General features: G+C 36.5%; 1 protein-coding gene across 1 annotated transcript; it reads left to right on the top strand.

The window, feature by feature from the left end:
- Nucleotides 1-6951: 6951 nt before the first annotated feature.
- LOC149820433 (putative 2-oxoglutarate-dependent dioxygenase AOP1) lies at nt 6952-24120 on the top strand. The gene is made up of 3 exons (XM_089981797.1): nt 6952-7331; nt 22884-22988; nt 24021-24120. Exons 1-3 carry the CDS (start codon nt 6952-6954, stop codon nt 24118-24120), a joined length of 585 nt encoding a protein of 194 aa, XP_089837923.1.
- The last annotated feature ends 31868 nt before the right edge of the window (nt 24121-55988 follow it).

The raw sequence follows: 55988 nt of genomic DNA, 5'->3' as shown, positions 1-55988 counted from the left end.
GATCTCGAAATGGTGAAAATATGAATTTTGATCAGGTCTCATGACTGAGATAAAATACGCTTTTTGGAATGATTCAGGTTAACCTGGATGAGACAAAGATATTTCAAGATGATTTTTTCAGGTTTTATCCCTTACCTGAATGGGGGAGGGATACATGAGGACCTTGAAGAGATATTTTTTGAAAAAATGTCTCGTGAGATAAAGCTTAAGTACAATCCTTTCCTGGATGGGTATGAAGGGCATGGATTCCACAACTGAGAAAGCCATGATGGGATTGAGAGAAATATCTCATCGAAATGAGGAACCTCGTCGGAACGAAGAATCTCGTCGGAACGAGGAATCTCATCGGAACGAGGAATCTCGTCGAAATGAGGCTCAGGTTTAACCCTAACTTGAACAGACGATACCTCAAGAAAAAATGAGGTTCAAGCTTAACCCTTAACTTGAAAGGGATGATACATCGTGAAAAAACGAGGTTCAGGCTTAACCCTTAACCTGAAAGAGACGATATCTCATGGAAAAACAAAGTTCAGGCTTAACCCGTATCCTGAAAGGGACGATACCTCGTAGAGAAACGAGGTTTAGACTTAACTTTTAACCTGAAAGGGACGACCATACGGAATCCTCGAATGAATAAACCATGATAGGACCTTCGGAGTTTGGACAATAAATCCAAGAAGGGTTTGCAAAAGGAAGAAAGGGAGTTTCCTAAAGCTTTGAAAATGAATCATCTTGGGTGTCTCATTGCTGAGACTAAATTAGCTTTTAAAACAGATAACCTTTTGTAGAAAATTCAGGTTTAACCCTTATCCTGAGTGGGTGATACCTCGAGGAGCGAGGTTCAGGCTTAACCCTTAACCTGAAAGGAACGACCATACAGAATCCTCGAACGAAGAAACCATGATGGAACCTTCGAAGTTTGGACAACAAATCCGAGAGGGGTTTACAAACATGCAGGAAAGTGAGATAATAAGAGGAAGATGAATAAAACAATTCTTTTGAAGAAGGATAAGGTGAAATTTTGTCTATGTGAACAGACGAATAAGGCAAGACGAGACAATTCTTTCGACAATGCGAAAGATGAAATAGGGAAATATGATGCAACTCTTTCGACAATGTGAAAGATAAATGAGACAATTCTTTCGATAATGCGAAAGATGAATAAGGCAACATGAGGCAATTCTTTTGACAACGCGAAAGATGAATAAGGTAATCCTTTTGACATGAGCAAAGTAATTCCTTCGATAATGCGAAAGATGAGTAAGGCAGTCTTTTTGACAAGAGCAAAGCAATTCTTTCGACAACGCGAAAGATGAGTAAGGCGATCCTTTTGACAGGAGCAAGGCAATTTCTTCGATAATAAGAAAGATTAGTAAGGTGATCCTTTCGACAAGAGCAAAGCAATTCTTTTGACAACACGAAAGATGAGTAATGCGATCCTTTCGATGAGAGAAAGACAATTATTTGGACAACGCGAAAGATGAGTAAGGCGATCCTTTCGACAGGTTGAATCAAGCAGTTTGCACATTAAGGCCATGAAATGATAATGTTGTTTGAACTGCACCAATTCTATATCATTTTCCACAAATAAACTTTACAAGTTTAAAACAACTTGACCACTTGATATTAAATCCCATGAACCTAACCTATGGATAAATGACTGGCATTTAGTATTGAATGAGATGGCTGGATGGTTAGGTTGTACTAACACAAAGGGTGCATCTCGGTTTTGAACCATTTTCATCAAGGTGAAAACCCCCCAAGGTTGGGGCCCTAGCCCAATCAGGGTACTTGCTGCCGTCGCTTATTTGGGCATGCTCACTACAGGTATCTTGTTGGGTTGTATGCATGCCATATTTCTACCCGAACAGCAAATAAATTCAAGGCTTGTTTCTATTCAAATGGAGTAAAACAACTCATGCTTGAAGGAGACATTTCATTTTCTTCAAACAGGGAAAAACAACAGCAACAACAAAATAAGAGCTGATCAAATGCAACTCTTTACCATACCCAAACACGGAACGCAAAAGGAAAATGGTGCCAGTTGTGAGTTTGGAGAAGAAGCCCTCACCCTTTCTTCTCTATTCTAAGCATGTTCACTAGGGCTGGTAAACAAGCTGAGTGAGCTGACCTTGAAGTGTTCAAGCTTGACTCATTCTTTGTGGTGAATTGAGCTGACTTCGAGCTCTTAGTGAGCCTGAGCTGACTTATTTATAAAAAAAAAAATTACATTCTCAGAACTGAAAGTAAACAAAAAAAAAATACATTTCTTAGATAAGGAAGCAATAGGATTTGGTCTCTAAATCTATTGCTTGCAAACCATATACTTAAATCATGTTTAGCTGAGCACGAACAGAGCTATGAACTTGAATGAATTCTTTACGAACTGAACACGATCGGAGCTATAAGTAGCTGGGCATGTTTTCCAGCCCTAATGGCCACCATTAATCTAAAATCTTACTGCTCTTACATATGATATTTATGAAGGAAATGGAGCATGACCAAGAGCTAATTAAGCCAGGAACAGTAACTACCTAATTGTAGATAAGGTTGATAGGGTGGCGCCCACCAAATTTAATGGAGATTGATGACCATGTACAGCTCACACCAACCATATGGACCATTAAAAAGGTAATGGCCACAGATAACTTACTCTCACCCTGAAAGGGCACCCCAAAACTAGAAGATATCAAAGGTATGGGGATACCAATTTGGGGAGGATCTCCTCCGCATCAATGTGAAAGTGAAGTCATTTTGTTAAATAAAGCGTCACCTTTTCCCATTACCGCTTTGTGATATTATCTTAACAATTGGGCACTGTCTCCATCCAATATAGTTTCTGTAGTATTCTCATGCGGCAATCTGGGGTAGGGGTGGCAAAATCTGACACGACCCGCCAACCCGCTTCTTAGCCGGATTTGAGTTTGGCTTAAACGGGTCGACCCGCCTAACCCGTTTATTAAACGGGTCGGGTTTGTGTTAGGGGTATGCCAACCTGCCAACCCGGCTACCCGTTTAATAAACGGGCATGTCAACCCGTTTACCCGACCCCGACCCGCCAACCCGCACGCCAACCCGTTTACCCGACCCCGACCTGCCCACCAACCCGTTTACCCGACCCACCAACCCGTTTACCTGACCCGACCCGTTTATTAAACGGGTTAACCGTGTCGTGTCAGGTTACCCGTTTAATAAAATGGGTCGGGTTCGTGTTTGCTACAGCCGATCCGTTTAATAAACGGGTCAGGTTCATTTGAGGTATGCCGACCCGACCCGCCAACCGGCCAACCCGACCTGATTGCCACTCCTAATCTGGGCCACTGTCACCATTTAAGGGCTAAACATAGAATTTCTCATTAAATGCCACACTACAACCAACTTCAATGGTGGTTGATTGTCAAATAGATTCATGCTGTTCCAGGTTGATATGTATATGGGTCGGATTTAATCCTAGTTATTAAAATTCTAAGCTTATGTTAGCTAGAAATGGATCTGGATCAGATTAGATCCTAGTCCTTAAAATTCAAGTTAAAGTTAGACCAGCCTGCAGACTCAATGCATCCAATCCTACCTTAGATGTGCCTAACAGCTGCGTCATAATCACGCCAGGATCTAACCTGATTGGCATATTTCTTTCATGAATTAGTGCATTAGAGATCTATGGGATTCTACTTGGGTCATATTAGTCTTTGTTCGGATATGGAGCATAGAAAGGAATTGGAGGGATGGTAAATCCCACTCACTGTTTGGGAGAAGCCAGGAATCCCCACCTAGATCTTAGTTAAGTTTTTCCAATTTGACAGAAGTATGGCGAGAGTTGGAAAATGCAAGGGGGATTGTCTATTACCTCCTCCGTGGAAATTGATGGCAGGGAATTGTGTGCATTGCCAATTCCCTCCAACACGAAAATTATGAATGCCCAATTCTCTCCTACTACTAATTTGACCAATCAAAAGTTCTGCCTGAGTTGACAAGATACCTCTCTCTCTCCCTCAAATGGCAACTAAACCACTAAGCTAAGGCCACGAGTCTCTTCTAGTGTGGGTAACTGTAGGCACAAACAAGGCTCAGTGCTGGAGCCTGTTTGAAGCTTGAATAAAGTTTTGTGACGTTTTTATTTTTCATTATCTTTAATGGTCTTCTGACGTCATCCATGGTCCATCAAATCACAAGTTTTTTTTTTTTAAACAACGAGGAAGCCTGGCCGAGAACCAGGCCACTCAGTGGACTTGCCTCCAGCGAAGCAAACCTTGGGTGGGGCCATGACCACCCTGGCCTACATAGCATACCTTCAAAAGCCACCTGCACTAGTGGGGGTTTGATCAGATGCCTTCCACTCAAAGCCTTCACAACACCCTTTGACTGACACGTTGATTTTTGGAAGAGGGTGTTTCTGTGATGCACACATTTTTATTTACATACATCTAAGCTCTAAAACCAAAATCTAAGCGTTAGAACATGCTTAAAATATTATATTTATTATTCTCATTTATTTAAGCTGACTCATATATGATAAACCACCGATGATTCACTGAATCCCACGTCTGTGTTCGGGGGTCTGAATGAGCACCACGTATACAAGCACATGGGGCTCGTATTCTCGTGTATATTGACATCACTTAGCATTGGAGTCTGGTTTGATTGCAAAGACTTAAGTACCCTTTCTTGCTATTTTTTTCATAAAGCGATGGTTTGAGAAAATGACAAAAATGCCCTTCATTCAAAAAAGAAAAAACAAACAGTTCAAAAAAAGGACAAACATGTCATCCATACAGAAAGTCGAAGATGATGTTGACCCGAACCATAAAAAATGTTTGTTCTAACTTTTCATCGTCATCTTCTTCTTCTTCTTTCTCCGTAAAACACTGTAAAACCTTCTTTCTCTCTAGAGAAGAAATCAAGGGAGGCAAAGAGTTCTCCCTGGAGAAGGCCATGAACATCAACCCGCTCACTCTATCTCCCTTCTCTCTCTACTTCTGTGCACATCCAACAGACGATCCTACATTGCTCCATCAAACACCGACTGACCTGCACACTGACTGTAGCATCGTTCAACTTGATTCGTTGTGGAGCCTGATTCATAGTTTTTGCCCTTACAGGAGGGGGTTTGGGGGCTCCTCCCAGCGTGGATAACATCATTCAACTTGATGAGTTGTGGAGCCTGATTTAGAGTTTTTGCCCTTACATGAGGGGTGTCCAGGGGGGGGAGGCGCGCCCCTGACGGGCTCGGAGGGCAGCACCCTCCGGACCAAATTATTTTGGGGCCTTCCAACAACAATTTGTAGTATTATCGGGCTTTCCTACAACGATTTTGTAGTATTTTCGGGTCTCCAATGAGCCTCACAACGCTTTATAGTGTTATCCAGCTTTTCAACAACGATTTGTAGTGTCTTTCGCAAATCACTATAGCGATTTATAGTATTTTTGAGTCTCCAACGAGCTCCACAGCGATTTATAGTGTTGTTGGATCTCACTATAGCGATTTGTAGTGTCTTTCGCAAATCACTATAGCGATTTGTAGTGTTATTTAGTAAGCAAATTGCTGTAAATCGCTACCCGAATTAGGACCAACTTGTTAGGGTCATATCTCCCTAACCGGAGGTCATATTCCAAATCCATAAAAAGCGGTGTCTTTGTTATTGAGTCTAGTTTATTTCTGTAAATTTTCAGCAATTTCTATTATCATTTCATTCTCTATTTTAACTAAAAACCAAACCTCTATTATTCTGTGTTATTTAAGTTGCACAACACCATTCTCGCTTGACATCCACATCTTGATTATGGCATGCTCCTTGTTGGATTTTCCATTGGTTTCTTCCAACCTTGCTTGGAACAAACATATGCCTTTCTCACCACGACACCCTGTGCATTTTTTGACCACGACACCCGGGACCCGTGCCGGGAGGGAGCCCCCGGACCCCCCTCCTGTAAGGGCAAAAACTCTAAATCAGGCTCCACAATGAATCAAGTTGAACGATGCTACCCACGCTGGGAGGAGCCCCTTAAACCCTCATCTTGTAAGGGCAAAAACTCTGAATCAGGCTCTACAACGAATCAAGTTGAACAGTGCTATCCACGCTGAGAAGATCCCCCAAACCCTCCTCCTATAAGGGCAAAAACTCTAAATCAAGCTCCACAACTCTTCAAGTTGAATGTTGCTACCCACGTTGAGAGGAGCTCTCAGACCCCCCTTCTGTATGGGTAAAAACTCTGAATTAGACTCCACAACTCTTCAAGTTGAATGATGCTACCCACGCTGGGAGGAGCCCCCAGACCCCTCTCCTGTAATGGTAAAAACTCTGAATCAGGATCTACAACTCATTTAGTTGAATGATGCTACCCACGCTGGGAGGAACCCCCAAACTCTCCTTCTGTAAGGGTAAAAACTCTGAATCAGGCTCCACAACAGTCAATGTACAGATCAATCGGTGTTTGATGGAGCAATGTAGGATCTTCTGCTGGATGTGCACAGAAGCAGAAAGAGAAGAGAGAGAGTGAGAGGGTTGATGTTCATGGCCTCCTCCAGGGGAGATTTCTTTCTCGGATAATCCTGCAGTGCAGATACTGAGTCTTAAATAATCATCTTTGGGGCACTTAAGTCTTTACAACCACTCCTTTTCTAGAATCGTCATTTTTTTTACACCAATAAAGAAGAGGATACTTAAGTCTTTGCAATCGCATCAAACTCCAACACTAATTAATGCTAACAAACATGGGGATACGAGACACACATGCTTACATAGGTTGTGCTCTTTGGGACCCCAACATGAGATGTAGCTAACTGCCATGTTGTTTTGCCATCTTCAAATTTAATAAAAACAATTAATGTACAAGGCCACGTGTCACTGACCACAACCCCTAACACATCTATACTTTTTATGTATATAACACATGAGATAGCCATGGTACTCATCTACCAGAGGGAGAAGCTAGAGAGGGAAAGAGAGGAGCATGGGGTCGCTCTCTTTCTCCATCCCCTTCCTGGACTTCACCAAGGACAGAGAGAGTGTGGTAGGTGGGATGAAGTCATGGGAGGCCATGTATGTGAAGGCGAGGGATGCCGCAGAGAGCTGCGGTTGCTTCCTGGTGGCCTACGATGGGATGCCTCCCGGCCTGGTGGAGGCTGCCTTCTCTGCTCTCAGGGACCTCTTCAGCCTCCCCACGGAGACCAAGTGGAGGAACACCACTATCAAGCCTTACTTCGGGTACGGGGGCCGCTCGGATGTCGTCCCTCTCTACGAGAGCCTTGGTATCGAGGACGTTGACCGTCTCGAAGCTGCCAGCAGCAGCTTCACCCACCTCATGTGGCCGCAAGGCAACAAGGGTTTCTGGTATATGTTATATTCTCTCACATCATCATCATCAAGGGTTCGAATACTTTACAAACTACTTCGGCCACACAAAACACAGAAAATCGCTAATGCATGGAGTAATTTGCTGTGTAAAACACAAAACACAGTCGTCTTTTTTTTGTGGCCTGACCTATCACTGGATCTGCTCTGATTTAATATGGGGTTTGGTTTTTATAAGTCTACATTTTAATTTGTTTAAATTTTTAATTTTGAGTTATTTTACGATCCATCGTATCACCTTTCCCTGAGGTTGGAAGACAAAGACAAACAACTCGTGTTTAACTATTAAAGAATTGGTTGAAACTTGTAAAACAGTGCCAAGCTCGGCTGGGCTCATATGTTTTTCTTTTTATAAGCAAATTGAGGTTAGGCAGACCCCACCAGCTATACAACCATACCATTGGGATTTGAACTTGCAACACAAAGTGACATGAGTAGGGATGGCAGTGAACAGGGGAAACCGAACTGGAGATGGAAGACTTGAAATGGTAATGAAGGCGGGAATAAAGGTTAAAATCAAAACCCATTCAGGGATGGAGGCCAGAATGAACTTAAGCTTTTCTTCATCCTGCCCCGCCCCCATCCCTAATTCCCTTTAGTAAAATAACTAAAATACCTTTAGGAACGACGGTGGACCGGCGGGTCCTTGCCCTGCCTCACCCCATTTGGATCGGGGATAAAGGTCATGAAACGGGGATGAAGGCGGAGATGGAGGTTAAAATCAAAACCGGTGCAGAGGTAAAAGGCAGAATTTTGAGATGTGACGGAGGTGGAGAGCTTGTCCCCTGCCTCTACCTCAGTCCACTGCCATCCCTATGTTTGAGATATATTTTATATTATAAATATTTAGTGTAAAATAAATAGTTAAAATGTTGTTGTCTCAACACAAAAACCATTGTTATATTAATGAGCTTTGGTTTTATCATTATTTTGCAAGCACTCGCGATGAGGTGGAGAGCAAATCCTGGCCCAAAGCCTTGCCAAAAATGCTTAGCAACACTGTATGGATGCCAAACATCCCACCTCCATACCCCTTTCTCAATGACTGAATGTGTGGCATGTATTAGTTTAAACATTTTTCATGTTTACGTTATTTAAGCTAAAAAAACAAAAATTCATGTTAAATTGATTTGATTCAAAACATGGTTTTTAGTAAATAAGCAATGATAAAATACATTTTTAGTTTTGGACCAAGCAAAAAAATATATTTTAGTGCATTTTTTAAATGGCTATTGAATGGTCTGGGAGATAAATAGTTTGAACACTACACATTACTCTCTCACACACACACACACACACACACACACACACACACACACACACATATATATATAGGTTAATATTGGCTACTAATAAAGGTACAAAACTAATAAATAAAAATCACTCTTTTCTTCAAAAAATTTAAATTTTTTGTAGATCAAATGTTATGGATGTAAGATGGTTTGTTTAGTAGAAAACTTGTTTTGAATCATGTGATTATGACAAAATAATTCGGTTTTTAAAAGAATCCAAAAATCAATGCCCCATAATGTGTCAAAATTTTATAACTCAAAAGATCACATTTTTACAATAGAAAAGCATGATCCAAGGTTTGATCAAACAAACCATGCTGAACACATCTATGTAGTTAAATCGAGTTGATACAACTTGCACTTATGATTTCTAGCTCATTAGTTTAATACTTTTATTAGTAGCCAATATTTACCCTATGCATAGGGTTAATATTTGGTGCTTTTTTTAAATCACCAAATTGTATGAAACTATTGAGCTAAAAATCATAGGTTTTAATATTTTTTGTAAATTAAATCTTATATATGTGATCTACAATGTTTGTTTAGTAGAAAATGAGCTTTGAATCATGATTATGATGCATACTAAGATTTTTTAAAAGCTTAAAAAATGAATTGTTTAATGTACTAAAATTTCATAATTCAAAAATCATATTTTTGAATTAAAATAACACAATCAAAGGTTTGATCCTTAGAAAACCAACCTTCCTACCACATCTATGTGGTCAACCTTCCTGACCACAGTTTGATTGAGTTGATAAAGATGAAACTAATGCTTTTAAACTCAATAGTTCCATATAATTTGGTGCCTTTAAAGACACCAAATAAATAAATAAATATATTTTTGAAGAGGGTTTCCCAGCCCTATGTCAATGTCCTCGATAGTATGCGTCAATGAGGTCATTTGACGTGCAATCCCAACACACCAGCATTATTATCTTTAATCCAACTGTTATCCAAAACCATCACCACCATTATCTTGAACCCGTGAAACCATATTGACTATATCTATCTACATCATCAGTATCGACTCAATCTAACCATACAAATTTGTTGAGCATAATTTGTTTGCTAAGGATCAAGCTTTGAATCATGTTTTTCTGATGTAAAAATGTGATTTTTTGAGTTATAAATTTTTTGCAAATTGTGGCAGTTGATTTTTGAACCCTTTTAAAAAACTTATTACTCATCATAATCATATGATTCAAAACAAGTTTCCTACTAAACAAATAATGTAGATCACATCAGATCTTAAAAAAAATTAAAAAAATTAAAAAAAAATCATTTGGACCCATTAGTTCGAGTAGCCAATAAATATATATAAAACCACAAGAGAGAACCTCATCTTTGCAAGGAAGTAATTAGAATTAGAAAATGAAAAAGAATTTGGCATCTTTTCATGTGCCCTCAAGTAACAAATCTGAAACATCAAATGGCGCATATTAGGGATGGCAATGGACTAGGGAAAAACAGGCCTCACCCTGCCTTGCCTGGCTTGGACCAAGAATGGAGGATATGAAACAGAGAATGAACTAGGGATGAAAGTTAAAATCAAAACCTGTGCGGGATGGAGATAGGGATAGACTTATTTTTGCCCTGAGCCCGCCTCGCCTCGTCTCGATCTTTGTTAAAAAATTTATTATTATACCCTTCTATATATATTATAAAATTATATATATATATATATATTTCTAACTCTAATATAAAATCCTTTTTGAGAATCACTTTTCTTTCTTTTCCCTCATTCCTCTAATGAGTTGCACGAGATCTCATTTATCTCTTCTCTTTCTTCTGACAAAAGAAAAACAAAGTTTTGATCGAAGATAAAAGACATGAAACGAGGAATGAACGGAAGATCAATGTTAAATTCAAAATTCATGCAAGAATGCAAGACAAAATTTTGAAACGGGGCGGGGGTGAAGACGTCCCCAACCCCACCCCTGTCCACTGCCATCCCTAGCGCAGATTAGTGGAGATTCTATAAATCTTTAAAGTCCCTCCCAAAATAGCCTTAAAATAGATCTCAAAGGTAAGATTAAAAAAAAAAAATGAAGAAATTGCAGTTGTCCCATCACCGTCACCGTCACCGTCAAGGTGCATCAATACAGTTGCCATGGCCATGGTTAGAATCATTGCTTTTCCCTTTGAAAATTATATTGGTAGGATTAAGGGTCCTTTCGTGTACAGGGCTGTTTAATATTTTATAGTTGATGGGTGTCATTCTTCTCATTCTATTATTGTCTTTCATCGTGCTTAAAGTGACAAGCTGTTACCGGCCAATATTGAGCTGTTGTAAGCTCATAAGGGCTCCACCTTCCTCGGTAGAGGTGATTGTGATTTGTGGCTTGATAGACGACCACAGTTTAAAACCCAAAAATGGGTATCCCTTGCCTCAAGGTCATCATTGTTAAATTCAATCTGAATCGGCCAATTCAGATCGAGATCGATTTGTCTATGTCAAAAAAAAGGCCCATTCACCTGTCATTTCAATTCATATATTTTAATATGTTTTAAGCGATTAAATTTTTTTGTTTAATATTTTTATTGTCTAATGACACATGTCATCTGATGATAAAAAGTTGATGATTCACAAACAATTCAATTAAATTCTATCCTTACTTTTTTTTTTAAAACTAGGTATAACAAGGGGTGTCAACGGGCCGGGTTTAACCAGATCCTATAGGGTCTGCGTACGGTGATAAATAATAAGACCCGATTAAGCCCCAGGTTTGAACCCTCCGATTAATACATGAAGCTAGGTACAGTTTATGAAATTTTGTACAGACTCAGGCCCAACCAGAGTTTCGATCAAGACACTCAAATTTTCAATGTAAAAATTATAAAAATATTAGTTTATCAGGTATGAGCTGGGTCTCGTTCATGTAGTTTTTATCGGTCCGGGTATGATTTCTCTTATGGTGGATCCAATTAGACTTGAGTGTTGGTGTTTTCTATAAAACAAACACAAAAAGTGTACCTGAATTCGCCATAAAGCACGTGCAGAGAATTCGGCATTCTCCTCAACCGATCGGCGCCCACAATGAGCCCGGGCCTTAGGTCAACAGTGAGTAGGACCCTATACCACGTAAACTGGGTGTGAGATTTGGGTATGATTACAACTACAAATCTCTCATCATCTTTGTAGCATCCTACCCTCTTATATAATGGGAGAAATAGGCAATTACGTGAATGTGGTCTCTCCACATTCATGTAACTCCCACCCACTAACCCCATTATGTGGCCACTAATGTGACCCACTAATGGCTATCAAATCAGGTCACCCTGTGTGTTGGACTCAGACTCATTATGTTCAATATTCTCCCACTTGACCCATTGACACCAAAAGTGTACTAAATCAAGGTGGATACCATTATCTCGATTTAATTCTTCATATAGGTTCACATGTTACCCTTTATCACAAGGATGAATTATATGAGTCATGAATATGAACACCCTTTTATGAAATATCATATTCTCATGTACTACACTATAATTCACCTTCAGTACTTAGGCATGTAGAAAATTATCTTTATGAATAAGTTGGTCTCTCACCTATTCTATTGGGCCTTTAATATTGTTATTCTACTATTCTCTCTAACCCATGTGAGGGATCCTTTATGCAAAATCAACAATATACAAAGCCATAGAGAACCAAATTTATATACACAAATGTGATCACTTAATGTATTGTCATACATCAGAAGGAATAAAAAAGACTCACCCCCTTTACATGTTGGGAATACAATCCTGCTGCTAGCTCTTTAGTAAGGGGATCCGCAGTCATTTCTTTCGTCCTAATTGTATCAATACATACCAGATGATTCTCAGTCATTTCTTTAACAATAAAATATTTTAACTCTACGTGTCGACACGATGTTGAGCTCTTGTTGTTATTTGAAAAGGACACGGCTGCTTCATTATCATAAAAGATCTTTAGTGGTCTCTCAATAGAGTCCACAATACCAAGACATATAATAAAGTTTCTTATCTAAATGACCTATGACGAAGTCTTATATAGAGCAATAAATTCTGCCTCCATGGTATAAGCAGCAGTGATAGACTGTTTTTCACTTCTCCATGAGACAATACCACCCGCTAGTAGGAAAATGTATCCAGTAGTGAATTTTCTACTGTCAATACACCCTCCTAGGTCCACATCAGAGTATCTAATGACCTCTAGGTGGTCAGCTTTCCTGTAGGTCAACATATAGTATTTTATTCTTTGTAAATAGCGCATGACCTTCTTCGCTGCATTCCAATACACAATGCCTAGATTTGACTGATATCTACCAAGCATTCCTACAACAAATGCTATATCAGGTTGAGTGCAGGTTTGTGCGTACTGTAAACTTTCAGTTGTTGAAGCATATGAGACAACATCCATCTGAGCCTTCGCTATATCATTCTGAGGACAATTTTTTAAGCTCAATTTATCCCCTTTCACTATATGTGCCGAACCAAGAGAACAATTCTCCATCCCATATCTTTTAAGAACCTTAATGATATAGGATTTCTGAGAGAGGCCAATAACACTTTTAGTTCTTTTACGACGAATTTCGATTCCAAGGGCATAAGTGGCCTCATCCATGTTCTTCATATCGAAATAAGAGGAAAGAAAATCTTTTATTTCATGTAATAGACTCAAATCATTAGTTGTAAGAAGAATGTCGTCAACATATAAAACCAAAATTATGAACTTACTCCCACTACTCTTAATGTAAATACACTTATCAACAATTGTTTCAGTGAATTCAAAGTTCATAATTACCTGATTGAACTTCTTATACCACTGGAGGAAGGCCTGTTTAAGTCCATAAATTGACTTATTCAATTTGCAAACTAAGTTATTCAAGTCATCTATACTGAAACGAGGAGGTTGTTGCATGTATACCTCCTCATCGAGATCCCCATCTAGGAAGGCAGTTTTCATATCCATATGATATTGCTCTAAATCAAAATGAGCTACGAGGGCCATGATTATCTTCAATGATTCCTTAGTTCAGACAGGAGAAAAAGTCTCATTATAATCAATGCCCTCTATCTGTGTGAAACGTTTTGCAACAAGCCTAGCCTTGTACCTCTCCACATGACCTTTAGAGTATGTTTTAGTCTTATAGACCCATTTACAATCAACAGGTCTAACTCCATCAGGTCGAGGTATAAGATCTCACACTTAGTTCTTTGTCATAGAGTCAAACTCTTCTTTCATGACATTGATCTAATGTATTGATATTTCACTTTCAATGACTTCTACAAATGTAAAGGGATCTTTATCAATGTCTATAAAATCATTTGACTCTTGTAAATACACCACATAGTCCGAATGGATATCAGATTTCTTGATTCTGGTGGACCTCTATACATGTATTACAAGTGGTTCAAAATGAGCCTCTGTATCTTGTTGTTGTTGTATATCCTCATCAACAATCAGATTTAGTTGAGATTGATGTTCATTGACGAAACTTTCTCTTACATTACCCGAAGGAACAATGATAGAAAAAATCTGGTCTTTAACCTTAGAAGGTGTGAAATCTGAATCCTGCATTTCCTCAAAATCAATATTTTGTGACGTATCTATCCCAATAGAACCATTTTCAAGAAATCTTGCTTTATCTATTTCTATTATCTGTGGTATATGCGATGAACAATAAAACCTAAAGCCTTTTGACCTTTCTGGATAACCAATAAAGAAACCACTAGTTGTCCTAGAATCAAAAAAATTTATATATGGGTTATACAATTTAGCTTCTGCTGAACATCCTCATATGTGCATATATGACAAAGAAGATTTTCTACCTATCCATAACTCGTAAGGAGTCTTTTGAACAATCTTTGTAGGAACCTTATTCAAAATATGCATTGTTGTCCTAAAAGCTTCACCCCACAAGGTCAAAGGAAGGTTTGATTGATTCAACATCGCTCAAACCATTTATTTAAGCATACGGTTTCTCCTTTCAGCTACACCATTCTGGTAAGCACTACCAAGCATTGTATACTGAGGTACAATGCTTTTCTCTTTTAGAAACTGTGCTAATGGACTTTCCTTTTGTCCTATCTCAGTGAAATGACCATAATATTCACCACCTCTATCAGACCTGACAACCTTAATAACTTCATCAGTTTGTTTCTCTACTTCTTTCTTTAAGTCCTTAAAAACCTGAAAGACCTCTGATTTTTTAGATAATAGTAGAGATACATATACTGTGAGTAATCGTCTATAAAGGTGACAAAATATTTTTCACCCGTATAACACGGTGAAAAGGGTCACACACATCCGTACACACTATTTCTAACTTTTTATTGTTGCATTTGGCATCTTTTTTATACGTGTTAGACTGCTTAGCCTTTATGCAATCAACAAATGACTCTATATTCATAAAATTAAGGGATCCGAGGATTCTCTCTTTCACGAGTCTTTGGACTTTCTTTTTCGAGATATATCCTAACCTTCGATGCCAAATCAGATAGGATTGATCATCCTTTAGGCCACATTTATTGCCAATCATTGTGTTCTCAATGGAGTGAAATTCTCGAATTTAGAATTTGGTTCTTAATCGATACAAACCATCACACATATATGCAGAACCTATATTCATTGAATTTTTCATAATAATAAGTTTGAAATTTTTAAATTTAAATACAAAGCCAAACTTATCAAGTTTTGAAATTGAAATCAGGTACCGACTATAGGGTGAAACATAGAATGTATCGACCAAATCCAATATGAATCCTGACTCCAACCCAATTTTGTAGGTCCCAACATTCTTGACATGCAAACGCATCCTATTTCCAGAAAAGATGCTTCTTTCATGCTCTTTTGGTTCCCTCTTGTTCAAAAATGCCTGCAAAGAGTTGGTAATGTGTACAGTGGCACCAAAATCAATCCTCCAATTATGCAATGAAACATGAATTAAATTCCACTCATGAGAAATGAATGACTTATTATTTTTATTTTTGAGTCACTTCTTGTACTTCAAACAATCTACCTTATAATATTAAGAGTATGTGAACATGAGACATTCCTCTCTTTTGAAACTCAACAACTAATGCATATGCAATCACAAATTCAAACAACTTTTTTTTATAACAAGTTCTTTCAACTTTTTGAACTTAGTATAAAAGATTTGTGCATATAAATCAGGTCGATCATACACCATTGAGAAGTAAACAATTCATTTCCAATCTCACTCTAGTCGTTATTACAAGTCATTGTAATAAACAAGTCATGTTTTCCAAATTTGTGAGCAATGACCATAGCATCATGATACTTTGTATGTAGGCAATGTGGCCCACCAATAAAATATTGTGGCAATATTATTTTTCTTCCAACTTTTGAAGCATCCACTTCTCCAAAACCAAGGTTGTCCTCCAAACAGTTATACAACTCAACCCTATACCTATCCTGATGAGACACAACAAAGTCAAGGCGATTTGTCATGTCAACAAAATACTATTGTAATAGTTGGTTGTCCCGCAATAGAACAGACTGCTGATTTGGATGGATTTGCAACTTGTACGAATAGTATTCCTGAGGGCGATAGTTTTGATCATTGTCCATGTTCATCCTTTCCCATCTATGGAACTCCTATATTCCAACCAACATGGCATATAGAAATAGCCGAGGATACTACAAAGAATCATGCCACCCATAATTCGAATGAACTCGCCTCATTTGCTAGTCTGATGGATTGCCCCTTCGACCCATATCATCGCAACTTCAGATACTGAAGGTTGGTTTTTCATGCACTGATATTGCATTGGATTTGTATATTGTACTTTGTTGGCCCAACGATATCTCTAAAAGTATGAAGGGTTTGCCCAAGAGGGTTGTGTATGTCCAAAATATGTTGTAATTGATGGATGATTCTTGACTACAAAATTTTGTAAAAAGCTACTTCATAATCAGGATCATAGATGTATACTTGTAGGAACTTTGGCAGATCTTCTATAGGGACCAAATGGCCAATTCTATGATATTGTTGCCCTTGTATCTGGAAGCAGAAAGAGCCTTTTGTTTTCTATGTTGTCTTTTGACTCTTAACTCTGAATGCAAATGCTATATTATATTTATGTATATATTTACAAAAATGTTTTTTGTCTAAAAGAGGGGCACATATAAATCATATAGTGCAGCTGGGGGTGAAGGAGATGGCAATAAAATATAGCCATTAAAGAAACACATCATGACATTTTCATGCCAAAAGAACTTCATATATATAACAATGAGGGCACAAAGTTGAAGCCGAAAGAATGGCGTCAACATCTTTCCTAGAACAAGGAAAATTCAAGTCCAAAGGTGGTGTGTCTCAAAAATTATCTACCATGTCAACAACGCCTGCAGTAGTCTCTACTTAAGAACAAATTGAACCAAAAGATCAAGTGACCTACAATGTATGGTCAATTAGGTTCCACTATACCACGTGCAGGTGAATCATCTAGATTGTCTAAATATTCATCTATATCAAAAGGACATCACCATCATCACACCGCTCCACAATTGGCACCCTATCATCTTCCATGTTTGAACCCTCAGATGCCTCACCATCTCATATACCATATGTCGTGCCTATAGATACCCATAAAGTCTGATAACGTTCATCTAAATAAAGACAATACGTTTATTACAAACCCTAAACACAAAGGCACATACAAACAACACAAACTTCGCCATTCCTAAGAAAACGTGATTACCATATTGTATCTTTGCTCCACTTGTCTCTGCTTAAAAAACAACATCCTCAACGACAACACCACGCTATAAAACACTTGATCCCACCATCAAAGCCTCATGACCAACAACATTGCTTTCTCTCAACCCTCCTCAAGAAGCAACATCCTCATCGACAACATGACTCCGCAAGACACTTAATCCCATCACCAAAGATTCAGGGCCAATAATGTCACTTTCTTGCAGACTATCGACATTGCCGCCACCTTGCAGCCTCATGTTCGCTACACATCTTCTTGTGATTTACATACTGAGCTGGGTCTTCCTTTATTCATTGACGTTGAGCCCACTATGCCTTAGACTTCTTATTTCTATTGGGTGGAGCCATCTTCTTGCCAATTCCAGCCCACACGAAGAAAAAATAAAGACAACAAAGAACTATAATTGTAAGACCCATAAATTTTTGATAATTATTTAAATAAATAAAAAAAATTATTTTAATTTTTAAATTTTAACTATTTAATTTTATCAGAAACAAATATGAATTTAAAAAAGTATCTAATCAATTAAAATTAAAGGTTTCGAGGAATTTAAAACTTGAAATTTAAGTTCACAATTTATTTGGATTTTTGGCCCTGGATCTCAGATAGATCTAGAATCCATTATTAAAGGTAGGTGAATCCAGCATTTGGATCACAAAAAGATCCAAATTTCGTTAGAGAAAATGATTGGATTTGGATCTCAAGCAGATCGAAAAATCATTTTGGATTTGGATAAGGTATGGGTTTGATCCAAATAGAATTGGATCCAATATGGATCCATGATCCAATAAAAAATATAGATTTTGGTTTTAATTAAATATTTTAAGATTTAATATTAGGTAGTATATTTATTTAATATATATGTCACTTTAGAAATAACAAACCATCTTAATGAAATTTATTCCTAACGTTAATCTAAACTATTTAATATGAAAACCAAAGGAGAAAGTAATAAACAAAGAAATAAAGAGAAATAGTGGGTCGCCACTTACTTGTGGGCCCCACCTTTAATGAATATGAATCCAAGTTTTTTTGGATATTAATGAGAGGAAGGAGAAGGGGTGGGTCGACCCTCCCTCTTCTCTAAACAAGTTAAAATAATAATAAAATAATAAAATAATAAAATAATAAAATAATAAAATAATAAAATAATAAATAAGAAACTTTAAAAAAAGAAGGGGTAATAAATAAAATAAGAAACTTAAAAAAAAGAAGGGGTAATAAATAAAATAATAAAGAGGGGAAGAAGAAAGGGTGAACTTTTCTCCCCCCACTTGCCTTTAAGGAATTAAATAAGACAAAAAAGGTACTAAAGTCAGTTTAATGACGTTATGGAAGAGACATCATAACTTTCCCATTTCACATTATGTGAGGCCCTATAAATAGGGACCCTCACATATGATTTTGCCTCACACACAAACACACACTCTCTATCATCGCTCGCTTCTCTCTCATTTCTTTCCCCTCTCTCCATTTTCTCTCTTCTCTCTCACGCCTCTCTCTTTATCTCCAAATGGCTGAGGACATTCCGTCGGTTGGGGCTCGAAGGTTCAGTATCGTAGACATGCTCGATTGTTTGCCGTTTCGACTAATACTTGAGGTAGGATTCTTGGACCGAGGGATGTATGCATTGAGCCATTATGTAAGTTCATATTGTTTCCATCCTCACATGTATATTGACTCCCATGTTGTAGGAAGCCGATGATATATTAGGCACAAAAACCGAATCACGAGTATGTGATTCGAGTGTATGAAGAGGGAGAACTTGATAGAAGATCTCATAAAATATTTAGGTATATAATCCTTGTTCATGACATCATACTTGATACATTCCATCATTTGGGAGAAGTGGTTTCCTTGTTTTGATTCAATCATTATTTGAGGAAAAAATCATATGTATGGATATCCATGATAAATGAATGAAAATCTTTAAAACCATCATTTATGTGTTGTGATCTATTTTATTGGGCATTTAGGTAATATTTCTTGTATATATACACTCACATATGTACACATTTTATTTTAGAATTGAATATATATTGGTGTAAGTTTTATAAAAGATATTTTAAAAAATATATTTTTAATAAAATGTTTATGCAAACCGAACATCAAATAATAAAAACTGGTTCACACTAATGATGACATTCGGGTCGAACTTAGGGAATGTGACGAAAGTAAGTATTTCAAACATAAGCACACCTTTATTGCCTTAAAAATAAACAAAACTAAAGTGCAGCAAACAAGCGTGTAAACCCTATTACAAAATGTCGAGCAGAAGAAAAATTAATACAACCCATATAAATGTGGCCTAAGGCCATACTTTACTAACAAAAAGAAAAAAAAACAGAAAAAGAAGACTCCTCTGCTCGTGAACCACAATCTTTACATGCGGGTGTCAGAATTTGGGTGCGTCCACCTTAACACCAACCTTCTATCCCACGGCAGCCACCTACAGAAATACAACTATGCAAACAAAACAAAGAACTCTGTGATGGTAAGATGAGAATCTAACCTCATCAGTCACTTCACACATGTAGAGTTAAACTGCAACAAATAAGTGACTTGCCTCACTAGCGACTTCACACCTCACCAGTCACTTCGTGAATGTACAAGAACCTCTAAAGGCAAAAATAGACGTGAAGGTAATTGGTGTATGTGTGGATGGTCGATTGCTTTGAATCATAATTTTATTGTATCTTATGGTTTGCAAGCTTCCATTTTGAAAGATGAGTACAAAACTTGTTTGGTTGAGCATTTTTTATTGAAGCTCTTGCATTTTTTGGTTGAACTGCTTGAGTTCTAATTATTTAGCGAGTTCTTTCTTGTTATTGTAACGATCCAAAACTTATTCAATTTTTCAGGTCAATTTTTTTCAACACAACGAAAATATTCAAAGTGAAGTTGAAATTTTTTAAGCAATTACATAAAAATTCACATTCAACAAAAGCCAAAAACGTAAATTTGTATAGTTAAAATTTATATTTTACTTTATTAACCCTTGCGGGTACGTGCATTTCAAATACGTCAAGTCAAATGAGACCATTCGAAGATTTATTATGCATGGGTGTTTTAATACTTCAAATGACTATTTAAATCAGATTCTTAAAGAGGCAACATAATGATCAAAAGATAACCTCTAAAGGATACAGGATGCATCTGACTTCTGCATAAGTTACATGACCTACTCGTATAGGACAAAGATCGAGTAGTTTGGGTCCCCTAACTCTATGAGTGGAATACCATCGAGCTATTGCCACTCATAACATAATAACAAACATTGTATGTTTCCACAATAGCCCAACAAAGTTTGTACCATCTACCCTCTTTAAGGTAACCCGGTACTGGATGAGTATTTCATTCAAGTTATTTGTATATGTCTCTCTTGGGCAAGCCAGGGTTTGGGTACGCACTAAACCTGCCTGTAAGGCAAGAATGCAGACTATACCAAAGAGCAGTAAAAATACTTATATTTTATTTGGTATTTTCAGATAACTCATCCAGTGAACTCATGGTGCATTTAAACAAGCGAGTGCAGGAAGAATACCCTAGTACATTTAAACTGGCCAGACATTCATTTAGGTTTGTGTGCATGCAGTAATTTAATTTAATAACTTGGGTGTACGCATCATATCCCATTAATCTTTTTCAACCACATGCCCAGTCTGGGGTAACACACACAAGTACACCACAGATCAAGAGTGCAAAGTTTGCATGACACACATAAAATATCACAAGTGCTCATGTGGCACCGTGAAGGTTCTTTAGAACCTCATGCTCATCTTTGGGCCTTAGTATGACCCTGCAAATCTTCATTGCAATACAACATATTTGTAAATCATAGATTCGATAGAACAGGGTCGGTGAACGCGACCTAGTCATGTCATTCAGTTCTTGAAGTATTTGCAGACGAATAAAACATCACAATTATCATAATATGTGTTTCACAAAAACCTTTCGAGGAAATAAACCATTCATTTAAGCATAAAGGAATTATTGAGCCATCTTTGCAAAAATACATCCACATACACATTTTTGCATGAAATGATAGGCAGACTTATTTGATTTATAATTTTCTTTGGATTATCGTCCAGAACAAAATTCATGATCTATACTTAATTGAACTTATGCATATTCTAGTAGTTCCCATTCACATATAACCAAAAAGATCTTTTTCTTTATGTTTCTCTCTTTGAGTCCAATACGAATTTATATTATATTAATATTTTTCTTCCACTTGACTTGTAATATATATGGTTCATATATATATATATTATTGCTTACCATAACATAAACACTTAGCATATGTTATTATATGTTATTATATATATTTTTCTTTGTTTTGTTTGGGGCTGTAGTCAGTCTGCAGCAAGCTTGTGTTAGGTTTGCAGCCTACTGTAGTCATAACCATGGTGCACCAGTAGGGAAGCAAACCTTGCTGGTCACCCTGTTCAGTTTGAGCTTGACTGGGACCGGCTAGCCCTAATCGGCTGCAACTCAATGGCAACCGACTGAGGTTGGCAACCGATTGAGGTTGGCGACCTAGCCAGTTGGATACTATATATATATATATATATTTTGTATAATGGTCTGCTGCTAAGAAACAATAGACATAAGATGAACAATAGATTTGGCGTTGTTGGCCCCAGTCGGTTTAGAGATTTTTTCTTAAAACATATTTTTATTAAGTATTTTAACTCTTTTTTTTCATGCACCTCAATAGCGTCTGGCACAGGTGCAACGCACCTTGCCGCACCACTGGGCCTGGTTGGCTTGGCTGACCAAGCCCAACTGGTCAGACTAACCCAAGTCCAGTCAGTTAGACTAACCAGTAGGTGGGTTTGACTTGTAGGCTAAGTAGTCAGGAAGAAAGGTTCGATCATATAACCACAATATATATATATATATATATATATATATATATATATTGTATATATGAGAATACATTCATTATTATTATTAAATTCATGAATTTATGTATCTTTTACTATTTTGATGCCCGTGTTTATGATGTTTCAGGTGTCAAGGAGTCATGGTTCGAATTTCATCCAATTCGAAGCTAAAATGACAAAGTTATAGTTGTTTTATGGTTTTTGAGCGAATTTCAAAGAGAATCGGATCTAGATCCAATCCAAATGATATATGATGGATCTTGGATCTAATCCACACGTGATCAACAATCCACTTAACCCAAATCCACTGTGGTTAACTCATAAAATTTCAAAAATACCCCTACTACTTGGCGCCACCTCGTTTTTATAATTTAGGCTAGGTGTAGGTAGTCTTTTGAAATAGTTTTTTAAATTATGAATTCTTTTTATAATTTTTGTTTTAACCTAAATATTAGTATAAATATTTGTTTGAGAGGGGAGTGAACCCGTTTTTGGCCCTTCTCAACAGCCGCCCCCTCTTCTTTGTTCCACTCTTCCCCTCCTCACATAAAACCTAATTCTCCTTTACTTCTTCTTTTTTATTCTTCTTCATTCTCTATTCTTTATTATTATTATTCTTTTCTATTTTCTTTTCTTTTCTGCAGGTTCAATGTGAGGACAACTCTGGGAGGCGTTTGCATGTTCCACAAGGTCATAGCTTGCTCTCTTCTCAATCCAATCCGTCGGGAGACGTCGGATCGGCATGTTCGGTACCTCTTTACCTTCTTCTCTCCATCGTTAAATCTAGGTTTTTATTTCTATTATTTTTTTATTTTTCTTGATTAGATTAGGTTTAATTAATCTTAGTTTGTTCGGTAAATATTCTGGATTTTTCTGTGTGATTTTTTTAGATAGAAAAAAAAGAGAAGTCGACCCCTAGAGTTGGCCATCGTCCAACCATAGCCGCCGACTAGATCTAGTTCATTTTCTTCATTAGCTATATTTTGATTTTGATTTTTTTGTTAGTTAGAAGATTAATCCATTTTTTAATCCATTAGTTTTATTAGTTAGAGTTATTTTTTTTAGCAAAATAAATAATTAGAATAGTGTCAAGTTGAAAAGAAAAAAAATCATTAGTTTCAAATTTTGATTTTGTTTTCCAATATTGTTTTGTGCGTATCTAGAGATTTCAAACGTATTTTCAAATCCGTAAATTGGGTTTGGTCTTTGTACGAGTCTAGAATATTTTTGAAATTTTTTGTCAAAATCCAAACTCATTTGATGGACTGTCATACTATTTTTCTGAATTCTATCAAGAGATTTCCTGTGCATCGGTTTTATGTTTTTCTGGTTGTACTAGTCATTTTATGTAACTTTTTGTAGAGTTTTTCAATTTCATAAACTGTGTTGGATTCTTGATTGTGTAAGGAATAATTCTGCAAAAATTTATTGGGATCCAACGCCGTTTACTAGTCTGTTCTACTGATTTATGAGAATCTATCCAAAACGGGCAGTTCCCTCAAATTGTGTAGGATAGATTTGTACTTTTTATGATTTTTTAAGTATCATATCGTGATCTTTTTAGTTTGTGTCGTGTCCTAAAATAGAGGATACTCTGTTTTAGTTTAGAAACACACGTTGGGATCTGTGTTTAGCTTTTTGTTCTTTTATTTTATTTTAATGCTCTTATTCCTGCGTTTTTCACTAACATATATTCGTTTATAGTTCTTTGTTTTGTTTGCATAGTTGCAATCTATAAGCAGCACCTAACTCACATTTTTCTTTAACATTGTTTTTCACAGTACCGACAAGCTGGAGATCACGTTAAAGAAACACAGGTACTCCAAAATGTATATTGTAAACGTTGACCAGAATGTATCAACTACCAACATCTTCTCTTGAAGAAAAGAAGCTATACTTCCTAGACACACTTTACTTTGGTCGATCCATTGCTTTTCCTTACCGAGTTAAGCAAAATCTATCTCAATGTTTGCTTCATATCCACCTAAGCTCATCAACAACTCATCTCTCCTCTATCAATTCATAGATCTCCTGTTCTATGAACAACTCAAGCAATCTGGGATGCTCATGTAGAACCTCATAGTGGCACTCCTAGCACAGAAGCATATATTCATATGCATGATACAAATTTTGAAGTCTAGCATAAATCAGGTAGAGAGCCTCCAAAGCAATAGAGTATAGATTAATCTTACCATAATAAAACTGTAATCATCTATCTCCCCAAAACCAGAAAGCATGCCTCTTTGCTCAAATTAATTGGAGAGGTGCTCCCAATACCATAATGCAAGACCAGCATCCAAGGCACCATGTATTACAAATAACATCTTTCAAGCTTCTATCTTCCTGTTGTCAACACTATCCATAGTCCAATAAAATGCTACTCAAGAAAACCATGAATAAAACATCCAATCACATAACCCACTTTACTAAAAACCCATAAAACTTTACAAATAAAACATTGTAATGAATAAATAGAAGACTTATTCACGCAGGCAAAACTATACAGAAAAACAACTAAATTTCTAAAAAGAAACAAAACAAAACAAAACATTCGATCTAATCAAACATACACAACAAATAAGCGCACACACAAAGACAAACACATACATAGAAACATAGCAAACAATAATTCGAAATGAAAGAAATACTGAAGTTGCACGACTTTCCTATGATTCGTCATTCTCAAAATATGTGTTTCCTTCCCTCATCTTTTATGCTTTTTCCTTAAGCTTTGTATATGCAGAACACACACAACATAAAAAAAAATCAAACTCTTTTCTATGCATATTCACACTTTTGAGGAGTTTTTTTTTATAGGGCGGGAGGGGGGGGGGGGGGGGGGAGGGGGGCAGGGGTTGGGTCTGGATTTAAGCCACACTTGGCTTGCATGTCCTTTTGCGTTGGGTTTCATGTTTGGTGGTAGCTGGGGTTGGAAAATGTAGCATCAAGAGATTTATATAGTCATCTTTGGTTGGTTTGTAGTTGCAATTACTCGTTGCTAGGTTTGTGGTTAAGGTGATAAAATATGGTGACACAATTGTTAGTGTTAGTCGGTGTTCTATTTGTGGTTGGTATGGTAGCAAGTGTCATCGTGATGACATATTGTTTGTTCGGTTTGTGATTCCTCATCATCCATATATCCCACATAAATACATTCTAGATATATGACATGCCATTGTAACACCCATCCATGTGGCCCCTCTCATTACTTTGGTATGGTAAACACTCATGCATGCATCACCAACCATGCATCCCATATGCATACATTATAGATACATGACATACCATGGTGTTTAATGCATACATTACAAATATATCACATGCTATGGTAACACCCCTCTCATCCATCCACGATACACACCATTGTACACCACATCTATATGTCATAATCCAATCTAAAAGAATCTCAAAGTAGAGGGTGGTGGGTCCTACACAAGAAACTATCTGTCAAAATAGAACCATGACATATATCACCACCACCTTAAACACCGCGATGAGTCCTACAACGGTAATTGTTTGCCAAAATAAATCAGTGACACATATCAACCCCAACATTAAGCACGTCAATAGGCTAAACGATAAACAAAAGACTGGCTAAATGATAAAAAATGCATCCCATGAAAAATTCATTCACCCTTAGTGGTGTTGTTAGAAACCATGTTGGACATATCTATGTGGTTAAGCTTGAATCTAAGATCTTCAGCTCAATAGCTTCATGCTTCCAAAAACACCAAATATTAATCATATATATATATATATATATATATGAACATGAATTTTTAAGCTTTGAATATTTATAAAAATCTTAGAGCATTTATTTTTAAGCATTATAAAAACCTGCTTGTGTTGGAATCAAACGATCAAGGAGTTGATTCATATAAAATCAAGCATATAAAAACACAACTATATGATCAGATTTAAGGAAAACCCCTTATAGCTATTACCTACAATCTCTCTCTCTCTCTCTCTCTCTCTCTCTCTCTCTCTCTCTATATATATATATATATATATATATATATATATATATATATATATATATATCAAAGCATGCTAAATGGTACGATGCTAAATGAAACATGCTATTTGATGTCCAATGTTTTTTTGTGTAATACTTAGCCCATAGATATGTTCAACATGATTGATTTACTAAGAATCGATGTTTGGATCATGCTTTTTGGATTGAAAAAATGGTATTTGGAGCTTAAATAATTTATGAAAATTATAGGTAGTTGATTTTTAAACCTCATAAAAACCTATCCATGCATTGAAATCAAATGCTCCAAAAACTGATTCCTATAAAAACAAGCATACAAATCACATCTGGATGATCATAATTTCAAAATAACACTAAAAATCTAATAGCATATTTCATTTAACACGGTGCCATTTAGTAGATTTTCATTTCTCTCTCTCCATATATATATATACTAGGCAAAGTAACTTTATAGTAGGATTTGCTCGATATCCTGACCCGGAGATTACTTGCTTTGGCAGGAACTTCATCATCAAAACTTCATAGGATTTGCTTTTTAAGTTTTATAGATAACCACCAACGACGCTCTGCTTGTCTGGCAGGAGCAGCCAGTGCATGTCACCTTGTGTTGGGATGTTGTAAGTTTGAACCCTAAATGGTATGGTTGTATTACTGGTAGGAGAGTTTGCCTAACCACAGCTTTCTCTGTCTAAAAGAAACTTTTATAGATAGTCTTTCCTAATCTTTCTGTCTCCCCCTATCATCTCTCTTGAGGTAGAAATTAAAACTAACATTTGAACCCAATAGAACTCCTTTGTAAATTTTAAATTTTTTTTAAATCAAATTACTTTTGCTGCACCAAATATGATTGCACAAATATTTGTGCATTAAGCACTTGATGTCAGTTGTGGGGCCCAAGGCTTGAGCACAAATTTTATGCCATGCGATTGCACCCGCTCCGGACTCCTTTAAGAAAGTATATAGGAAGATACATAGGGGAGCAGGTCCGGTTGTTACTTGTTAGTGCTCTCGTACACCGCCCTTACTCGGGTTTTGCGTAGCGTCATATCAAGTGACCCCTTTTGGTCGACTCTTCGAAGTTCAAACCAACCAATCCTCTCTCTCTCTCTCTCTCTCTCTCTCTCTCCATGGAGTCTGAATCCGATCTCTCGCAGAAAATTCTGGACCTGTTGGCATCAGCAGGTTACTCGAGAGCACACGAGTCTTCTTTCTCCCTCCTCGACAGGCTCACCGGTGGTCTCTCATGGTGCATTGCTTGCTGCAACACCGGCGTTGCTTCTTACGATGATGGCATAGTTCTCCAAGATAAATCGTGAATACCAACTTCTTCTTTGTGCGTTTTACGAATTGGGCATCCCTTGTTTCGTGTTTTCATCAATCTATGCTCTTCAGAATCATACGTTTTTCTATAAAAAACTTTGATATCTGTGGTCATCCTCAAGGAAGCAAAACTAATAACTAAAGGAGCATTGAATTATTAACATGATTGCTATCAATGCCCATGTTTAAGTTTATGCTTATCTTCCATCTGCAATATACAATAGTGATGATTGTCATCATAAATGGAATTTTGTGGGGTTTCTCTCTAAAAAAAACTGGAATTTTGTGGGGTTCTTACTTGTATAGCGGGTAATGTGATTTGTATGGTTCTTTTGTGTGATTTAAGTTCGAACTTTGTGATACAGAAAGGTTGGTGAAATGATTGAGAGTGAATTGCGGTCTATTGGGTGTCCATGTCCTCTTGAAAGTCACCAAATTCAAGGTCTGGATTATGATCATGTTTATCCAGTCGTATGCTGGATTGTCGATCAGGTTATTTCGATGTGGGAGAATGTGGGAGATGAGGTGAAGTTCTTTCTTGTGCTGTTCATGGCCTTGAATGGATAATAGTTTAAAGAAAAATGGATGCTTATCTATTCTGCGACTGTTTCAAAATTGTGTGATAATGGAGGAGCCAAGTACTTTTAGTGTGTTTTTCGGTTTTGAAGTTTCAATCAATTCTTTCCAGCAAAAACTCCCAACAAAATAAGGAAAAAGAAAGAGCTAAGGCCTTCTTTTTGTGCATCCACTTGCTGCCCTTTCTAATTTGATGTAGCATTGAAAATGCGAATCTGCTATTGTTTTGATTGAGATAAAAAAGATATTCAGTTACATTAGTTGGAATCCTAGAAAAATTAGTTTACAATTTCAAAGAGCCAGATATTATTCTCTCAACGATAGTTCTGTTTGAAGCTTTCCTTGTTGGAATCATTGTAGGTTTTTGTTTGGATATGTAGGACAGCAGCTTCTCATATGCGAACTAAAGCCTTCTGAGTTCTCTGTTTTCCTAAATTTGCTGTTTGCATATTATAAGAGAGTTGGGCTGGGGATGCTATGAAAATGATGTTTTCACTTTTATTCTCTATGACAACGATTCCGCTCCCAGATATCCTTTGGGTCTTAGTGTTAAAATATGTAAAACAATCTTGTAATTTCGTATATATATTTTATATATATATAAGGTGATACATATACATATATTATATATGTATATGTATCTACCTATTATATATATAAAATATATATATTGCTAAGGGTAGTTTAGGCATTTTACACATATTCATTTTCGTGAATATGGTTTGTATTTTTCCCCTTTTTCTTTTTTATTTTTTTTCTTTAATTAATACATTGTACTTGCATTGGGAGGGGCCCAACCCACTAGTCGTTGGACCCCTCCAACGACTATGTGGAGCCCCTCCCAAGGCCTCCTAAATGCCCTATAAATATGGGCAGCTCCTCTTGTATTTTCTTAAGGGTTTTGGGATTATAGCCCAACCTTTTAGTTGTTTATGAATCCTATGAGTGCATTTGCACATTTGTGATTCCGTGTGTTGTGCTTGTTGTGCACAAGTGTTCCAAGTGTTCTTGGTGTGTGTATATTCACACATTTATCCTCAAGGTTATTGAGTTATCGATTAAAGTATCTTGTTGAAGATACTTTCACATGGTATTAGAGCCTCGTTGAAAAAGAAGAATTGTGATTCGCCCTCTCTTGCATTTCTCGAAAAGCGTGCCTTCAAGTTTTTTGAAATCAAAGAGGATCATCTTCTTCGAGCAATATTTTAGGAGCCTCTCTTGTCAAGAAAGACGCAAAAAGTATTTGAGGTACGTATTATTCCTTGTCTTCTTTCCTCTCTAATGGGCGAAAAAGACTCCCATTTCTCTCTTGGGTTTAAGCTTAATGGCTCAAACTATCATGTTTGGGCCGGTAATATGGAAGCCTATATTAAAGGAAAGGGGCTTTGGGGTTACATTCATGGATCCATACCGGAACCGGAACCCAAAATCACCGTCATTGAAGGAGGGGATATTAAGATCCTTAAAGGGGATGGAAGACAAAAGGCTCTTGAAGAGTATTCTAAAAAACATGATGATTTGGAAATGAAGAACTTCAAGATCTTATCTTGGATTTTCTCATCCATTGAGACCAAGATAAACGCCAATATCATCAAATTTAAAAAAGCTTCCGAAGCTTGGGTGTATCTTGAGAAAATGTACACCTCAAGAGATCTATCCCACAAGTACTTTCTCCAAAAGAGGGCTTTGACCCTCCAACAAAATGACATGACCATTCGGGAGTACTTTGCCGAATTATCCTCTATTTGGGACGAGCTCGCAATTCTTGAACCTAAATGGAGTGGAGAAGCAATCGAATTAAGGCACAAACAACTTGAGGAAGACCGGTTCTTTAATTTTCTAAATGGTCTTAGACCCGAATTTGAACAAGTTCGGTCCTCTCTTCTCTTCGCTTTCACATCACCCTCACTTGAAGATGTTATCACCAAGCTAAGTGGTGAAGAAACCCGTATGGGGATTGGCAAGAATAATTATAGCATTCTTGTTACTTCTTCTACTCAAGAAGATGGTGAAATTGTTAATGTCGTGTCAAGACCGGAAAATAACATGAAGACCTATAGACCTCCTCATTTCTAGAACCAAGGTCAAGGAGGAAATAATCGGTATGGCAAAAGAGACTATAGCAAATTGAATTGCTACTATTGTAAAGAACCCGGACATATCAAACCTATGTGTCCTAAATGGAAGAAATTGATTGCAACGGCTATGGCATCCCAAGCGGAACAACGACCTTGTTCATCAAGTGGGACTCTTTCCCTTCAACAAATCGTAGAGGCACTATAACCTCTTCTCAAGGGAGGCACTTCCGGAGCCGCTATGTCATCCTCTTCCCCCGGTAAGACATCTTGGCTTTTAGATTCCGGGGCATCCTTTCACATGACCCCTAGCTCTTGCTCTTTTTCAAATTTTTCTAAAAATTCTTTTTCATCCTTTGTCTCAACCGCAGACGGAACATCTCTTGAGATTAAAGGAATAGGTAATTTTGAAAGACAAGACTTCTTTGTTCCAAAAATTCGTTTTATCCCAAACCTTAATTTAAATCTTCTTTCCGTCTCCCAACTCTCGGACCATGGTTGCGATGTAAAATTCTCTTCTAATAAATGTTGGATACAGGATCGTCAGTCTGGGAGATTGATTGGGGAAGGCTCTAGAAGAGGAGACCTCTACTACGTAGATTTTCTTCAAGTTCCCAAGAGTCAATTTTGCAACGTCGTCCAAAACAAAGATATTCATGTATGGCATAAGAGATTGGGTCATCCCAATATTGTTAAAATCTCCTATTTACCTTTTGTTAAACATCTTTGTAAAAGTGATTTTTTATGTAATGAATGTATTCTTGGGAAAATGAAATGTTTGCCTTTTCCTCAAAGATCCATGTTTACGACAAAACCATTTGAAATTGTCCATTCCGATGTATGGGGACCGGCTCCTTTAATGTCAAAAGGAGGATTTTCATATTATGTGATTTTTGTGGATGACTACACTAGGTTTTGTTGGATTTATTTTCTTAAACATAAACATGAAGTTTTCTCAACTTTTAAAAGTTTTCACATGATGATTTCAAATCAATTCAATGGATGCTTAAAAATCTTTAGGTCAGACTCTGGAGGAGAATACCTCTCAAATAAATTTAAAAGTTATCTTGAAAATTTTGGTATTCTTCACCAAAAATCTTGTCCGAAAACCCCTCAAAACAAAATGGGTTAGCCGAACGAAAGCACAGGCACATCATTGAAACAACTAGGACTTTACTCATTTCTCAAAACATTCCAAAGAATCTCTGGGCTGAGGCAACCCTTACTTTTGTCTATCTTATAAACAGACTCCCATCGAAAAACTTAAACAAAATTTCTCCCTTTGAAAAACTGTACGATAAAGAACCTGATTATAGCAGGTTAAGGGTCTTTGGGTGTAAATGTTTTGTTCTTACTGATAAGAATGACAAACTTTCTCCTAAAGCCATTCCTTGTGCCTTTCTTGGCTATTCTGAAACCCAAAAGGGGTTTCGTTGTTATGATATCAAAAGTGATAAATTGTATATTTCCAGAAATGTGAGTTTTTTGGAAAATCTTAGTGGATTCGAACGTTGTGACCCTCATAATGAAAATGTGGATTATTCCTTTTTATTTGATTTACTGAATAAAGACGATGATACTAGTGATGATGAGTCAGATCAAAGTAACCCAAATGAATTTGAAACTGAGGAAAACATCTCCTTGCTTCCTTCGTCACATCAACATATTGATGAAGAATTACCTAGAGACCCTATCACCTATACTCATAGAGATCAAAACAACTTTAGGAGTGCTCTTGATAGATATAATGATGTCAGTCCCAGTGCCTCTCAGAATGAAGTAATCCCTCATAGAACCGAAAGAAGTAGAAGGCCTCCTTCTAGGTTCATTTCCTATGACTCCTTTTCACCAAGATATAGAGTCTGCCTTAGTGCCATCCACTCCTATATAGAACCTAGAAATTTTGAAGAAGCACGTAAGTGCCCTGAATGGATTAATGCAATGGACAATGAACTTGAGTGTCTGAGAAGAGCCAAAACTTGGGAGTTTCAAAATCTTCCTAAAGGCAAGAAAACAATAGGGTGTAGATGGGGTTTCAAAGTAAAAACTAAAAGTGATGGATCCCTTGAAAGGTATAAAGCTCGTTTGATTGCAAAATGATATAGTCAAGAATATGGTATTGACTATGAAGAAACTTTTGCTCCTGTAGTTCGTATGGCCACTGTCCGATGCCTTATAACCGTTGCCTCTATCAACAAATGAAATATCTATCAAATGGATGTTAAAAATGCCTTTTTAAATGGCGATTTAAGCGAAGAAGTTTATATGGATGCTCCTCCTGGAATGAAGACTCCTAAGGGAAAGGTGCTTCGTCTTCAAAAAGCACTCTATTGTCTAAAACAAGCCCCCAAGGCTTGGTATGATAGATTTAACTCTGTGATGATTGAGAATGGTTTTTCCTCTTGTTTTACTGACACTGCTCTATTTGTTAGAAAATCCAATGCAGGGATTGTAATTTTACTACTGTATGTTGATGACATGCTCATCACCGGGAGTGACTCTAACAGGGTTAAGAGTATAAAATCTATCTTAAAAGATAAATTTGAAATGTCTGACTTGGGTTTTCTAACTTATTTTTTGGGAATTGAAGTAACATACTCTCTTAAAGGATATTTCTTATCTCAAACTAAGCTTGCTTTTGAGATCATTGACAGGTCAGGTATTACAGATGAGAAGCTTTGTGAAACTCCTGCGGTAGTAGGGGCAAAGATGAAAATTGATGATGGGGTTCCCCTTTTGGATTCTACCCCCTACAGACAACTTGTAGGATCATTGATGTATCTGAGTATTACCAGACCAGATATATCTCATGCAGTCCATACTGCAAGTCAGTTTCAGCATGCGCCTACATCCGTTCACATGAGTGCCATCTTACGAGTCGTAAGATACATAAAGGGTACTCTAAATAAGGGAGTTTTTCTGTCCTCGTCTTCCGACTTAAAATTGATTGCTTATACTGACTCTGATTGGGGAGGTGACCCAAATAACCGTCACTCCACCACTAGTTTTTGTGTATTCTTAGGAGACTCACTGATATCGTGGAGATGCAAGAAGCAACAAAAGGTATCACTCTCCTCCACAGAAGCTGAATATCGTGCCATTACAACTACTACTATGGAGATTGTTTGGATTCATCAATTGCTAGAAGACATGGGGATTACAATAAAAGGCCCCACTAAGCTTTGTTGTGACAATAAGAGTACAATCTACATTGCGAAAAATCACACCTTTCATGAGCGGACTAAACACATCGAAATGGACTGTCACTATCTTTGTGAAGCATATCTCAGAAGAGTCATTGATCTTCCTTATGTCACGTCCGAATATCAGTTGGCAGACTTCTTTACTAAAGCCTTGTGCGCTCCGCGGTTCAACTTCCTTCTTGGCAAACTATTGGTCATCTTGCCCTAAGTTTGAGGGGGGGTGTTAAAATATGTAAAACAATCTTGTAATTTCGTATATATATTTTATATATATATAAGGTGATACATATACATATATTATATATGTATATGTATCTACCTATTATATATATAAAATATATATATTGCTAAGGGTAGTTTAGGCATTTTACACATATTCATTTTCGTGAATATGGTTTGTATTTTTCCCCTTTTTCTTTTTTATTTTTTTTTCTTTAATTAATACATTGTACTTGCATTGGGAGGGGCCCAACCCACTAGTCGTTGGACCCCTCCAACGGTCACATTTGTGACCGTTGGAGGGGCTCCAACGACTATGTGGAGCCCCTCCCAAGGCCTCCTAAATGCCCTATAAATATGGGCAGCTCCTCTTGTATTTTCTTAAGGGTTTTGGGATTATAGCCCAACCTTTTAGTTGTTTATGAATCCTATGAGTGCATTTGCACATTTGTGATTCCGTGTGTTGTGCTTGTTGTGCACAAGTGTTCTTGGTGTGTGTATGTTCACATTTATCCTCAAGGTTATTGCTGTAAGAAAGTGAAAAATACGCTACAACAAATGTCTCTCAACAAGTTCTCACAAATACACCATAAGAACCACAAAGGTTCACAAAGAGAACTTAAGAATACACACAACCCGAAATGGGTATAAAAATAAAAAATAAACAATTTTATTGATTTGAGATAAAAACCCAAAACAAGAGTAAGCCTTTACAAGGGGAATAGCCCCATATTTATAGAGAGGTAGAGAGAAGCCTTAAGAGAGCTGTTGGACTCTCCAACGGCTCTATTAGAGCCGTTGGAGAGTCCAACAACTCTTTTTGGATTTACCTTTTTGACTTGGTCAAAAAGGTACCTTTTTGACTAGTCAAAAAGGTAAAGGCCAAATCAGTCCAATGATGGACTGGTTTGGCTAATTCTAGTTGTATTTTAACTAGAATTAATTAAACGAAAAATCCTAACTAGAAAGGAGATAAAACATTACATGTCTATGAGATTACATATGAGATATTATATGAGATTACATATTTTAACACTCCCCTTCAAACTTACGGTTGGATAACCGAAGGTTTGCCTAAGAGAAAGTGAAACCTAGGAGCAGCGAGAGGCTTGGTGAAGAAATCGGTCAGCTGATATTCTGAAGCAACATAGGGAAGATTGATGGTGCCACGCAAAAATTCCTCTCGAACATAATGGCAATCCATTTCTATATGCTTGGTGCGTTCATGAAATGTCTGATTGCTTGCAATATAAATAGAGCTCTTGTTGTCACAACACAGATTTGATGCTTTTGGACTTTCAACTCCCATATCGGAAAGTAGACGTCGAAGCCATACTAATTCCATAGTAGTTGTAGCCATTGCCCTATATTCAGCTTCAGTTGATGAGAGAGAGACCTTTTGTTGCTTCTTACATCGCCAAGACACCAAGGATTCTCCCAAAAAGACACAAAAACCTGTAGTTGAGTGGCGGTCATTTGGATCACCACCCCAATCTGCATCAGTATAAGCAAGCAATTCTAAGTTAGAGGAAGCGGATAAAAATAATCCTCGAGAAATAGAATTTTTGATATATCTAATAATACGCAAAACTGCTCCCATATGAACAGAAGTTGAAGCATGTTGAAATTGACTGGCTGTATGGACCGCATGTGTAATGTCAGGTCTTGTGATATTGCCTATACGGAGTCGGATTCTCGAGTGACTCTCTATCATTAATCTTCATTTTGACATTCACAATCTCAGGAGTATCAACGTGTCTTTCATCTGAAATACCTGACCTGACAACAATATCTAATGCAAACTTAGATTGAGTTAGCAAGTAACCTCTAGGTGAGTAGGCAACTTCTATACCAAGAAAATATTTCAAAAAACCCAAATCACTCATTTCAAAATGTGTTTTGAGAAATTTTTTAATATCATAAACTCCCTGTTTATCACTTCCAGTGATGATCATGTCGTCAACATAAAGTAGAAGGATGATAATACCTGCATCAGAATTCTTAACAAACAAAGCTGTGTCAGTAAGACAAAATCGAAAACCAAAATCAAGCATAACCTTACTAAACTTATCATACCAAGCTTTTGGAGCTTGCTTGAGACCATATAAAGCCTTGTTTAGGCGAAGTGTTTTCCCTGTAGGTATATTCATTCCTGGTAGTGGGTCCATGTATACTTCTTCAGCTAAAGTTTCATTTAGAAAAACATTTTTAACATCCATTTGAAAGATATGCCATCCCTTTATTGATGCAAGAGCTATTAGGATTCTAACAGTGGTCATTCTAGCTACTGGGGCAAAGGTCTCTTCATAGTCTATTCAATATTCTTGGGAATATCCTTTTGCCACCAACCGGGCCTTGAATCTTTCAAGAGTGCCATCACTCTTGGTTTTCACCTTGTACACCCAGCGACAACCAATAAGTTTTCTTGTTGTTTTGAGGATGGTCTTGAATGGTCTAAGTATTTGCTTTTTCTAAGGCTTCTAATTCGACTTTCATAGCCTTGACCCATTCTGGTTGATCCTTGGCTATATCATAACTGGGAGGTTCTTCATAGGAATGAATTAGAGCAATAAAGGCTTGATGTTTTGGTGAAAAAGACTGATATGACACAAACTTTGCAGGAACCCTCGAGATCCTAGTGGATTTTCTAGATGAAGAGGCAGATTCATGTTCCCTTGTGTATTTATCCAGGGCACACTGTCTTTCTAAATTTCCTCGTCTAGAGTATTGAATACAATCTTGACTATTTCTATGAGGATCAGAATCAATCACATCCATCTGATCATCTAGATCAATTTCTCTTACACTATCTTTTGGAACTAGATCCAACAAGAAGGAATACTCATCTATTTCAGTAGAATATTTGTTTTCAAAAAAAACTTTCATTTTCTAGAAAGGGTACATTCCTTGAAACGTATAACTTGTTGTTTTAGGGTCAAAACATATGTATCCTTTTTGATTATTTGCATATCCTAAAAAAGTACAGGGTATAGCACGGGGAGAGAATTTATCATTCTTATTTGTAAAAACAAAGCACTTGCACCCAAACACCCTCAGTCTAGAATAATCAGGTTTTTGTTTATAAAGCTTTTCAGTAGGAGAAATATTCTTTATTGAGGATGAGGGCATCCTATTAATAAGATACACAACAGTCAAAATAACTTCGGCCCAAAAAACTTTAGGAACTTGATGTGTGATAAGTAGTGTTCTAGTTGTTTCTATAATGTGTCTGTGTTTTCTCTCAGCTAACCCATTTTGTTGAGGGGTACAGGGACAAGATTTTTGGTGTGAAATTCCATGTGAGTTCAAATATTTTTTAAATTCAGTTGATAAAAATTCCCCCCCTGAATCAGTGCGAAATATTGAAATATCATTCTTAAATTGATTTTTGACCATATTATGAAATATTTGAAAAAAAGAGAACACTTTAAATTTGTGTTTGAGAAAGTAAATCCAGGTATATCCTGTAAAGTCATCCACGAAAATTACATAGTATAAAAACCCACCTTTTGACATAACTAGTGCAGGACCCCAAACATCAGAGTGAATTAATTCAAGTGGTCGAGTGGAGACAAAAGTTCTTTCTTGAAATGCTAGTCGTTTCATTTTTCCAAGAATACATTTTTCACAAGTGAAAGTTTCAAAATTACAATTTTTTTCTATGTTTGGAAAGTACTGAAGCTTGGATATACAAGGGTGACCAAATCTTTGGTGTAAAAGATCCAAGCCTACTTTTTGAACATTGCAACATAATGTTTTCTTGGGTAATTCCAAAAAATCCATGTAATATAAGTCTCCTTCTCTATGGCCTTCCCCAATCAGCTTCCCTGACTGGTGATCATGTACTTGACAATCATGAGAAGAGAAGGAAACATTACACCCATGATCAGTTAATTGAGAAACAGATAAGAGATTTAGATTAAGTTTGGGGATATATCTAATCTTTGGAACACAAAATCCTTTTGAGTTTTGAGAGTTATTTTCGAAATTTCCTATTCCTTTTATCTCAAGGAATGTTTCATCCGCAGTAAAAACACTCGATCCACTTGAGTCATAACAATGCGACAATAATTTTAAATTTGGTGTCATGTGAAAAGAAGCACCAGAGTCAAGAAGCCATAGGGGTTTACCTGGATCGGAGGTGCCAACAAAAGAGATCGCAACTCCAGCTGAGGGAGAAGTTCCTTTAAGAAGAGGTTGTAGAGCCTCCACCAGCTGAGACAGGGACATGTTTCCAATGGATGTCTCATTTGATTCTTTTGATTCAACAACAACTACCTTCTTCTCATAAGATTTTTTCAACTTTGGACAGTAAGTTTTAACATGTCCGGGTTCATGACAGTAATAACAAATAACTTTTCTCCTTTCAAAATCGCCTCCTTGCCTTTCATTGTTTATTCTCCCAATATGTGGAGGTTTGTATGTGCGAATGTGATTACCTGGTCTAGATATAGCTAAAACTGTATCATTATCGCTTTTGTCGACTCGTTTCTTGAGTCTATTTTCTTCCATACTTAGCTCTTCAATGGTATCTTCAATAGAGGGAACATTTCCCCGATGTAGAAGAGCGGACTTGGTTGATTCAAATTCGGGTCTCAACCCATTTATAAATTAAAAAAAATGCTTCGCATTTACTTGATTTTGGCGAAGCTCAGTCTTGTGGACAATGCCACTTTGGTTCAAGAAGAGCCAACTCTTCCCATAGTTCGGATAAGCTATTGTAGTATTCTCTAATACTTCTCTCCCCTTGAACCATATTCCGAACCTTTTCTTGTAAGTTACATATATGAACAATATCTTTAAGAGAATACATTCTCTTAAGATATTCCCACGCATCATTAGTATGTTCAAATTTTGCGAGACTTGAACACTTCTTTATGTCTACACTAGAAATTAGCCAAGACATGATCTTGGCGTGACCCATTCTCCATTATTTCCATTCCTTTTCATACGTGGAGATGACCTTAGTTTTTTCCACCTCCGAAAGAGGTACTTCTCTTCCACCTTCTTCTTTAGTGAGCGTTAGTTTAGGTTCCTTATCGGTTCCATCAACTAAGCCCTATAGACCCTTTCCCCAAATAAGATGCTTCATGATTGAAGCCCATGTTACATAGTTTGAATCGTTGAGTTTTATGGACTTAATGGTGACATTATCATTGTCATCAATTTTACAAGCTTGGGAATGAGAGGGGAAGAAAAAAAAGCAAGTGGGAAGAGGAATATTTTAACCACAAAGATCGAAAATAAGTAGCCTTCCACGCCCTTCAAGGCTACACACGATCACTCCTTCAAAGAGACTTCACTTTCTTGAAGAGTAGTTGTATGGCACGCTTCCCAATACACGTCCACCGACCTTGCTCTGATACCATGTAAGAAAGTGAAAAATACGCTACAACAAATGTCTCTCAACAAGTTCTCACAAATACACCATAAGAACCACAAAGGTTCACAAAGAGAACTTAAGAATACACACAGCCCGAAACGGGTATAAAAATGAAAAATAAACAATTTTATTGATTTGAGATAAAAACCCAAAACAAGAGTAAGTCTTTACAAGGGGAATAGCCCCATATTTATAGAGAGGTAGAGAGAAGCCTTAAGAGAGCTGTTGGACTCTCCAACGGCTCTAATAGAGCTGTTGGGGAGTCCAACAGCTCTTTTTGGATTTACCTTTTTGACTAGTCAAAAAGGTAAAGGCCAAATCAGTCCAATGATGGACTGGTTTGGCTAATTCTAGTTGTATTTTAACTAGAATTAATTAAACGAAAAATCCTAACTAGAAAGGAGATAAAACATTACATGTCTATGAGACATATGAGATATTATATGAGATTACATATTTTAACAATTGCGTTATCGATTAAAGTATCTTGTTGAAGATACTTTCACACTTAGATGGTCTAACAAGAATACATGGGTTGGTACAATCTTTAAACCGTAAGGTTCAAATCCACATTAGACTCATGATACAACTTTTGGCTCCATTGGCCCATTAACCCAAATTCAATTTAATAAAATTGGATCAAACTTGGACCTCATTAAGTTTGATTGAGGTCCAGTGGATCCATAAATGGCTAATATGGATTTGACACACCTTAGTCCAATTAAACCATTTTGGTTCAACAAAGGTGCAGCCATATGGTACTAGATTGATTGTTCTTCCAATAAAGATTGATGAGAAAGAATATTAGGAACTGGAATAGAGCTTTCTTTTCAGCAAGATATTAAAAATTTGTCATATCTTTTGATTGGAGTGTGACAATTACATTTTTTCTTAGTTAAGAAACCAAATATGAAACTGCATAGCAAACACTGATCTACGAAATGATCTGAAGTATAGCGTGAATTGCTAGATGCAACCGGAGACAATATCAACATGCTGTCATGGCAAGGGCCATGTTCCTGATATTTATTACCTCTGAGTTTAGTTAGCTGCTCATTTCCCTAAAAGAACAGTTCCTTCTGGTCGTCTTCTTTTTATAGTTATTCTGCTCTTTCTCTTCATGAGTTTCATGAACCCTTTTGTTTTCCCTTCCATTGCTGGGATTCTTTTCTTTCTTAGTTCATGAAGTTATGCTGGCGTTTTTTCCTTTCTTAATTAATGAAACTGTTTGCTTGTCCTTTATTTAAGCTAGAACATTCACTGATAATTCTACTTGATGAAACCCCATTTATTTTGATTTGTGTCATGTAGGAGTCTTTTTGTCTATAATATAGCAAATGAAACACATTGAACTAATGTCTTAGATAATCTTCTTACATGATAAATGGCTGATGCATGCTATCAGTAATTCCATAACCTGTTGCATAGGATAAGTCAATTATATTAACCTATCTAATTCGTTATATAGCAAGCATAGATGGAGCAATTGATTGGGTCTTTTAATGATTTGGGTGCAACCACTAAGTTTTCTCATAGCAACATTCTAGCTAAACTAGGGACGGAAGACCTAGTTAATGAAGATTCTTGTGTTGAAAATTGTTTATGCTTATGCCCTAGGGCTGGTTTATAATATATCTCACTTATGTCTTGTCATGTTTGAAAACCTGGTCTACTACATGTTTGAAAAAAAGAAAAGAAAATAAGAAATCAATACGACAATAACAAATACAATTATACAAAACATTATAACTAAATAACAATATGAAATTAAAATTGAAATAAACAAAATAAATTATCTGAACGCATCATGTCACGGTTTCGCATTGCTGAAGGTCTCCCCATATTATACAATACATTATCATAAATTTTCATTTCTTTATGAATTTGATCTTGAATGCCATAATCAAGGTTCAACCTTTCGATGCAATACGAAAGTCCCTTGTTGACTTCCCTATCCATTTTAAACGTAGGAGATATCTAAATGCAAGATTTAAATAATATGTTGCAACATGAAGAGGTTAATGAAGTTGCCCAGTCCACCTATGATCAATGATGTTTTGTATATGCCATTGGCAACACACAGAGTCCAAAAGAATGACCCATAATTTTTTGCCAATTCTTTACTTGCTGCTCTATAGTTTGCTGCATTATCAGTAATGAATTGAACAATACCCTGATCCATACATTTGTTGTCTTGGGCGTATGAGAGAGAGAGAGAGAGATCACCAAAAATACCAAAATAGTTTCAAGAAAATACTTTTCTATCATGTGTGACGAGGGCATTTTTTTCCCTTGTAACAAAATCTGACATAATATTAAAAAAGACATATATGTCACAATAAATGTTATGTCATTGCAAAAAAGTTACAACAACGTTTAAATTTTACACCATACTACCCTTCATCCATCTTTAAGTAGTAAGATTTCAAGGTTGGTCTAGCACTTAGACAGTGTGAACTCAGCCATGAACTTTGAAATAGTCTTTCTTATTCAATCATTGGAGAACCGAATGAGCTATGGATGAGTTTCTAACAAAACAAAGATCCCATCTCATCTAACCTTCTATTCTGCAAGAGAGGAATAAAAAAGAGGTGGTTTCTTGATGAAAAGTGCACAGAGCCCACTATGCTTAGTCAAGTAACAAGGAAAATAAAAAATGGAATGAATGCCTGATGAGTGAGAGCTCTATAAGACATGGTCGAAAATCTATTTTAACTTTGAAAATTATGTTTTAGGGAATTTTTCAAAAAATGCACCTAAGTTTTGATTTTTTTTAAAAAGGCACCTAAATTTTTTGCATTGTTAATCAAAAGCAAACTTCCATCCATTTAACCTAGGTTATCACTAACCCAAGATGAGTTAGGAGAGTTAATTTACTAGTTAACCCTTCAATGACTCCATCCCTCTTTTTTAGGTGTATTTTTTGAAAACATGATGTTGAGGGTAAAATGGTAATTTCACATCACACTTAACAGCAAACTTGACGGTAGTAAACTCTTGAGCCTTTGTAATTAACCATGATATTTTTACATGCATTTTTAAAAAATTTCAAAACTTAGGTGCCTTTTTTATTAATGCCCAAACTTTAGGTGCCTTTTTGAAAAATTATCTATTTTTTTATTTTTAATTGCTTAAAAGTAATCTGTTTACCTGTTGACTTTTACACAACCTAATAACAGTCTCAAAAAACAACCCCCCACCCTTTGTAGTCAAAAGCCCTGACTAGTCCACGTGGTCGGTCTAGGCATAAGTAAAACACCTAGCCTTTGCAATTCCTATGTGGGTACCAGTGTTATCAAAAATGCGCCTTGAGGCGTGGCCCTCTGTGCCTCAAGGCACAAGCTTGAGGCGCAATTTTTTTTTTACAACAAGACTTTTGAGACAATCAAAAATATTTTTGTAGGTTAATCTCATATATTTTCCAGTTATTTTAGTTATGTAATAAGTTTCTTAGTATATTATTATATTTTAACTTTTGTTGGTTAATCTCGTATATTTTTCAGTTATTTCAGTCATGTAATTAGTTTCTTAATATATTTTAACTTTTGTTGGTTAATCTCATATATATTTTCAGTTATGTAATCAGTTTTTTAGTTACTTTTATATGTTAATCTCATATTTTTTAGAATAATCTCATATATTTTAACTTTTGTAGGTTAATCTCATATATTTTTCAGTTATTTCAGTTATGTAATCAGTTTTTTAGTATATTTTAACTTTTTTTGGTTAATCTCATATATTTTCCAGTTATGTAATCATTTTTTAATTACTTTTATATGTTAATCTCATATTTTTTAGAATAATCTCATATATTTTAGAATAATCTCATATATTTTAACTTTTGTTGGTTAATCTCATATATTTTTCAGTTATGTAATGAGTTTCTTAGTATATTTTAACTTGTTTTGGTTAATCTCATATATTTTTCAATTATATAATCAGTTTTTAGTTACCTTTATATGTTAATCTCATATTTTTAGTACTTATTTGAGATTTTCTATTTCTTATTGGTTGTTATTTCATCAATAAAGCATTTCTTTATTTATTTGTATTTTTAGATATTTTTTTATATAGTTTTTAAAATTTTCAATTTTTTTTTGAGGTTTACACTTTACTCCTCAAGGCTTACGCCTTGCCTCGGTTTTTGGTGGAGCTCCTCGCTACGCCTTAATGTTTTTCACAACACTGGTGGGTACCTTAAAAGGTACCAATTTTGCCGACTAGGCACCAACTAAGCTACATCCTCCTAGGCATGAGGGCAGTTTAGTAATTTATTATTCGTATATATATATTGTTATTTTTATGTATATATATATAATTATATATATGCGTGTGTGTTTGTGTGATTTGTTTTGTGAAATCATGCTTAGTTATATATATATATATATATATATATATATATATATATATATATATATATATATATATATATGTGTGTGTGTGTGTGTGTGTGTGTGTGTGTGTGTAATTTGCTTTTGGATTTTTCTGTGAAACATTGAAAGCATGGCACAATTAATTTTAATTGATTATGTTTTTTATATATGTGTGTTAGTTTGTTTCAGATGAATTTTTCTATAAAAGCCTGAAAGCATGTTTAGCATTATTAATTATGTAATATGTTATTTATGAATGTATGTGTTATTGTGCTTATTTGAAGGGTTGAAATCATATTTTGTGGATTATATTGAATATGTTATGAATAATTAATATATATATATATATATATATATATATATATATATATATATATATATATATATATATATATATATATATATATATACAACAACAACAACTACGCCTTCATCCCAAAACAATTGGGGTCAACGATATGAACCAAAAAAGAAATTCATTTTGGGTCTTCCACATGAATCCTTTTCCTCCAATCATTTCTATCCAATGCCATGTCCTCGGTGAGGTTCAAAGCATTCATATCCTTTCCTATCATCTCCATCCAAGTCTTCCTAGGCCTACCCCGACCTCTTTTAACTAATATATTTTCCCATTTCTCCAACCTTCTAACTGGAGCATCATTAGGCCTTCGCCGAATATGTCCAAACCACCATAAACGATTCTCTTGCATCTTATTTTCAATGGGTGCAACACCTACCTTCTTACGTATCTCCTCGTTCCGAATCTTATCTTTTATTGTATTTCCACACATCCATCTAAGCATTCGCATCTCAGCTACACTCATTTTTTGAATAATTGTGTGTGTGTACAATTATATATATGTATATTCTAGTTATGTATGTTAATATATTTTGTGAAAGCATGTGTAATTTTGTACTTGTGTAATAAAAGCATCTTATTAGTAAAAAAAGTAAACATATTTTTTATGTATATTTTGTGTACTTTTTTATATTTTAATTTGGGTACTGACTAGTCCGACTGGTCCCGCCTAGTCCTCGACTAATCTTTTTAGAGGTCTACCGACTAGGCGCCGCCTAACGCTTTTGACTACATAGCCCCCACCTCTCTCTCATGCGTAGAATGAGCTGTTTGTAGAATTTTCATTGATGTAAATTTTATGGAAAAGTACATTGGAGTCCTTTTTAAGTTTTAATAGCTTACTATTTTATAATTTTTAATAAAGATAGTATTTATACAACTTTTGTTTTTGAACTCATATATATGTTTATTTATGTATTAATATTTATATGTATATATTTGCATCCTCATCGTAATTTTTATAAAATCTTCAAATCCGTGTCACAAACGTGCATCATATCCATACTCGTATTTGTATGTGTGACAGGTTAGGGGCTGTCACAGGGACTCGGTAAACCGAGTGCCGCACCCGTGTCGATGCGACGCGGGTGCGCGTGCGGCACTCGGTGCGGTCAAGCCGACCCTGGGTGCGTTGACCGCACCCAGGGTCATTTGTGTCCAATTTTTATATTTAAAAAAAAAGTCTGCCTGGAAGGTGATTGAGTCTAGGTTGAGGAAGGTTGTCATGGTATCAGAGAATCAATTTGGTTTTATGCCTGAAAGATCAACTATGAAAGCTATACATCTTCTTAGACAACTTATTGAGAGATATAGAGAGTTGAACAAAGATTTGCATATGGTTTTTATTGATTTGGAGAAGGCATACGATAGAGTACCTAGGGACGTTCTCTGGTGGACAATGATGAAGACAGGTGTTTCTCTCAAGTACATTAGTATAATTAAAGATATGTATGAAGGAGTAGTAACTAATGTCCGCACTTGTGGAGGGGTGACAACCAATTTTCCTATAACGGTTGGGTTACATCAAGGATCTGCTTTAAGCTCTTTCCTATTTGCTATAGTGATGGATGAGCTTACAAGATCAATTCAAGAAAATGTGTCGTGGTGTATGTTTGCTGATGATATTGTTTTGATTGATGAGTCTAGAGCTGGGGTTAATGCTAAGTTAGAATTATGGAGACAGACATTGGAAGCAAGAGGTTTTAAGTTGAGTAAGAGTAAGACAAAATATATGGAATGTCGGTTTAGTAAGCAACGAAGTAGCGATGAGAGTGTAGTGAAGCTTGGTGAGCAAGAAATACCGGTGGATGATTGTTTCAAATATTTGGGGTCTATCATTCAAAAGTATGGAGAAATTGATGGAGATGTAAATCATAGGATAAAGGTTGGGTGGATGAAATGGAAAAGTGCAACTAGAGTGTTGTGCGATCGTAGAATGCCATTGCGGTTGAAGGGAAAGTTTTATAGGACGACTATTAGGCCCGCTTTACTATATGGTACAGAATGTTGGGCTGCCAAGAGACATCATATTAAAAAAATGAATGTAGCTGAGATGCGTATGCTTAGAGGGATGTGTGGAAATACAATAAAAGATAAGATTCAGAACGAGGAGATACGTAAGAAGGTAGGCGTTGCACCCATTGAAAATAAGATGAGCAAGAATCGTTTACGGTGGTTTGGACATATTCGGCGAAGGCCTAATGATGCTGCAGTTAGAAGGATGGAGAAATGGAAAAATATATTAGTTAAAAGAGGTCGGGGTAGGCCTAGGAAGACTTGGATGGAGATGATAGGAGAGGATATGAATGCTTTGAACCTCACCGAGGACATGGCATTGGATAAAAATGATTGGAGGAGAAGGATTCATGTGGAAGACCCAGAATGATTTTCTTTTTTGGTTCATATCGTCGACCCCAATTGTATTGGGATGAAGGCGTAGTTGTTGTTGTTTTGTTGTAAAAAAATAAATCTGCCCAATAAAATATGTTGCAGAGGGGAGGATTAGGGCAATTTTTTTTGCCCTAATCCTCCCTTCCTCTCCTCCTGAAGCCGACACCGATCGACCTCTGTCGGACCCCGACGCTGCCGCTCTGCCGGACCTTCCCTCCTCAGGTACGCTCTCTCCTCTCTGACTCCCTCTGCTCTCCTCTTCGACCCCTCCCCTGCCAACAAAGAGTGCAGGGAGGGGGCTCAGACCCTCCCCTGCACAAAGAGAGAGGACAGGGAGGGGGCTCGGCCCCTCCCCTACCAAGAGGGAGCGCAGGGAGGGGGCTCGACCCCTCCCCTGCACAAATTATATATATATATATTTTGTTGCACCCCCGCACCCCTGACCCAAGTTTTTTGAAAGTGCCGCACCCCCGCACCCGCACCCATGTGACATAGGTTAGGGGGCTAATGATATTTGTTATGAATATGACAAGTGCTTTTTTTCTGGGCTATATAGCTTGGAACTTGGAAATTCGATGAGAATGACGTAGGTGACTTAAGAATAGGAAATAGTGCATAACATTGTAGGTGCCACTTATAAGCATCGTATATCTAGAACAATATGTTGACTAGCTCACTTTTTTTCTATAGTTTTGAAAGGTTGACTTGCCTGTCATCATTTTTAACTGATATTGATTTTCATGCTTTTAGATGCAGTTAGATATTCAAAGTTTGAAGTTAGATACTAAGTCATTTTTTGATGCAGTTGTGGACCATCCAAGTATTGCGATGTAAATCCATAAGATTTTGACTTAGAGGGAGAACATGATTTGCATACTCTCAACATGAACTACCTCGATCCTATTCTTCCCTCTAATTCAGACGATGAGGCAGATTTATGATAAGTTTTGTTGTTTATCACACTCACAAGCTTCTTTATGTGTTATATTTTGGTTTGTGTTGTTAAGATTTACCTTTTTATTTTTGCTTTAAAATTTACAATCTTATTATTAATTTATTGATATATATATATATATAGCCGAGTCCCCGTGTCCAAAATTTTTAAAAATGCACTGCACCTGCACCCATGTGACATAGGTTTTGAAAAACATTTTCAAAATTTTCTATTCCTTTGATTTCAAGAGATGTTCTATCAATGGTAAAAACATTTGACCCATTTGAGTTATGATATTCGGATAACATATCAATGTTTGGTGTCATGAAAAGAAGCACCTTAGTTAATGAGCCAAAGAGATTTACCAGGGTCAGACATGTCGACGGAAGAAACGACGACTCCAGTGGATGAAAATGTTTCTTTGAGTAGTGGTTGAAGTGCCTCCACTAATTGTGTTAAGGACATGCTTCCAATGGATGATTCATTTTATTTTTTGAGGAGGTCCGACAGAGGCAATCTTCTTTTCATATGGTTTCTTCAATTTTGGACAATAGGTTTTCACATGTCTCGGTTCTTGGCAATATTAACAATTGATTTTCATTTTTTCAAATTCATTTTCGTATTTATCATCATTGTCCTCCCATAATTTGGGGGTTTGTATGTGGGAACATGTTTTCCCGATCTAGATACGGCTATAATTGAGTCATCATCACTCTTGGTGATTCTATTATTGAGCCTATTCTCTTCCATGATTAATTCTTCTATTATGTCTTCTATTAAGGGAACCTTTTCTCGACGAAGAAGAACGAACTTGGTTGATTCAAATTCCGATCTTAATCCACTAATAAATTGAAAAAAGTGCTCTGCATTTATTTGATTTTGGTGGAATTCTATGTCTTGTGGACAATGCCACTTTGGTTCAAGAAGAGTCAACTCTTCCAATAATTCAGACAAGCTATTATAGTATTCTCTAATGCTCTTGTCCCCTTGAACCGTATTTCGAACTTTGTTTTGTAAATTGCATACATGTGCAATGTCTTTAAGAAAATACATTCTCTTAAGATAGTCCAAAGCATCATTGGCATGTTCAAATTTTGCAAGACTTGAACATTTCTTGATATCCACGCTACTTATGAGCCAAGACATAAACTTGGCATGTCCCATTCTCCATTCCCTCCACTTTTTCTCGTAAGTGGTAACGACTTTGGTTTTCTCACCTTCAATCTTTGTAAGGATTAACTTAGGTTCCAAATTTGTCCCATCCACTTATCTTCACAACCCCTTTCCCCTTATAAGGTGCTTCATAATTGAAGCCCATGTAACAGTTTGAATTGTTGAGTTTGATGGGTTTAACGGTGACATTATCATTGTCATCCATTTTACAAGGTTTGGTTAAAAAAATAACGAAGAAAAGAAAGAAGAAGAGTAGAGGAGAGGAGAGAGAATAATGGGTACTCCACCACGGATAACGAGTATAAGTGCTCCTCTAAGCTTCCAAGCTTTTACACGATCATAATTTCACATACACTTGAAAAGAACGTCACCTCTTTTCCAAACTTTGAATGGCACACTTCCCAATGCATCGAAAAAATTTAGCTTGATCACTACCGAGCTCTGATGCCATGTAAGAAGATGAGTTCTTGGATTATCACCAAGCGAATCTTCAAATAGCTTCAATCAAAATACTGAAGAGATCATTCACAAGAACCACAAGGGTTCATATACAATACCCAAAAAAGAGTATGCCAAGATAAGAAAAAAATATATTTTATTGGCTGGGAAAAACACCCACTAAAAGATCTATTTTACAAGGGAGCAAAGCCCCATATTTATAATACAAGAGAGGGGAAGAAAGAGTCGTTGGGAGTCCAATGACTCTCTTACTTCATGCTTTTTGACTTTAGTCAAAAGTTCAAAAAGACTAAAAACGTCAAAAACTAAAAAGAATAAAAACCTATTCTAACTAAACTCTAACTAAACTATATAACTAAACTAAAAAGAAAAAGATTACATATGAGATTATATATGATGTTACATTTTATTTAATCATTATTTAACACCTACTAGGTGGAATGGAAGGACGACTAGATTTTCTAATGTTGGATTCTTCTATAGAAGGGTTATGGTCAATCTCTAAATTTTTATCTAAAGATGCTTCTTCGAGAGAAGAATACTTTTCTAAAGCATTTTGAGGGTTATTTTCCTCATGCCAAGTATAAACACGTATGCCTTCAGTAGATCTTTCATCTACTATATCACTATCCATAGTATGATGATCACACGGTTCTATACTCTCATTACTAGGATGGTTATCATCAACATTATCATTGTTCAAAGTCTCATTATCATTCCTTGGAGCGAGACCAAATAAAAATGTATAGTCTACTTCCTCTTTTTCATTTATTTGGTCAAAGCCATTCTCATTTTCTAAGGTCACATCTTTAGAAACATAAAGTTTGTTGTTTTTAAAGGCAAAACATCAATATCTCTTTTGATTTTCCCTATATCCAATGAAGACACATTCAATGGCTTTTAGGAATAATTTATCTCTTTTGTGTAGGAGTACAAAACATTTTCACCAAAAACCGTAATCTTTTGAAGTTGGGTGTTATCTTAAATAACTATTCACAGGAGAAATATTTTGCAAGGATGATGATGGCATTCAATTTATTAAATATGTTGAAGTCAAAATAGCTTCGGCTCAAAAAGATTTTAGAATATTCTTAAAAATAAGAAGGGTCCTAGCGGTTTTCATAATATGTCTAATTTTTCTTTCCGCTAGCCCATTTTGTTGAAGAGTTTTAGGATAAGACCTTTGATGGCAAATTTCATTTTGTTTCAAGTAGTTTTGAAATTCTTTTGACAAATATTCTCTATCTGAATCCTATGTCACAGGGATTCGGCTAGCATGGTGCCGCACCCGCGTCGACCTCGACGCGGGTGCGGGTGCGGGTGCGGTCAACCCGATCCTGGGTGCGTTGACCGCACCCAGGGTCATTTTGGTCCATTTTTTTTGATGTTTTAAAAAAAAAAAAATTGCCCTATGAAATGTGCTGCAAAATTTAAAAAAAAAAATTATGATGACAACTGCTTGCTGTTGTTGCTCTTGTTTTATAAAGGGGCACTTGTGTCCACAACATTTGACGAGCTTTGTTGGCATCCCATGCTATTCCTGCTTCCAAACAATTAATTCGCAGCGTTGGAAAACATACTGTTAACTTGGAAATGATGATCCATCTTCCTCAAAAATTAAAACCAAAATTCAAGAGCCTTTTGAAGTCTTTATCCTTCAACCATCCATATCTTTCTTCGTCAAGGATTTTCTCTCTCCATAATAAATGATAATGGTGGTGGTAGCCTTGGTGACTGTTAGTATTCACTTTTCTCCTAACGAGATGGGTGCTCTGTAATGAGATATGCGGAAAAACAAAGAGTGCGATAAGCACTTACAACATCCACCAATGGACAAACAAAAGGGATAACACCCAAATCCACAAAGAGACAACACAAAATAAAAATATAAATGTCTCTTATTGAAAAGAGAGAGAGCTCTCAAGAGTGAGTAATACAAGAGGGGGCACCCCTATATATACAAAAAGAAAGGGAGAGAGGGGTGGCCTTATGGATTAAAAAGAAGAGCCACAAAGGGGCTCCCCATGGAGTCATTGGGAGCCCCCAACGGTCACAAATGTGACCGTTGGGGGCCCCATCGACTCAATGGTGGGGCCCCTTATGTGGGTAAAGAGCAAAAATAAAAAAAGGAAAAAGAATGTGCAAAATAAATACAAAAGAAAGGGAAAATAACAAGTACCCCTATCGGGTACTTGTGAAATGACTAAAATACCCCTATTGGGTATATTAGACAATATATATATATAAACATATATATATAGATTACATGTATTTTAACACCCTGCCTCAAGCATTACGGGGATATAACCGAAAGCTTGTTAAGGAGAAACAAAAAACGAGGAGCAGCAAAGGCTTTAGTGAAGAAGTCCGCCAATTGGTACTCTGATGTGACGTAAGGTAGTGCTATGGTTTCTCTTAGGTATTCATCACGTACGTAATGGCAGTCCATCTCGATGTGCTTAGTATGCTCATGGAAGGTGTGATTGCTTGTAATGTAAATTGCGCTTTTGTTGTCACAACACATCTTCGAAGGAGTAGAGATGATAATGCCCATATCACTAAGGAGACTTCTTAGCCATACAAGTTCCATGGTTGTAGTGGCCATAGCACGATATTCCGCTTCCGTTGAGGACAAGGATACTTTGTACTGCTTCTTGCATCTCCAAGAAATCACAGAGTCACCTAAGAAAACACAAAAAACCGTAGTTGAGACTGTCATTGGGATTTCCTCCCCAATCAGCATCAGTATAAGCAATTAAATCAAGTGATGAAGGGGAGGAAAGAAAAACTCCCTTAGTTATGGTGTTTTTAGTGTATCTGACAATCCTTAAGACTGCACTCATGTGCACGATTATAGGTGCATGTTGAAACTGACTGACAGAGTGGACAACATGAGCTATGTCTGGCCGAGTGATGGATAAGTAGGTTAGAGACCCAACAAGTTGACGGTAGGGAGTAGGATCCTGGAGAGGTGTTCCATCTTCCAATCTTAACTTTGCATTGATGACTTCAGGGGTTTCTGTCTTCTTATCATCAGAGATGCGAGACTTGGAACAAATGTCAGCAACAAGTTTCATCTGAGAGAGAATGTACCCTCGAGGAGAGTACGCCACTTCAATTCTTAAAAGGTATCTTAAGAAACCAAGGTCAGACATGTCAAAATTTTCTTTTAAAACTTTCTTAATATCATTAATTCCTTGCTCATCACTTCCAGTGATGATCATATCATCAACATAAAGTAGTAGAATAACTACTGAAGATCCTGCACTTTTCACAAACAAAACAGTGTCAGTATAACATGAACGAAAATTCAAACTTGTCATTATATTACTAAATCTATCATGACAGGCCTTTGGGGATTGTTTCAAACCATATAATGCCTTTTTAAGTTTGAAAATTTTATTTTTACCAATACATACTCCTAGTGGAGGATCCATGTAAACCTCTTCATTTAATTCACCATTTAGGAATGCATTCTTAACATCTAGTTGATAGATAGGCCATTTTTTAACTGACGCAACGACGATAAGAGTCCTAACACTAGTCATCCCAGATACGGGTGCGAAATTCTTCATAGTCTATACCATATTCTTGAGCATATCCTTTTGCTACTAATCGGGCTTTATAGCGTTCTAATGAACCATCACTTTTAGTTTTAATTTTGAAGACCCATCTACATCCAATCGATCTCTTTCCAGTGGGTAATGAAGTTATTTCCCAAGTTTTTGCCTTTTCAAGGGCACTAAGCTCTAAGTTCATGACTTCAACCCATTGGGGAATGTTTTTGGCTCCATTATAATGTGAAGGTTCATGAAATGAGTGTAACGCAATTAGACACGCTTTATACCTTGGAGTTAGAGACTCATAGGAAACAAACCTATTAGGAGGATTAGAGATTCAGCCGGATCTCCTTAAGGAGGTTTCTTCTAAGTTGGACCCTTGAGAGTATTTTTCTAAGGCTCTCATTTGAGCTTGTTGACCACGCCTAACATTGGTTTGGATTGGTCTATCACTTTCATTTTCAACATTGTTAAGAGGAATATCCTCTAGGTCATTTAAAGACTCATTAGAGATTTCCTCTTCTTGAGGAGTCTCATCTTCTTGGGAGAGAAGATCAAATAAGAAAGCATATTATTCACTTTTGTCAATATCTTTAGTTTTCATAAAACCATTTTCATTTTCCAAAAAGGTTACATCCTTGGATACATAGAGTTTTTTATTTTTCAAGTCAAAACATCTAAAACCCTTTTGATTTTCTCCATATCCTAAGAAAACACATTCAATAGCTTTAGGAGATAATTTGTCTCTTTTATGTGTAAGGACAAAACATTTGCACCCAAAAATTCTTAATCTATTGAAATCGGGTGTTCTTTCAAATAGTTTTTCATATGGAGATGTATTTTGTAAGGATGAAGATATCATTCTATTTATTAAGTAAGTTGAGGTTAAGGCGGCTTCGGCCCAAAAACTCTTTGGAATTTCCTTGGAAATAAGGAGTGTCCTAGTGGTTTCCATGATGTGTCTATGTTTTCTTTCGGCTAAACCATTTTGTTGAGGAGTCCTAGGACACGATCTTTGATGACAAATGTCATTTATTTCTAAATAACTTTGAAATTCATTTGATAGATATTCTCCACCCGAATCGGATCTAAGAGTAGCGATATTACTTGAAAATTGATTTTTGACTATATGAAATTTCTTAAAAAAGTCAAAGACTTCGGATTTTAAATTAAGAAAGTAAATCCACACATACCTAGTATAGTCATCAATGAAAGTAACGTAATAGGAGTATCCTCCCTTAGACATGACCGGAGAAGGACCCCAAACGTTTGAATGGACTAACTCAAATGGTCTTTTGGACACAAAAGTTCGATTTGGAAAAGGAGTGGATTTCATTTTGCCAAAAATACAACTCTTGTAAACAAAATGTTTCTCATTACGAAATTTCTTTTCAAATGGAAAGGAGTACATTTTTGAGAAACTTGGATGTCCAAGTCTTTGATGCCAAATTTCAATATTTTTATCTTAGACATGGTTACAAAAAGAGTTAGTTGAAAGTTTCAAGTTGCTCATGTAATAGAGATCTCCCCTCCTATGGCCTTGCCCAATCTGCTTCCCGGACCGGAGATCCTGTATAGAGCAATCCTTAGTTGAGAAGGAGATTTCACATCCATGATCACATATTTGAGCAAGAGAGAGGAGATTTAAATTAAGTTGAGGTACCACTCTCACGTTTGACACAAAGAAATCTTTGAAAAAATTTAAAGTTCCAAAACTTTTTACTTGTAAAGATGTACCATCGACAGTTGAAACATAGGAGTTTTTAAAGTTATTACACAAATCGGAAAGCTCATTTTCAAGAGGGGTCATATGAAAGGAAGCTCCAGAATCAAGGATCCAAGAAGACATACCTGGAGGAGAGGAAGAAGCTATGGCGGCACCCGAGGTAGATGGTATCTTGAGTAGAGTTTGTAGTGCTTCCGATAGTTGAGCAAGAGAAAACGACTCCTTCCCTTTGATAGTTTCCTCCTTCTTTTGAGTAGCTTCTTCAACGGAGGCAACCTTTGCTTCATTCAATTTAGGGCAATTAGGTCTTATATGACCCGGTTCTTGGCAATGATGGCAATGTTAAAATGTAAACTGTAATATATATATATATATATATTATTTAATATTATTATATTTTATTTTATTATTTTCTTTTTCTATTTTTCTTTATTTTCTTTTTTAGCATCTAGTTCAATAGAAACTAGATATTTGATCCAGTCAAGTTCCTGTTGGAACTTGACTGTGCAAATAGCTGTTGGACTGTAGTACAACAGCTATAATAAATGTTGTTGGACTATAGTCCAACAGCTATAATAATAAATGTTGTTGGATTGTAGTCCAACAGCTATATTAAGAGACGTTGGAATCCAACGTCTCTTTTGGAGAGCTCAAAATGAGCTCTCCTCTCTCCCACTTTTTTGTATATATAGGGGTGAACCCCTTCAATGTAAATGACCATGCTTCTTAAGCATTTTGTTCATGAATAAAGTATTATTTATTTTTCAAGTGTTCTTCCTTTTATACCCTTTAAAGGGTCATGCATGTAGTGTCTCCAATAGACACTTGTTTGTGAGTTATTTGTGCATTTGTTGAAGACCACCATTTCATTACATGGTATCAGAGCTACGAAATCCTTAGATCTTGAAGTGCTTCCTCCTCGATTTCCGTGCCACATTTACAAAAGGTGTTTCATCACCTTGTTCTTGGCTCAAGAAGATTTGTTTGAAGAAAGGCGAACTTGTGCTACAAAATTTTTTTGTTTTGTATCCTCTCTTATTCCTTTGTCTACTCTTTTTCTTTTCTTTTTATTTTTATCTCTCTCTCCTCCTATTTGTTCTTCTCTTACCCTTGTAAAAGATGGATGACAATGATAAGATCATCATCATTCCTATGAAGCTAAATGATACTAACTATGTAATGTGGACTTCGATTATGAAGCACCACATTTGGGGAAAAGGTTTATGGGGTATAGTAGATGGTTCCGATTTGGAACCTAAACTATCTCTTACCAAGAAAGAGGGTGATAAAGAGGTTCCTGTAACGGAAGAAGAGAAGAGTAAGGCGTTAGCCACTTATGAAAAGAAATGGAAAGAATGGAGGATAGGGCATGCAAAAATTATGTCATGGCTCATCAATAGCATAGACATTAAAAAATGCTCTAGTCTAGCTAAGTTTGAGCATGCCGATAAGGCTTGGGAATACCTCAAAAACATGTATTCCCTTAAAGATATTGCACATGTATGCAATTTACAAGATAAAGTTCGGACAATGACTCAAAAAGATAAAACTATTCGAGAATATTATAATGAGTTGTTCGAACTTTGGGAAGAGTTGGCTCTTCTTGAGCCCAAATGGCATTGTGCCGAAGACATCGAGCTTCGCCAAAAGCAACTCGATATGGAACATTTCTATCAATTTGTGAATGGTCTAAGGCCGGAGTTTGAATCCACCAAATCGGCCCTTTTACATCGTGGAAAAATTCCTTCTATTGTTGATACTATAGAAGAGCTCACTATGGAGGAAAATAGACTTAGAAAAAGTACTCCAAAAGTTGATGATGACTCTGTTTTAGCTGTATCTAGACCGGGGAATCATACTCGTACTTGCAAGCCGCCTCATTTTGGAAGGCAAAACGGCGACTTTGATAAAAGAAAAATTATTTGTCATCATTGTCATGAACCGGGGCACTATAGGCCTCAATGTCCAAAGTTAAAAAGAAGAGAAGAAAAAAGAGTTGCATCTG

This window comes from Nuphar pumila, chromosome 12 (genome assembly GCF_984573655.1).
Source record: "Nuphar pumila chromosome 12, dmNupPumi1.hap1.1, whole genome shotgun sequence".
In the NCBI taxonomy this organism is placed as follows: Eukaryota; Viridiplantae; Streptophyta; class Magnoliopsida; order Nymphaeales; family Nymphaeaceae; genus Nuphar; species Nuphar pumila.
The sequence above is the reverse complement of the archived record's forward strand: the minus strand, read 5'-3'. Positions and strand labels throughout refer to the sequence as shown.

Bases quoted from the DNA above. Each gene is read 5' to 3' on its own strand.
- LOC149820433 (XM_089981797.1), top strand. From the start codon at position 6,952: ATGGGGTCGCTCTCTTTCTCCATCCCCTTCCTGGACTTCACCAAGGAC. The intron at 7,332-22,883 runs GTATATGTTATA...TCTTTTCTGCAG, and splicing joins CAAGGCAACAAGGGTTTCTG to GTTCAATGTGAGGACAACTC. The intron at 22,989-24,020 runs GTACCTCTTTAC...TGTTTTTCACAG, and splicing joins ACGTCGGATCGGCATGTTCG to TACCGACAAGCTGGAGATCA.